Genomic DNA, 66,815 nt, shown 5'->3' with positions numbered 1-66,815 from the left:
CCAGTTCTCTTTCTCTCTCCCCTCATCTCTTTCTAAATAACTAAAAAAAAAAAAAAAAGGAAATTAAAAAATAAATCTTTAGGGTTGTGAAATAACTCCTTTGGATAGAATGCTGCTTTGTCTTGTGCATGGCCCAGGTTTAAACCATACCCCCCACCACCACCTTAAAGGAGGCTATGGTATCATGGTTTCATCTCTCTCTGCCTTTTTTTTTAAATTTCTTTATTGGGGAATTAATGTTTTACATTTGACAGTAAGTACAATAGTTTGTACATGCATAACATTTCCCAGTTTTCCATATAACAATACACCCCCCACTAGGTCCTCTCTCATCCTTTTTGGACCTGTATTCCACCCCACCCCCACCCACCCCCCCACCCCACCCCAGAGTCTTTTACTTTGGTGCAATACGCCAATTCCAATTCAGGTTCTACTTGTGTTTTCTCTTCTGATCTTGTTTTTCAACTTCTGCCTGAGAGTGAGATCATCCCATATTCCTCCTTCTGTTTCTGACTGATTTCACTTAACATGATTTTTTCAAACTTCATCCAAGATCTGCTGAAAACGGTGAAGTCACTATTTTTAATATCTCTCTGCCTTTCTGTCTCTACCTAAAAAACAAACAATGAACAGTAAAATTTTTCCCCTACTTTAAATTAATCAGAAGTCTGCTAGTCTCATGGATGTAGACAGAAAACATGAGGTTCTGGGGTCAGAGACTATGTCAGAGATCCTACTTCTAGATGCAAGAATTCATGAGGAAGACTCAGAATATAGTCATACTCACTCTGTGGTCTACTACATTGAAAGGACACAAAATAAAATCTGCAAAAGGAAGAGGTACATCCTCACCATTGCAGTCAGACAAGATGTCAAAGCTATACATACTGGAAAGGAAGAAATCAAACTACCACTATTTGTTGATGACATGATAATATATCTAGAGGACCCCCCCCCCGAAAAAAAAAGCTACTGGAAATAATAAATTCAGTAAGATAGCAGGGTACAAAATCAATACACATAAATTGTGGCATTTCTGTATACAAACAAAGAATCAGGGAGAAGGAAATAAAAGCCTTAATCCCATTACAATAGAACCCCCAAAGATAAAATACCTTAAGGTGAATCTCACAAAGGAAGTTAAAGACCTTTACAAGGAAAACTATGAGACATTATTAAAAGAAATAAAGAAGGAAACACAGAAGTAGAAGAACATTCCTTGTTGCTGGGTTAAAAGCATAAACATTATTTAAAAGGGTATTGTACCAAAAGCAATCTACAATTCCAATGCAATTTCTATCAAGATTCCCATGGCATTTTTCAAGGAAATTGAATGACTTGTGTAAAAATTTGTGTAGAACCACCACACACACACACACACACACACACACACACACACGCACGCACGCACGCACGCACACACACATGAATAGCTAAAGCACTTCTGATAAAAGAGGGAAAATATAAAGGCATCATGCTCCACAACTTCAGTTTATGTTACAAAGCAATAGTAATTAAAACAACATGGTACAGAAATAAAAATGGACACTTGTATTAGTGGAGCAGAACCAAGAGCCCAGAAATGATCCCACGTGTATACAACCACTTAATATATGACAAAGAAGCCAAAATCATCCAATGGGGTAAAGAAGGTCTCTTCAATAAATGGTGTTGGGAAAGATGGACAGCCACATGTAGAAAGGTGAAAGTAAACTACTACCTAACACCATACACTAAGGTCAAATCAGTGGATCGAAGATTGGGTATTAGACCCAAAACTCTAAAATTTAAAGAAGAAAATATAGATAAAGCTTTGCAGGATCTTCACATCAAATATGTATTTGTAGACTCAACTCCATGGGCATGAGAAATGAAAAGAAGATAAATAAATGGGATTGCATGAAACTGAAAAGCATGTTCATATTGAAAGCAAACTATACAGGGATAACCAAGAAACCCAATAAATGGGAGAATATATTTGCACATCACACATCTGACAAGCAACTGATATCAAACATCTATACAAAATTGGTATAGATCTACAAAAGAAGTAAAAATAACCCAATAAAAATGTATGCCAAGGAGTTGGGCAGTAGTGCAGTGGGTTAAGCGCACATGGCACAAAGTGCAAGGACCAGTGTAAGGATCCCGGTTCCAGCTCCCGCCTTTCCACCTGCAGGGCAGTCACTTCACAGGCGGTGAGGGAAGTCTGCAGGTGTTTATCTTTCTCTCTCTCTCTTTGTCTTCCCATCCTCTCTCCATTTCTCTCTGTCCTAACAACGATGACATCAATAAAAACAACAATAACTACAACAACAATAAAAAAAAACCAACAAGGGCAACAAAAGGGAAAATAAATATTTAAAAAATGTAGGCCAAAGAGCAGACAATTTTCTAAAGAAGATATACACATGGTCTATATATTTCATACAATAAAATGCTCATCTTCACTTGTTTTTAATATTTTTATTTATTTATTAATGAGAGGGACAGGAGAGAGAGAAACAGGTATCACTATGGTACATGTGCTGCCGACAATTAAACTCAAGACCTCATGCTTGAGAGTCCATCCCTTTATCCATTGTACCACCTCCCGAACCACTCCACTTCACTTGTCATTAGAGAAATGTAAATTAAAACTAGACTGAGACAATCAATGTGATCCACCACATCAACAAAAGCAAGACCAAAAACCACATGGTCATATCAATAGATGCAGAGAAAGCCTTTGACAAAATACAACATCCCTTTATGATCAAAACACTACAAAAAATAGGAATAGATGGAAAATTCCTGAAGATAGTGGAGTCTATATATAGTAAACCTACAGCCAACATCATACTCAATGGTGAAAAACTGGAAGCATTTCCCCTCAGATCAGGTACTAGACAGGGCTGCCCACTATCACCATTACTATTCAACATAGTGTTGGAAGTTCTTGCCATAGCAATCAGGCAGGAGCAAGGAATTAAAGGAATACAGATTGGAAGAGAAGAAGTCAAACTCTCCTTATTTGCAGATGACATGATAGTATACATGGAAAAACCTAAGGAATCTAGCAAGAAGCTTTTGGAAATCATCAGGCAATACAGTAATGTGTCAGGCTATAAAATTAACATTCAAAAGTCAGTGGCATTCCTCTATGCAAACACTAAGTTAGAAGAAATTGAAATCCAGAAATCAGTTCCTTTTTCTATAGCAACAAAAACAATAAAATATCTAGGAATAAACCTAACCAAAGAAGTGAAAGACTTGTATACTGAAAATTATGAGTCACTACTCAAAGAAATTGAAAAAGACACAAAGAAGTGGAAAGATATTCCATGTTCATGGGTTGGAAGAATTAACATCATCAAAATGAATATATTACCCAGAGCCATCTACAAATTTAATGCTATCCCCATCAAGATCCCAAGCACATTTTTTAGGAGAATAGAAAAAATGCTACAAATGTTTATCTGGAACCAGAAAAGACCTAGAATTGCCAAAACAATCTTGAGAAAAAAGAACAGAACCGGAGGCATCACACTGCCAGATCTCAAACGATATTATAGGGCCATTGTCATCAAAACTGCTTGGTACTGGAACATGAATAGACACACTGACCAGTGGAATAGAATTGAGAGCCCAGAAATGAGGCCCCACACCTATGGACATCTAATCTTTGACAAAGGGGCCCAGACTATTCAATGGGGAAAGCAGAGTCTCTTCAACAAATGGTGTTGGAAACAATGGGTTGAAACATGCAGAAGAATGAATCTGAATCACTGTATTTCACCAAATACAAAAGTAAATTCCAAGTGGATCAAGGACTTGGATGTTAGACCACAAACTATCAGATACTTAGAGGAAAATATTGGAAGAACTTTTTTCCGCATAAATTTTAAAGACATTTTCAATGAAACGAATCCAATTACAAGGAAGACTAAGGCAAGTATAAACCTATGGGACTACATCAAATTAAAAAGCTTCTTCACAGCAAAAGAAACCACTACCCAAATCAAGAGACCCCTCACAGAATGGGAGAAGATCTTTACATGCCATACATCAGATAAGAGTTTAATAACCAACATATATAAAGAGCTTACCAGACTCAACAACAAGACAACAAATAACCCCATCCAAAAATGGGGGGAGGACATGGACAGAATATTCACCACAGAAGAGATCCAAAAGGCCGAGAAACACATGAAAAAATGCTCCAAGTCTCTGATTGTCAGAGAAATGCAAATCAAGACAACAATGAGATATCACTTCACTCCTGTGAGAATGTCACACATCAGAAAAGGTAACAGCAGCAAATGCTGGAGAGGGTGTGGGGTCAAAGGAACCCTCCTGCACTGCTGGTGGGAATGTCAATTGGTCCAACCTCTGTGGAGAACAGTCTGGAGAACTCTCAGAAGGCTAGAAATGGACCTACCCTATGACCCTGCAATTCCCCTCCTGGGGATATATCCTAAGGAACCCAACACATCCATCCAAAAAGATCTGTGTACACATATGTTCTTGGCAGCACAATTTGTAATAGCCAAAACCTGGAAACAACCCAGGTGTCCAACAACAGATGAGTGGCTGAGCAAGTTGTGGTATATATACACAATGGAATACTACTCGGCTGTAAAAAATGGTGACTTCACCGTTTTCAGCCGATCTTGGATGGACCTTGAAAAAATCATGTTGAGTGAAATAAGTCAGAAACAGAAGGATGAATATGGGATGATCTCACTCTCAGGCCGAAGTTGAAAAACAAGATTAGAAAAGAAAACACAAGTCGAACCTGAAATGGAATTGGAGTATTACACCAAAGTAAAAGACTCTGGGGAAAAGACTCTGGGGTGGGTGGGTGGGTGGGGAGAATACAGGTCCATGAAAAATGATGAATGAAATAGTGGGGGTTGTATTGCTAAATGGGAATCTGGGGAATGTTATGCATGTAAAAAAAAAAAAAAAAAAGAAGTAGAAACGCAAAGCAGAAATTGACTGAGTTTGGAGTATGGCACCAAAGTAAGAAAGCAGAAGTATACTAGAGTTTGCAGTGAGTACCTCCCTAATACTTCCTCTCCACTTTTCCAAGCTTTGGGTCCATGATTGCTCAACAATTTGTTTGGCTTTGTATGTTAACTCTCTTTTCAGTCACCAGGTTCCAGGTGTCATCAAGATGCCGGCCAGACTTCCCTGGATTGAAGACACCACCAATGTGTCCTGGAGCTCAGCTTCCCCAGAGACCCATCCTACTAGGGAAAGAGAGAGGCAGACTGGGAGTATGGACCGACCAGTCAACGCCCATGTTCAGCGAGGAAGCAATTACAGAAGCCAGACCTTCTACCTTCTGCAACCCTCAATGACCCTGGGTCCATGCTCCCAGAGAGATAGAGAATGGGAAAGCTATCGGGGGAGGGGGTGGGTTATGGAGATTGGGTGGCGGGAATTCTGTGGAGTTGTACCCCTCCTACCCTATGGTTTTGTTAATTATCCTTTCTTTAAAAAAAAAAAACTAGACTGAGATTCTTTTTTATTTATTTATCTTTATTATTTGTTGGGAAACTGTGTAGATGCGGGCACATCCACCATGTTGTCCCCTCAGGGTATTGTCAATTCCTCGAGAGAGTTGATACAATAATCCTGGAGTGCCTTGTTTACTCCTCCCCCTTGTCATTCCCAAGAGAGCTGTAATCCTATCCCAGAGTGCCTTGTTTCCTAGCCAATCACGTCCTGACTTGTCACTTCCGTAATTTCTCCCATAAAAGCCCTTCTTCTTGCCCCCTTGCTCTCTTAGCCCCTTCACTTTGGTGACTGGATGGCAGAGGAAGGTTGCTGTGAGCAGTGGGAGGCGGCCATTTTGCTAGCTCCACGTGGCCCTAACCACTGTGCTATCTTCCAACTCTGAGGTGCCCTCGTGAATAAAGATTTGTGTTCCTTCTTAGCTTCGCTTGCTTCTCTCTCCCCCGTGACACAGCCCGACAATTATTATTTATTTATTTGTAACATTATTATTTTTTAACCAGAGCACTGCTCAGTTCTGGCTTATGGTGGTGTGGGGGATTGAACCTGGGACTTTGGAGCCTCAGGCATGAAAGTCTCTTTGCATAACCATTATGCTATCTACCCTTCGCCATAGAATGAGATTCTATCTCACATCTGTGAGAATAACCTACATCAATAAAACAAGAAATAATAGGTGTTGGCCAGGATGTGGAGAAAAAGGTACTCTCCTACATTGCTGGTGCGAATGCAAACTGGTGAAACTCCCTTGGAAAAATGTATAGAGTGTTCTTAAACAAATGGAAATGGAAGTACCACTCTTAGGCATGTATCCAAAGGACACTGAAACACTAATTCAAAGGGACATATATATCCCTATGCTCATAGCTGCATTATTCACAATTCCCAAACATTGGAAGTAGCCTATAAGGCCATCAACAGATGACTAGCTAACAAAATTATGGGATATATATTCCATGGACTACTACTCTACAATCAAAAAAGTTGATATTTGTCCTCTGGGACAAATTGGATGGACCTGGAGACTATGTTTAGTGAAATAAGGGATGAAAGACAACTATAAGATTGTTTCACTCTTATATAGAATCTACAGAACTGATACACATGAACTTGCAAAAAAACAAGCCAGCAAACAAAAGACAAAACCAGATTCAAGCAAACTATAAGACTTGTGAGAACTATGGTGATTATCTTTGGAAGGCTGGAGAGTGGGGACACAGAACTTAGGTGTGGTGGAACTTGTGTGGATCAATACAATGTAATCTTACAATCTTGTAGTCCATGTTGATCACAAATATAAAACAGGAAAAAAATTACTTAAAAAGCTATTAGGGAGTGCTGGAGATGGAAACCAGGGGCTCAGGTGTGTGCATTACCACAGAGCCACCATTCCTTTCCAATATTTCCCCTTGTTTTTTGAGGGGGGGGAGGGGAGGGGGCAGGGGGAGGGGGAGTTGTGGAGGGTGGGTAGCTGTCTATGGTGCTCTACACATCTGTGCATCTCTCTTGCCTTTCTGCTCTACAAATAAAACTTATCTTGCCTGGCTCACTGATTCTTAAAGACTATCATGATGAACCCAGTGACAGGAAGCCTACTGGGGCTCTCATTAAGAGAGTTGTAACACTCCTAAGAACCTACTTTCCCCAAAGCATTTCTGCTTGTGAGGAAGACATGTGTATCGGCTACAAATTCTTGAAAATATAGTCCAGAACAAAATACCATTAATGCCTCTGCTTAGCACAACTATTGGAGAGTTATGACACTACAGGAATCCCTGAAAAGTTCAGGAATGTTGGAAGAAGGCAAAAAACAAACAAACAAACAAACAAAAACCACAACAACTCCAGTGGGCAGTTACTTTTTATACAATAATGTAAATATAACATTTATAAATGGGGCACCACATTTCAGATTCTTAAGACTTTAGATGTTTTAACTTGTTTGGTACTTCATAAGAGAAAGCCTTTAATTAGTAAACAGGTCCTTATTGGACTTTTGTTGACCAAGTACAAAATCAGTGGATTTTAAAATGATCAGACATCAAACCGCTGCTCTTAGCTGTATTTCCTTCCCTTTTTTTGCAAAGAGAGTTGTTCTGTATGAGTGCCTTCCTGTCCAGCAATTAATTCAATAAGACAACTACTTCTAAAAAAATAATAGTAAAATAAAAAAATTATCATCATTATTGCATTCCCAGAATTCTACTGACTAATTCAACAGGATAAGTATTTCTGAAAAATTAGTTTGGGGCAAAGAATGCAACTCAGTGGCAGGGTATATGCTATGCATGTATGGGATCCTGGGTTCAACCCCTCCATAAAAAAAAAATAGTAATAAAAAATTTAAAAGTCAAGTAAAATCACATACAAACTCAAGAAAGTTTTTAGGAACTTTCTGTTTAATGCTCAGAATTAAAATTTCATAAGCATTTGTTTAAGAATTTTTTGCTCAGTGCCCAGAAATTCTGTACTGTTTCTTCTTAAGGAAGGAAGAGGAAACAGTGGGTAGTATGGTGGCAGTAGTGTTGGAGGCTAATTGACCTCAATTAAGTTCAGTTTCATCAGGAGGCTGGAGTGGTTAAAGATTTTGCTAAAAGATCTTCCAGTGAGACAAGCATGGGGGAGTTTATGTTTCTGGTTTGGTAGCAATTACACATATACATCATCTTTTAAATTATGTTTTCCTCAGATCTATCTTTCATGTCTTCTAAAACCTGCTTATTTGCAAAAGTTGTTTATTTGTGCAAGCTTTTTGCTTAAGTCCTTATCCTTTCATTAATTTGCTTAACAAATACCCTGTTGAGCACCACTTATTTTCCTGAGCCTCTGCAATCACTGAAGGTGCTGGGGGGGGGGGCAAAATAAGGACTATGTCATATTAAACTTTCATCTTAGCCAAGAAAGATAGGAAACCAGAAATAGAGCAGGATGGATAAGGGGCACCCACTCTCTGGATGCAAAATATAAGAGGGAACCCTAAAACTTAGCAATCAAGATCAGTCATATTTTGATATATTTAAAAAAATTAAAATCAGTGCAAAAAAATATGAACAAGATATCAAAATGTGAATTTATAGCATGATGCCAGTGGTTATAAGTGCAACAAAGCAATTGAATCTAAGTAGAGGGGAGTATAATGATGGCAGAGGGGTGCTCTTCTAAAAGGAGAGGTCAGCGAAGATTGCTCAGAGAAAGGGGCCCAGAACAGTACTTCATATTTAAGGGGTCAGATAGAAAAACACGGACAAATAGTGTTGCAGGGCAAGGGACAGCAAGGCAAGTGTCCATAAGCAAAAGTATATCTGGAGAAGTGGAAGGAGAGTAGTGATGGTGGATGCAGGTGAGGGAGGAAAGAGGTGTGAGAGGTAAATATGGCCTATAAAAAGAGATAAAGAATAGAAAAGCTTCCAGTGCAGGGATTGGGATATGGAACTCTGATGGTGGGAAATGCATGGAATTTTACCCCCTATTGTCCTATAGTTTTGTCAATATTTTGTTTTTTATTTTATAAATAAAAATTCTTAAAAAAAAGTAATGTCCTGTACAGTTCTGGTATTAAAGATTTTCATAAAATGTCCCTACATACAGGGGGAAAGCTTCATGAGTGGTGAAGCAGGTCTGCAGATGTCTTTCTCCCTCCCCCTTTTTTATTGGGGGATTAATGTTTTACAGTCAACAGTAAATAGAATAGTTTGTACATGCATACCATTTCTCAGGTTTTTTTTTTTTTTATATAACAATACAACCCCCACTAGGTCCTCTGCCATCATGTTCCAGGACCCAAACACTCCCCCAACCCACCCTAGAGTCTCTTACTTTGGTGCAATATAACTCCAGTCCAAGTTCTGCTTAATGTTTTTCCTTCTGTTCTTATTTTTCAACTTCTGCCTGAGAGTGAGATCATCCAGTATTCATCCTTCACAGTTTCATTTGGTAAGCCTTAGGGGATCCTCTCCTCCCTTCAGCAGTCTCTTTCTCTCTCTCTTTCTTTCTTTCTTTCTCTCTCTATTTCTTTCTTTCTCTCTCTATTTCTTTCTTTCTCTCTCTCTTTCTTTCTTTCTTTCTTTCTTTCTTTCTTTCTTTCTTTCTTTCTTTCTTTCTTTCCTGTTCAGCTCTGGCTTATGGTGGTGTGGGGGATTGAACCTGGGACTCTGGAGCCTCAGGCATGAGAGTCTGTTTGCATGACCATTATGCTACCTACCCTCCCTTCAGCAGTATTTTTGTTGATTAAACTCAAACTGGAGGTAGCACCTCATCTGTTAGACTGCCAGACTGTTACCAGTTGCTTCTTAGTAGATATGGTCTTTTAGCCCCAGGAATCTTTCCTTAGTCCACTCTCTGTCTACAAGCCACATGTGTTTGCACTCACCAGTGACTTGGTGGGTTCCTGAAATGGTCATAGTTTTGTCTTGTTGAACTCTCAAGTAATCTTCTTTGCTATATCCTTTCTCTCCCTTTCTACGTCCCCTCCCTCTCAATTTCTATCAGATAAAATAAATAAAATTTAAAGGATTTCCAAAAAATGCAAATGAATAGTAGCTTGTTTCCTGAATCATCTCAATAATTGCTTCAATTTTCCACGTTATTATTATTATTTTGTTATCTATAGGGCATCCTAAACGTAATCTTAAATAATAGTTGTGAAACTCTTAAATAAGAAAAGTCGTAACTCAGCTAGATGTTATTTTCTTTTTCTTTTTCCAGATAGAACTTGAAACTGCATGAAGAGAACAGAGTGGAGTTAACAGGAAACCCAGTCTGAAGACATTATTTTAAAACTATTGTAAGAGGCTGTAGAAGTTAATTTTTTCTCAGCCTGGGCCTCAGGAGATTGTGGATGAAATGTGTATATATGTCAACTATAACAAAAATTCTTAAGTATGACTGGATATTTTCCTGGCAAACAAGTGATGTTATCACCTAATTTTCCATTAGGCCCAGTGATACCATCTTTTGCTAGAGGATGATGGTTTTAGCTTTCATTAATTCATTCGATTCCTGTCCTTCAAATTTACAACTGGACAGAGAAAAGCTATCAGGGAAGATCCATTGTGAGGGAATATTCTTTATTGGTTCATTCAACAAAGGTAGTAGAAAAAAATGACAGGTTATGATACTGCTTATGCTTCACCCCTATACGTGGCTGGCAGAATTAGATACTCAAATGCTGAGGACAAGGGCCTGAAACATAGTTAGCTCTAGACACAGGCTAGCTGCTATTGATGGTAACAATAAACCACACCAAAGTTGAACTGTGTATAGCCTATGACACAAAGCAGCCTATAGGCTAGTTTAAAAGAGGAAATCAAAGAGGAAGAGAGAAAACAAATCAGGCTCCAAGAATTTTAACACCCATGCACTGGCAACACCCCCAGCTTTTGGGGAGATGTTAAGGGGTGCAGCAATTGTGGTTAAGGGACACAGCAATTGTAATTAATGGGCCTATTTAGTGAAAGCTCCTTTTGTTTTGCTGCCTCTACTTATCTACTGGGAACTCTTAAACCCAAACACCTACTGTAATTCTGGCTTTTCATCTGGAAAATTGGGCTTTATACCTCCTAAATTGAGAGAATACACCAAATCTTGCAGCACATAGTCACGGCTTAATAATAATAAACTATTCTCATTTATTTTTTTTTCTCCATAGAAGGACAATTAATTGTCAGAATAAAGCACTGATTGGAGAGGCTATTTAAAATCCTGGACTTCACTATTCTGCTTTGTTTTGTTTTGTTTCCTCCACAGTTGTAACTGGGGCTCAGTGTTGGCATCCTCCTTATCTTCCTTCCCTCCCCACCCCTTTTCATTTTATTCAATAGGATAAAGAGAAACTGAGAGGGGAAGGGAAGATAGAGAGGGAGTATGAAAGAGAGACACATGCAGACCTGCTTCCCCGCTGCAGGTGGGGAGCAGAAGCTCGAACCCGGATCCTTGAGCGGGTCCTTTCTCATAGTACTATGTGTGCTTAACCAGGTGAGCTACCGCCCAGCAACTCCCCCTTCCCCGACTTTGCTATTCTGTATCCAATTTTTGGTCCAGAATTATCAGAACTTTTAAGGTCTTAGAGGCTCTCACTCCTAGGCAGCTCGCTCCTAGAACATCACTTCACAGGATGTGCTGTGGTTGCATAGATGTGTTCCGCTTTTCAGTAGCTAACTGTCGATAAAAGATTACTCCATACGATTAGTTACATTAAAAAAAAAAAAAAAGCGCGGCTGTCACAGAGCCGGGCTGTGCCAGGTCCATGCTTACATAAGTAGGGGTGACTCACCCCGCCCCCGCAAAGTTAAGCGGCTTCAGCAAAAACCCTAGGACCCAGCGCTAGAGGAAGGGCAGGACAGAGCTGTCGTCCCGGGTAGTGTTTGTATGTGGGGGAGTTTTTTTTTTTTTTTTTTTTTTGGACAAGTACACAACAACACCTGCTTCCTATCTCATCTCCTCTTTCCTGACTTCTTTTTCTGGGAGATACATATACATATATTCCAACAGGACACCTGGTGAGTTTCCCCATGATTGTAAGAACAGGAGAGATGGACAGCAAGGAGCCTAAAGTATGCTAACCTGGAGTTCGTTCTGTTTCTTCCCCCCACAGATCTGGTAGATCACAGGCATCATGTCTCGAGCAGGAACATTGGTCTGATACCCTCAGGCCTTAGAAGAGTCTGTGCTTAGACAAGATGACAAGGCAGCTCCACGTTTCTTTTCTTTTTTTTATTTTATTTTATTTTTTATTTAAGAAAGGATTAATTAACAAAACCATAGGGTAGGAGGGGTACAACTCCACACAATTCCCACCACCCAATCTCCATATCCCACCCCCTCCCCCGATAGCTTTCCCATTCTCTATCCCTCTGGGAGCATGGACCCAGGGTCATTGAGGGTTGCAGAAGGTAGAAGGTCTGGCTTCTGTAATTGCTTCCTCGCTGAACATGGGCGTTGACTGGTCGGTCCATACTTGTGGGGGAGATTTTTAAACCCCACAAAGTAAACTAAGCCCAGCCAGCGTTTCAGCGGCCTACGCCCAGGACATAGCAACGCTCTCCATAGCAACCGGACTTGACAAAAGATCCTCCCTAAAGGGGCGAGACGGGCGTGTTACGTCATAATGGCGCGACGGAAGTGATTGCCACTATCGTCTGAGACCCCGGAAGTAGCTGTTGTAGACAATTCCCGCAGACTGACTGCAACTTGCGATGGGTTGCGACGGTGGAACTATTCCTAAGAGGCACGAACTGGTGAAGGGGCCAAAGAAGGTTGAGAAGGTCAGCAACTTGGACCTGGGGGTGGGGGAGGGAATCGGGGATTGCGAGTGGGCGGACGTTCGCTGGGAGAAGGGGACGGAGGAAAAGGGAGCCAGCACTGGGTGCATCTGCTTTCATTTATCACATTTGGAAAACTCAAAATTAACTATACTAATAATAGACTTTCACTGAGTGCCTATTACTTTCTGCCGATAGTCCGTTTAATATGGGGTCTCTTATGATTCTCACTAGAGCCCTTATAGGTACGTGCTATCACTATTCTCACTTGTCAGACGTGGAAATTGAAGCTCAAGAGGAGAAAGTAGCAAAGCCTGCGAGTGGCGGAGCCAGTATTTGACATCTATCTCTCGTTGGTAACAGTGATACAAAAGACTGCTGTTTATTGAACTTTGTATACACTTGGTATAAAACCATTCCCTTAATCAGGCCCCGGTGTCCTACCCCCCCCCCAGCCCCCCTCCCCCCCGACTGCTCATCTGTGGTTTCTAGTGCTGCCAAGGATTAAGTCTGGGACCTCGGAGCCTCAGGCATGAAAGTTTTTTGCATAACCCAAGTGCTCAAGTTTTTTTTAAAGCAACCTTACCACCCTGTACATATGGCATCTAGTTCTGTGCCTTCCACACATGATTGCTCCAAATATTCTGTTCATTACTAAAGAAATCTTTATAAAAGATGAATTCCTTATGCCACTCTTGTATTTATGCACTGTAAATATAATCCAGTGACTTCCAACCAGATTCATAATATAATCCCACAAGACAGTGTGCTTAGACTCCCGTGTCTTTTACCATCTTATCATCTGTTTTTCTCCGGTTCTTTCATTCTTATTCCTTAACTTGGAATGACCTTCATGGAGTGTTCATGTTATGTGCTTATTCACTCATTTACTCAGATGTCATTTCAATTTCTGCATTGAAATACATCTCATTTCCAGTCACACACTACTCTCTTCTGCTTTATCTTATGTTTATCATTATTTGTTTACTCTCTTTTCCACGTATGGACAAGAATCTTGTAGTTTTAAATTTTGTAAACCCAGCTGTGTATCTTCCACACAGTAGACAACAAGTAATTATAAAGTTAGCACTCATGAAGCCTTTTGTCAAAAATCAAACATACAGATGTGTTCAGTTCTATTGGGTTCATATGTTCTCAGGACTTAAGAGGAATAGTTTAATAAGAAACTTGTCCAGCCAGCAAAATAGCTCACATGAGGTTTCTGCTTACCTTGCACTTGAAGGGGCCTCCATCCCAGCCCCCACCACACTGGGAGAAACCTTAGTACTGTGGTTTCTTTTCCCTCTCTCCCTGTCTCTCTGTTCTCATTATCTCTTTTCTCTAGAGGAAAAAGTTGGCCTAGAGCCAACTTTTTTTTTTTTTTTTGAAATTCCAACCATGAAAGAAAGGAATAGAAAAAAGGAAAGAATGATTTGGATCATCTCCTGGCCTCCTGTCTGAATTTATTTCCTTCCTTCCTTCTTTCTTTCCTTCCTTCCTTCCTTCCCTTCCTCTCTCCCACCCTCCCTTCCTACCCCCTCCCTCCCACTCTTTCTTTCCTTCTTCCTTCCTTTATCTATCTATCTTTCTTTCTTTCTTTCTTTCTTTCTTTCTTTCTTTCTTTCTTATTTTTTGTTTGTTACCAGAGCACTATTCAGCTCTTTTTTTTTTTAATTATTTTTTTATTTAAGAAAGGATCAATTAACAAAACAATAGGGTAGAAGGGGCACAACTCCACACAATTCCCACCACCCAATCTCCATATCCCACCCCCTCCCCTGGTAGCCCCCCCCCCCACTCTCTATCCCTCTGGGAGCATGGACCCAGGGTCGTGGGTTGTAGAAAGTGGAAGGTCTGGCTTCTGTAATTGCTTCCCCGCTGAACATGGGCGTTGACTGGTCCATCCATACTCCCAGTCTGCCTCTCTCTTTCCCTAGTGGGGTGGGTCTCTGGGGAAGCGGAGCTCCAGGACACATTGGTGGGGTCTTCGGTCCAGGGAAGCCTGGCGGGCATCCTGCTGGCATCTGGAACCTGGTGGCTGAAAAGAGAGTTAACATACAAAGCCAAACAAATTGTTGCAGCTCTGTTTTATGGTGGTGTGGGGGATTAAACCTGGGACTTTGGAAACTCAGGCATGAGAGTCTATTTGCATAACCACTCCGCCCCTGTCTGAATTTGTATAAAAGTAACAATCTGTGAAAGTGTAGCTCTTGGATTTGGGGATTATAGTAACAGTTGCTGTACTGTGGTAGGTTTGTTGTATTTCCATTTTGTATTGTTTTAAATCAAGACTGGGAAACAGCTTTTCTGCCAAGGGCCATTTGAGTATTTATAACATCATTTGTGTGCCATACAAAATTAATAATTTAAACATTAACACATTAAATTTTGAGTCTCTCCTGCAATTTCCTTGCAGTGCCAGACCAGGTGGCCAGATTTCACTGGCTGGATATTCCCCACCACTGTTTTAAATAATAGAGACCAATGATTAAAATCATGCTAGCGCTAACCTTCCTGGGTCCTAACCTCTTGGTTCCTCATTTTATTCAACTACAGAGGTAAAAATACTAATTTTTAGGCTTTCTTTTTTCTTAAGATTTTTTTTTGTTTGTTTATTTTATGTGAGGTAGACAGAGCTTCACATGAGAGAAAGAGAAGAACCAAAGCACCATTCTAGCACTTGCAGTGTAGGGGATTAAACCAGGGGCCTCAGACATGCAAACCTTGTGCTCTTTCTCTCACTTTGAGTTGTTTCCCCAGTAATTAGCTTTTAGAATTTTTATGATACTTAAAGTATTAAGTCATTAGAAATTGTAATGCCTGGTACACAGTGACTACTAAAGCAGTTATTGCTGCAGAAATTAACTTTAAGAGAAATTTTCCTTGCTTTTCTCCCTTCTGTTTTCTCCCATATTTGCCCTGTTTTTCTTTAATTTGAATTTTAATGAACTTATTAAAATATCTATACAAAAAAGGCAATAGACTTCAGTTGTACAGCTCAATAACTTTTCACAAGGGAAAAACACTCATGTAATAATCACCCAGATCAAGAAATAAAAATATTTCCAGCTATATAAATAACCATTGTCTTGCCTTTCTATACCATTGATTAGTTTTTCTCTGTAGGAGAATTTTTTAAATTTCTATCATTTTAATAGGGAAATAATGATTTATAAGACAGTTGTCACATTGCTACAATCTTTCTGTGATAGGTATGTGCACACCACCAATTTTAAGTCCTCTTCCAGCATTGTGGGTTGTGTCTGTATTACTCCACTCAGGTTCTTCTCTACCCTTAAGTCCTTGCCCTTGCTGCAGTAGACCATGCCTAGTCCAGGTTTTACCCTGTGCTTTCCTTTCCTTTCTTTGCTCCTTAGTTTTCGCCTATAAGTAAGGTCATCTGGCATTTATCCTTTTCATCTTGGCCTATCTTTTTTAACATGATTCCTTCAAGTTCCATCCAAGATATGGAAAATGAGATTTCATCACCTTTTTTTTCCTTTTTCTTTTTATAGCTGAATACATTCCTTTGTGTAGATATACCACAGCTTGCTTAACCATTCATTTGATGTTAGGCATCTGGATTACTTCCCTGCTTGCACTATTACAAATGGTATTATTATAAACATAGGTGTGCAGAGATTTCTTTGGATTGGTGTTTTCATTTTCCCTAGGAGAAGAATTGGTGGACCACAGGGTAGGACAATTTTGAGTGTTCTGAAGAATTATAGGTATAATGTGGTAGCTCATTGTTGTCTTTACTTGCATTTTCTAATAATCAGTGACTTTAAAAGTATTTTCTTATGTCTGTTGGCCATCTGGATAGCCTCTTTGGTAAAGAGGGGGTTGTTTTTTGTTGAGTTTTATGAGCTCTCTATATATTTTGGTTACTAATACTTTAATTTATGGCATGGAAAGATCTCATTCAGTAGGGTGTTTTGGTGATGGTTTCTTTTTTTTTGTGCAGCTACTCAGTTTCATGTAGTCCCATTTTGTTTTCTTTACAGTTGGACTTGATTCATCAAAGTTGTTTCTGAAACAAACATCATGGAGTGTCTGCCAATATTTTCTTCTCTGTATTTGATGTTTTCTGGTCCAATGTCCAAATCTTTAAACCATTTTGAGTTGCCTTTTTTGCACTATAATATGTGGTGGTCCCTATTTCTTTCTTTTCATATTTCAACCCAATTTTCCCAACACCATTTCTTGAAAAGACTCACATTTCTCCAGTTCTCAATTATTAGTTCTCAATTTCTGCTGAAACTGGAGCTTTTCCTATTGCTAGGAGTTAGCCTGTACTGCTTGTTTTTTTTCTGTATGACCTTTCTAACTTCCTGTCACAGATATTAATATCTATGTATAGTTTGCATAAACAATTTGATGATTTGGTATAAACTATTTCTTTGTATGTATCATGTTTAGAGAGGCTTTTTTGTGACGCAGGATTGATTACCAGTGATCAATTTTATTTTCAGAGATGTATTTTATTATCAGATAATGCACATACACTAGCTGGTTCTGGCATATGGTGGTACTTGGGATTTATCCAGAGGCTTCTGGGGTCTCAGGCTTGCACTTGTGACTTTTAAAGTCCTAGCATAAATCATCATTATCTTTGATTAAAGGAACACAAAATATCATAGTTTGGTATTACGTGATAACCTTTATAACTAGAATTATGGGCCATATGTTTTTCAGAGGTGAAAATTAATCAAAAACTTTTTTTCCCCTTTTCTTAGGTTGACAAAAATGCTGAATTAGTCGCCCAGTGGAATTATTGTACTCTAAGTCAAGAAATATTAAGGCGACCAATAGTTGCCTGTGAATTGGGAAGGTATGATTCCATTATTTATTGAGATAAATCTTAATAAACTGAAAATTTTTTTTCTATTTTATTTGATAGAAGAGAAGTTGAAAAAGGGGGGTGGGGAGAGAAGGAGAGAGGAAGAGAGACACCTGCAGACATGCTTTACTGCACCCTGCAGGTGGGACCAGGGGCTTGAACCTGGGTCCTTGTGCATGGTGATGTATTTGCTTAAACTGTTGTACCACTACCCAGCCCCCCAAACTGAAATTTATTAACATTATTTTTATATTATAACAAACATAAAATACATGAGCCATAATTCTCAAAACAAAACTGAAGATGGGAAAACTTATAAAACTAAATATGGCTCCCAGCATTAACAACTGAGCAGAGTATGACTTTTAAATTTGTAGCAAAGAAAAAAAAGTTATTTAGAAACTGAACACTCACAAATTACTTAAAACCTGGAATGACTAACTAGAAATTGCACAGTTGGATCATGAGAAAACAAGAAGCTTTGTAAGTGAACCTAACTGTCCTGTCTGCACCCTATTTCTTGGAGACAAGATTTTTTAGAATTTATCCCCTTTTCTTGCCCTTTTTTTTTTAATTGTTGTAATTATTGTTGTCATCGTTTTTGAATAGGACAGAGAGAAATGGAGAGAGGAGGGGAAGACAGAGGGGGGAGAGAAAGATAGACACCTGCAGAACTGCTTCACTACTTGAAGCGACCCTCCTGCAGGTGGGAGATGGGGGGGGGGGGCCTCGAGCCGGGATCCTTCTGTTGGTCGTTGTGCTTCGCGCCATATGCGTTTAACCCACTACACTACCGCCCAACTCCCTAGAAGAATCTTTTGTGTAAATGCCTAATTTTGATTCTTTAAGTGTCACTTAGCTTAAATTTATGAAAGCTAGTTTATTTTCTTTCTGCAACTGTACTTCTGTACTTTTCTGTTCTTCTCTCCACCCCCCATGGTATGAAACTTCAGGGAGCTAAATGATAAACGTAAGTTCAAGGAAGAGCTGTGTGGAGCACTGTATGTAATAGTAAGGATTGGCAAAACTGGAGAGTTTGTGTTTTGCCTGAAGGGTTGCTGCTGTTCAGTTCTAGCCAACTGTTGTAGTTCAAGAATATCAGCCCAAGTGGTTTCGATTTTGTGTTTTTTTATAAAACAAATTGAAAGGGTACATTTTTAATTTATCTGTTAAAAAAAAAATTCCAGGTCATATTTAACCCTATGACTGCCAGTTTGCAACCCTTGGTTTAAATTCATGTCTTTGTGTTTTTGTATGCTTTACAAATACTTGAAACAGGATTGAATTTCTTTTCCTGTAATGTAGGGTATTTCTGTTATCAAATGTAAATGACTGGATTGCATTCAATTTAGTCTTCTCCCTTTGTTTGGAACTTGACTGTTGCCAGAGTACTTATATTGTGCTTCGCGCCATATGCGTTTAACCCACTACACTACCGCCCAACTCCCTAGAAGAATATCCCTGCTATATGTGAAAATGTTGGGAAATTTTTTGTTTCTTTTGTTTTGTTATGTTTTTAAAAAACAGATTTTACTGTTTTATTTATCTATTAAGTCATATCAGCTGGTCAATAATATGGAGCCCTAAAGAGGATTCATCAGAAAAGTGTTCCTTTCAGGACAAAACTAAAGAAAGCTTTCTTTTCTTTTTTATATTGTTTTTTATCATTGCAGACTTTATAACAAAGATGCTGTCATTGAATTTCTTCTGGATAAATCCTCTGAAAAGGCTCTTGGAAAAGCAGCATCTCACATTAAAAGCATTAAGGTAAAAGAGGTGATTTTGAAGTGCTCTAAGAGTCCCAGGGTATAATGTTTGTTTGATAGAGTTAATTTACATTATAAACTTAACTCAAAAGTTTGGATTTCCAGTCTCACTCATTCACCTAACAGAGGTGTAGTTTTGTGCAAATTAAAGGTCAAGCCAAATTTTTCTACATTTATACTTTATGCATTATAAATCTGTTATGGTTTGGGGCTGGGCAGTGCTACACCTATTAAAATGCACACGCTACCATGCACAAGGACCCAGGTTCAAGCCCCTGGTTCCTACCTGCAGGGAGCAGCTTCAGGAGTGATGAAACATAGCTATAGGTGCCTCTCTATCTCCCCCCTTCTCTCTCAATTTCTGCCTCTAGCAAAAGTAAAAATAAATAAATAAACATACATAATTACTGTTTAAAAATATGTTATGGTTTAATATGTGTAAAAGAGTGTTGAGAATCATCAGTGTGCCTGCTATATGTGAAAATGTTGGGAAATTTTTTGTTTCTTTTGTTATGTTTTTAAAAAACAGATTTTACTGTTTTATTTATCTGTTAAGTCATATCAGCTGGTCAATAATATGGAGCCCTAAAGAGGATTCATCAGAAAAGTGTTCCTTTCAGGACAAAACTAAAGAAAGCTTTCTTTTCTTTTTTTAATATATATATTTTAATTTTATTTCTTAATTTTTTAAATTTTCTCTTTTGTTGCCCTTGTTTTTTTATTGTTGTTGAAGTTATTGTTGTTGTTATTGATGTCATCATTGTTAGGAAAGAAATGGGGAGAGGAGGAGGAGAGAAAGATAGAAACTTGCAGACCTGCTTCACCACCTGTAGAGATTCCCCTGCAGGTGGGGAGCCAGGGGCTTGAACATGGATCATTACACTGGTCCTTGTGCTTTATGCCACGTGCAATTAACCCGCTGCACTACTGCCTGATTACCAAGAAAACTTTCTTTTAGTGGAGTAAATTCTCATATCATAGTTACTTTTCCTTAAATACCAGAATAATTACAGGATTGAAATTACTAGTCAGTGAACTTTTTAAAAATGTACTAATTTACTTGTCTTAGAGAGAGAGGAAGAGACCATAGCACTGAAGCTTCTTTCAATGAGTTCGGAGTCATGCTCAGACCTGGGCCTCACATATGGCAAAGCAGCACACTGTCCATATGAGCTATTTCACAATCCCCAACCTGTCACTGAACTTTTAAGTTGTATTTTTTACCATATTTTATGGATTAGTTTGTTATTCATTTATTTTTTTGTTATTTGTTTATTTATTTATTTTAAAAAGGAGACATTAACCAAACCGTAGGATAGGAGGGGTACAACTCCATACAATTCCCACCATCAGATCTCTATATCCCATACCCTCCCCTGATAGCTTTCCCATTCTTTATCCCTTTGTGAGTATGGACCCAAGGTCATTGTGGGATGCAGAAGGTGGAAGGTCTGGCTTCTGTAATTGCTTCCCCACTGAACATGGGCATTGAGTGGTTGGTCCATACTCCCAGTCTGCCTCTCTCTTTCCCTAGTAGGGTGGGTCTCTGGGAAAGCGGAGCTCCAGTACACATTGGTTGGGTTGTCTGTCAAAGGAAGTCTGGTTGGCATCCAGCTGGCGTCTGGAACCTGGTGGCTGAAAAGAGAGTTAACATACAAAGCCAAACAAATTGTTGAACAATTATGGACCTAAAGGCTGGAATAGTGCAGATGAAGTGTTGGGGGGTACTCACTGCAGACTATTGTGTACTTTTGCTTTCAGGTATATATTTTGCCCTAGTTTATGGATACGTGTGAACATATGCTCTATCTAGGGAACCTGGTCTATATCTAGGTTTTGGGACTTTGTTAGGAAGTGAACCACCTGGAATGGAATTAGAGAATACTATGAAAGGAAAGGTCTCACCCGAGTTATAAAGCTGAAGGGTTGTCATTCCACACCTGAAGTCTCTGGACATGGACACAGTCTGAGGTGAAGCATGCTGAGGTGGCACTTGTTGCGGTGATTAGGTTGTGATGGGTGGATGCAATATTATTTGATATGAATTGAGAGAAGCATGCAGGAAAGGGCGCCCCACCCTGAGGTTCCAGGACTGGGGGAAATATAGGCTGTATAGTGGAAATGTGAGGTTCCTGCTGTCTTAGGGTTCAAGAAGACAATGGATAATTACTGTTATCATCACATTATTTGGTAATTGGGTTAACTTTGAAAAGTCCCTTTGTTAGGATTTGCTGTATAATACCCAACATCTTGTATATAGCTGTGCCACCAGTTGCTTCTGTTCTCCCTGGTCTAGGCTTTTGAGAGAATCAACATATCAAAGACTCAGCCTATGTATGAAAAAGACTCAGTCTGTGCTTTAAAAAGTTTGAGACATTCAATTTTTCCTCTCGCATATTAATTAAATAGTGATTTATATGACTACAATTTAATAGGAGTGTACATAAACATCATTCCCACCGCCAAAAGACTGTGTTCCATCCCACCGACCCACCCAACCCAGCCCCCCCAATGCCCCGGGAAGCCGAATGTCCACCCTCCACCTCACCACAGGGTTTTTACTTTGGAGCCCTACTTGATTTAGTCAAGTCCTGCTTTTAGTTTTCCTTTCTGTTCTTTCTCAACTTGTTTATGAGTGGGATCATCCCATACTCATCTTTATCTTTCTGATTTAGCTCACTTAACATAATTCCTTCTAGCTCCATCCAAGATGGGTCAGAGAAGGTAAGTTCATTGTTCTTAATAGCTGTGTAGTATTCCATTGTTTATATATACCACAACTTTCTCAGCCACTCATCTGTTGTTGGGCACCTGGGTTTAGCTATTATGAATTGTGCTATGAACATAGGTGTACACATATCTTTTTGATTGGGCATTATGGAGTCCTTGGTGTATATCCCCAGGAGAGAAATTACTGGGTCATATGGAAGGCCCATGTCTAGTCTTGTGAGAGTTCTCCAGACTGCTCTCCACAGATGCTGGACCAATTTATGTTCCTTCCAGCAGTGCAGAAGGGTTCCTCTGTCCCCACAGCCTCTCCAGCACTTGTTGCTGCTGTCCTTTTTGATGTATGCCATTCTCACAGGAGTGAGGTGGTATCTCAAAGTTGTCTTTATTTGCATTTATCTGACAATCAGTGACCTGGAGCAATTTTTCATGTGTTTGTTAGCCTTTTGGATCTCCTCTGAAGTTGAATGTTTTGCTCATATCATCTACCTACTTTTGGATGGGGTTATTTGCTTTTTTGGTGCTAAGTTTGCTGAGCTCTTTGTATATTTTGGTTATTAGTCTCTTGTCTGATGTATGACATGTGAAGATCTCCCATTCTGTGAGGGGTCTCTTTGTGTGATAGTTTTTTTGGCTGTGCAGAAGCTTTTCTATTTGATGTAGTCCCATTGGTTTGTTTCTGCTTTAATCTTCCTTGCAATTGGGTTTGTTTCATCAAAAATGTCCTTGAGGTTTAAATGGGAAAGTGTTCCACCAATGTTTTTCTTTAAGTATTTGATAGTTTCTGATCTAACATCCAGGTCCTTGATCCATTTGGAGTTGATTTTTGTTTCTTGTGAGATAAGGTGGTTCAGTTTCATTCTTCTGCATGTTTCAACCCAGTTTTCCCAGTTTTCTCTCTTATTGAAGAGAGCCTCCTTCCTCCATTTAATACTTTGGGCCCCCTTATCAAAGATTAGATATACATATGTGTGGGCTTTCAATTCTGTTCCATTGGTCTGTGTGCCATTTTTTGTTCCAGTACCAGGCTGTTTTGATGATGATGGCCTTATAATATAGTTTGAGATGTGGGAGTGTGACGCCTCCATTTATGTTTCTTTTCCTCAAGATGGTTTTGGCAATTCTAGGTGTTTTCTGGTTCCAGATAAATGATTGTAGTTTTTGTTCTATTCTCTTAAAGAAGCTTGGTGGAATTTTGATGGGTATCACATTAAATTTGTATATGGCTCTGGGGAGAATATTCATTTTGATGGTATTTATTCTTCCAATCCATGAGCATGGGATGTCTTTCCATTTATTGGTATCATTTTCTATTACCGTGAATAGTGACTCATAGTTTTCAGTATACAGGTCTTTCACTTCTTTGGTCAGCTTTATTCCTAGGTATTTTATTGATTTTGCTGCAACAGTGAATGGGAGTGATTTCTAAATGTCTTCTTCTTCAGATTTAGTGTTTGCATAAAGAAATGCCAGCGACTTTCGTATGTTGATTTTTATAGCCTGAAACCTTGCTATATTGCCTAATAACTTCCAGTAGTTTTCTGCTGGATTCCTTAGGGTTTTTTTATGTATACTATCATATCATCTACAAATAGAGAGAGCTTGACTTCTTCCCTTTCTAATCTGTATTCCTTTGATTTCTTTCTCTTGCCTGATTGCTATGGCAAGAACTTCCAATACTATGTTGAAGAGTAATGGTGATAGTGGACAGCCCTGTCTAGTCCCAGATCTGAGGGGAAATGCTTTCAGCTCTGTCCATTGAGTATGACGTTGGCTGTAGTTTTGCTATATATGGATTCCACTATCTTGAGGAATTTCCCATCTATTCCCATTTTTTGTAGGGTTTTGAGCATGAATGGGTGTTGGAATTTGTCAAAGGATTTCTTTTCATCTATTGAGATAATCATGTGGTTTTTGGCTTTGCTTTTATTGATGTGGTGAATGACATTGATTGACTTACGTACGCTGAACCAGCCTTGCATTCCTGGGATAAATCCCACCTGGTCGTGATGAACAATCTTTTTGATATACTGCTGTTTCCAGTTGGACCAAGATCTTGTTTACTACTTTGGCATCTATATTCATCAGAGATATTGGTCTGTAGTTTTCTTTTTTTGCTGTGTCTCTATCTGCTTTTGGTATCAGGGTGATGTTGGCTTCATAGAAGGTGGAAGGGAGTGTTCCTGTTTCTTCGATCTTCTGGAAGAGCTTTGTAAGTATGGGTATTAACTGTTTCCTGAAGGTTTTGTAGAATTTGTTTGTGAAGCCATCTGGTCCAGGACTTTTCTTGTGGGGGAGATTCTTAATAACTGTTTTGATTTCTTTGTCTGTGATTGGTGTATTTAGGTTTTGTAGTTCTTCTTGTAATTCTTCTTGTAGTTCTTAGTTCTTGTAGTTCTTCTTGTAGTTCTTAGGTTTTGTAGTTCTTCTTGTAGTTCTTCTTTGTAGTTTCTAGTAATTCTTCCAGATTTTCTAGCTTGGTGGCATATAGTTCTTCATAGTAGTTTCACATGATTTTCTGGATTTCTGTGGTGTCAGTTGTGATATCTCCTCTGTCGTTTACGATTCTATTAATTTGAGTGTTCTCCCCTTTTTTTAGTGAGTCTGGCTAGGGGTTTGTCAATCTTGTTTAATTTTTCAAAGAACCAACATTTGGCTTCATTGATCTTTTGTATGGTTCTCTTGTTTTCTATGTTTATTTCTGCTCTAATTTTAGTGATTTCTGTCCTTCTGGATGCTTTAGGGTTCCTTTGTTCCTCTTCCTCTAAGTCCTTAAGGTGTATAGTACGGTAGTTTATTTGAGCTTTTTCTTGTTTTTTAATATGTGATTGTATGGCTATGAGTTGCCCTCTCAATGCTGCTTTAGCAGTGTCCTAAATATTTTGATAGCTTGAGTCTTCATTTTCATTTGTTTCCAGGAACTTTTTAATTTCTTGCTTGAGTGTCTCTCTAACCCAGTGGTTCTTAATCAGTATGTTGTTTAGTTTCCAAATTCTGTGTCTTTAAGTAATTTTCTGTTTGTTGTTGAATGTTAGCTTTACTCCACTGTGGTCTGAGAAGATAAGTTGGGATGATTTCAATGCTCTTGAATTTGGTGATGCTGTCTTTGTAGCCTAACATGTGTTCTATCCTTGAGTATGTGTTGTGTGGATTTGAAAAGAATGTGTATTCCAGTTTTTTTGGGTGAAGAACTCTGAAAATGTCCAAGAGGTCTAGTCTGTCCCTCTCTTCATTTAATTCTCTTGTTTCTTTGCTGATTCTCTGCTTTGCTGATCTAAGTGTGAGAGTGAGGTGTTAAAGTCTCCTACTATTATTGTATTACTATTGATGAATCTTTGTAGTTCTTTCAGTAGGTGTTTGATGTATTTAGATGGTCCCTCATTGGGTGCATAGATGTTAATAATTGCTAAGTCTTCTTGGCCGATTGATCCTCTAATCATTATGTAATGGCCTTGCTTATCTTTTATTACTTTAATTTAAAATCTATTGTTTCAGAGATGAGAATGGCTGTTCCTGCCCTTTTTTGTGTTCCATTAGCCTGTATGATAGTTTTCCATCCCTTCACTTTAAGGCTGTGTTTATCTTGTTGGGTCAGTGTTATTCATTTATTTACCAGAGCAATATTCAGTTCTGGCTTAAGGTGATGCTGGGGACTAAATCTGGGACCTTGTAGTCTCAGGTATGAAAGTCTTTTTTTGCTTTTCTGTAACCATCATGCTGTCTTCCCAGCCCTATCGTTTATTTTTTATTATTTTCCATTTTTAAGTATTTTTATTTATTTATTTAGGATAGTGACAGAAGTTTATAGTGGAAGGGGAGATAGAGAGACATCTGCAGCATTGTTTCACTGCTTGTGAAACTTCTTCCCACAGATGGGGATTGCAGGGCTTGAACATGGATTCTTGTGCACTGTAATGTGTGTTCTCAACCAGATCTGCCACTGTCTTTTCCCTCTATGGTTTAATTTTATATCTGTTTTAATTGATGGCCAATGTTAAGTAGCTAGGAAGATGTTTGGTTGAGAAGGAATTAGAATCATGATTTTTCTTGGTTTAAGTGGTTATCAAGCCTGTGTACTCCATTAATTAAATTAAAATGATTTTAATTTAATTAAGTAATTTATTTATTTGCAGAATGTGACAGAACTGAGGCTTTCTGATAATCCTGCCTGGGAAGGGGATAAAGGAAACACAAAAGGTGACAAGCATGATGACCTTCAGCGAGCACGTTTTATCTGCCCAGTTGTGGGCCTGGAGATGAATGGCCGACACAGGTCAGTAGTAGATGTGGGGCAGATAGCATAGAGTCTCCTTAAGTAATACTGATGATTTGTATTTGTAGGAGTAATCATAGAGACTTCTGCCCTCACTCATTAAGCACTCACACCCCTCTAGCCCAGACTCTACAAGCCACCGATCTACTTTCTAGTTCAGTAAATTACCTATTTTGGATAATTCTTGTAAATAGTACTACATATTATATGATATGCCTGACTTCTCATTTCACTTAGAAAACCAGGGAAAGATAGAAACAGCTGGGGGTATGGATTGACCTGCTAATGTCCATGTCCAATGGAAAAGCAATCACAGATGTTAGACTTTCTACTTTCTGTACCGCACAGAAAATTTTGGTCCTCACTTCCAGATAGGGATAAAAAAAAAAATAGATAATCTTCCAGTGAAGGAGATGGGACATGGATCTCTGGTGGTGGGAGCTGTCTGGAATTTTACTCCTGTTATCTTATAATCTTTTTAATCATTATTAAATCACTAATAAAATAAAAAAGGAAAACCAACAGTTTTCTGCAAAAAGAAGAACTTCATAATAACTGAACTCTGGCTTTTAAAACCTGGATTATCTTAGACTATTGCTCTGATTGTGGCTTCACTAGTGTGCATATGTGTTTTTTTTGTTTGTTTTGTTTTGTTTTCATTTGCTTATTATAAATCTCTTCTATTTTCTCTTCTCACTTAGTTGAACTTTGCCTGTTTTGACTTTTGTCTTCTGCTATTAATAGAGCTTACTATACACTAGGAAATTGATTATAGTTTACTACTTATACAAAGTTTATAATAAAAAGTTATATATACAGAAAAGTTAAAAAAAAACTTACTAGTCTAGTTAAAAAAAACAACATTTGGGTTTTTGTTTATTTACCAGAGTACTGCTCAGCTTTGGTGAATGGTGGTGTGGGGGATTGAAACAGGGACCTCAAAGCCTCAGACATGGGAGTCTTTTTGCATATCCATTATGCCCTCTCTCTCCCTCCTAAGCATTTGTTTAATAAAAATAATTTTTTTCTTTTTTTTACTTTAATTTATTTCTTTATTGGGGAATTAATGTTTTACATTCAACAGTAAATACAATAGTTTGTACATGCATAACATTCCCCAGTTTCCCATTTAACAATACAACCCCCACTATGTCATTTATCATCCTTCATGGACCTGTATTCTCCCCACCCACCCACCCCAGAGTCTTTTACTTTGGTGCAATATGCCAATTCCATTTCAGGTTCTACTTGTGCTTTCTTTTCTGATCTTGTTTTTCAACTTCTGCCTGAGAGTGAGATCATCCCATATTCATCCTTCTGTTTCTGACTTATTTCACTCAACATAATTTTTTCAAGGTCCATCCAAGATCGGCTGAAAACGGTGAAGTCACCATTTTTTACAGCTGAGTAGTATTCCATTGTGTATATATACCACAACTTGCTCAGCCACTCATCTGTTGTTGGACACCTGGGTTGCTTCCAGGTTTTGGCTATTACAAACTGTGCTGCCAAGAACATATGTGTACACAGATTTTTTTGGGTGGATGTGTTGAGTTCCTTAGGATATATCCCCAGGAGAGGAATTGCAGGGTCATAGGGTAGGTCCATTTCTAGCCTTCTGAGAGTTCTCCAGACTGTTCTCCACAGAGGTTGGACCAATTGACATTCCCACCAGCAGTGCAGGAGGGTTCCTTTGACCCCACACCCTCTCCAGCATTTGCTGCTGTTACCTTTTCTGATGTATGACATTCTCACAGGAGTGAAGTGATATCTCATTGTTGTCTTTATTTGCATTTCTCTGACAGTCAGAGACTTGGAGCATTTTTTCATGTGTTTCTTGGCCTTTTGGATCTCTTCTGTGGTGAATATTCTGTCCAGGTCCTCCCCCCATTTTTGGATGGGGTTATTTGTTGTCTTGTTGTTGAGTCTGGCAAACTCTTTATATATGTTGGTTATTAAACTCTTATCTGATGTATGGCATGTAAAGATCTCCTCCCATTCTGTGAGGGGTCTCTTGGTTTGGGTAGTGGTTTCTTTTGCTGTGCAGAAGCTTTTTAATTTGATGTAGTCCCATAGGTTTATACTTGCCTTAGTCTTCTTTGTCATTGGATTCGTTTCATTGAAAATGTCTTTAAAATTTATGTGGAAAAGAGTTCTGCCAATATTTTTCTCTAAGTATGAGATAGTTTGTGGTCTAACATCCAAGTCCTTGATCCACTTGGAATTTACTTTTGTATTTGGTGAAATACAGTGACTCAGTTTCATTCTTCTGCATGTTTCAACCCATTGCTTCCAACACCATTTGTTGAAGAGACTCTGCTTTCCCTATTGAATAGTCTGGGCCCGTTTGTCAAAGATTAGATGTCCATAGGTGTGGGGGCTCATTTCTGGGCTCTCAATTCTATTCCACTGGTCAGTGTGTATATTCATGTTCCAGTACCTAGCAGTTTTGATGACAATGGCCCTATAATATAGTTTAAGATCTGGGAATGTGATGCCTCCGGTTCTGTTCTTTTTTCTCAAGATTATTTTGACAATTCTAGGTCTTTTCTGGTTCCAGATAAACATTTGTAGCATTTGTTCTACTGTCCTAAAAAATATGGTTGGGATCTTGATGGGGATAGCATTAAATTTATAGATGGTTCTGGGTAATATATTCATTTTGATGATGTTAATTCTTCCAACCCATGAACATGGAATATCTTTCCACTTCTTTGTGTCTTTTTCAATTTCTTTGAGTAGTGACTCAAAATTTTCAGTATACAAGTCTTTCACTTCTTTGGTTAGGTTTACTCCTAGATACTTTATTGTTTTTGTTGCTATAGTAAAAGGAATTGATTTCTGTATTTCAGTTTCTTCTAGCTTAGTGTTTGCATAGAGAAATGCCACTGACTTTTGAATGTTAATTTTTATAGACCTCAAAGCCTCAGACATGGGAGTCTTTTTGCATATCCATTATGCCCTCTCTCTCCCTCCTAAGCATTTTTTTAATAAAAATAATTTTTAAAAAATTCTGAATGACTAGTAGTAATGTATCCCAAGAGGTGGCACAGTAGATAAAGTGTTGTCCTCTTAAGCATGAGGTCACAAATTCAATCACCAGCATCTCAAATGTCAGATTGATGTTCTGGTTTGCTTCCCAAACCCCACTAATAAAGTGCATGTGCATGTGTGTATAATTACTAATAGCAAACATAAATAATATGGGGTTGGGTGGGGATCCATAAACAATAACTCATGCGCGTAGTATGTTACTGTATTAAAAAAATTTATTATATTTATTTATTTTCCCTTTTGTTGCCCTTGTTTTTATTGTTGCTGTTGTTATTGTTGTTGTCATTGTTGGATAGGACAGAGAAATGGAGAGAGGAGGGGAAGCCAGAGGGAGGAGAGAAAGACACCTGCAGACCTGCTCCACTGCCTGTGAAGTGACTCCTGTGCAGGGGGGAGCTTGGGGCTCGAACCAGGATCCTTATGCCGGTCCTTGCGCTTTGCGCCATGTGTGCTTAACCGCTGTGCTACCACCTGGCTACCTGTTACTGTATTTTTATTAGCATATTCTACATCTGCTATTATTTCTAGGAAATTGGATTGCCTACTGTGCTTAATAAATGCCCACTGTGGTATTTTAGAAGAAACATATTAAGGAAAATTTTCCTTACCTGTAATCCTAGCCCCTAGTGGTGTCATTTAGTTATTAGGTGTTTAAAATGGTCTGTACCAAGTCTAGCTCTCTGACCTTAAAAACATGCTTCCTATACTCTGCAAATGTACTTTCCCCATCATTGTGGCATCATATGTATGACCTGTTTCCCTACATCTCTATGTTTTTATGCTGTTACATACAAATTTGTCTTTTTTTTTCCCCTTTTTTGCCCTTGTTTATCGTTGTCGTTATTGTTGTCATTGTTGTTGGACAGGACAAAGAGAAATGGAGAGAGGGGAAGAAAGATAGGGGAGAGAAAGATATACACACCTGCAGACCTGCTTACCTGCTTCACCACCTATGAAGCTAACCTCCTGCAGGTGGGGAGCCGGGGGCTTGAACTGGGATCCTTCTGTTCTTTGTCCTTTGCGCCATGTGTGCTTAACCCACTGTGCCACTTTCCGGCTCCCAGATTTGTCTTATTTCTTTTTAAACTTTTTTATATTTATTCTCTTTTGTTGCCCGTTTTTCTATTGTTATTAACATCATTGTTGTTGGATAGGATGGAGAGAGGAGGGAAGGACAGAGAGGGGAAGAAAGACACCTGCAGACCTGCTTCACCGTCTGTGAAGCGACTCATCTGCAGGTGGGGAGCCGGGGCCTCAAACCAGGATTCTTACGCCAGTCCTTGTGCTTTTGTAACTCACTGCGCTACTGCCTGACTCCCTGTCTTATTTCTAATAGCTGTATAAGTGCATAATTTGTCGAGTTCTTTTTTGGTGAACTTTCAGGTGGTTTGCTTATTTTCTTTTTTCTTTTTTTTTTTTTTTAAAATTTTTTATTTAAGAAAGGATTAGTGAACAAAAGCATAAGGTAGGAGGGGTACAACTCCACACAATTCCCACCACCCAATCCCCATAACCCACCCCCTCCCATGATAGCCTTCCCATTCTCTAGCCCTCTGGGAGCATGGACCCAGGGTCGTTGAGGGTTGCAGAAGGTAGAGGGTCTGGCTTCTGTAATTGCTTCCCCGCTGAACATGGGCGTTGACTGGTCGGTCCATACTCCCAGTCTGCCGCTCTCTTTCCCTAGTAAGGTGTGTCTCTGGGGAAGCTGAGCTCCAGGACACATTGGTGGGGTCTTCAATCCAGGGAAGCCTAGCCAGCATCCTGGTGGCATCTGGAACCTGGTGATTGAAAAGAGAGTTAACATATGAAGCCAAACAATTTGTTGAGCAATCATGGATCCCAAGCTTGGAATAGTGGAGAGGAAGTGTTAGGGGTATACTCACTGCAAACTCTAGTGTAATCCTGCTTTCAGGTATATATTTTGCAGTAGTTTATGGATACGTGTGCACATACGCTCTCTCTCACAGAAACTGGTGTATGTCTAGGTTATGGGACTTTGTTAGAAAGTGAACTACCTGAGATGAAATTAGAGTGTACTATAAAAGGAAAGGTCTCACCCGAGTAATGAAGCTGAAGGGTTGTCATTCCACACGTGAAGTCTCTGGATACACTCTGAGGTGAAGCATGTTGAGATGGCAATCGTTGCTTTGGTTAGGTTGTGATCGGCAGATGCAATATTATTTGGTTTGGATTGGGAGATGCATACGGGAAAGTGAGCCCTATCCAAGGGTGCCAGGACTGGGGGAAGTAGGGGCTCTATAGTGAAGATGTGAGGTTCCTGCTGTCTTAGGGTTCAAAAAGACAATCAATAGTTAATATTATCATCACATTATTTGTTAATTGGGTTAACTTTGAAAAGTCCCTTTGTTATGGTTTGCTGTACAGTAAATTTTCTTTTTTCTAAGTCATAATATGAAGCAGAACTTTATCAATATATATTTATGTCTTCACACATGTTGAGACTTGTTTTTTAATAGGAGAAATTCTAAAAAGTAATGCTTTGCTTGGTGCTGTCAGATTGTCCTACATTGTTAAGCTGTGTTATATCTACCCACCAATAACTCTGCCTGTTTTCAGTAGCTGCTTCCAACTAGATATTCTTTTATTACTGCCTGATTGTATGCAGTCATTGTTTGAAATACTTTTCTTCAATTAATAGTTGATGTTAATTACTTTTATATGTTTTGGACATTCTATTTATTTTATGACCTTCATACTAATAAAGCCTTTTACCTATTTTTTCTGTTATGTTATCTATTATTGCATCTTATTTTTATTCTGTTTTTTTTCTCTTTGGTTTGTTTGTTGCTTTTTGTTTTTTAATTTTTTAAAAAATTTTTTTATTAAGAGACAGAGACAAATCTAGAGAATGGGGGAGAGAGGAGGAGAGAGATAGTGAGACACCTGCAGACCTGCTTCACCACATGTGAAGCTTTCCCTCTGCAGGTGGGGCCGGGGGCTTGAACCCTGGTCCTTGTGCATTGTAGCATGTGCACTCAACTAGGTGCACCATCACTTGGCCCCTGTTTTTTTTTTTTTTTTTGTATGAGATTTTATTTCAAAGAATTATTACAAGGGGTGGGAATGGGACAGTGATCTATGCTTATTGTTACTCCCACCAGCAGAACTCTGTATCCCATCTCCTCCCCTGATAGCTTTCCTATCCTTTATCCCTCTGGGAGTATGGACCCTGCGTCATTATGGGGTGCAGAAGGTGGAAGGTCTGGCTTCTGTAATTGCTTCCCTGCTAAACATGGGCGTTGACAGGTTGATCCACACTCCTAGCCTGTCTCTCTCTTTCCCTAGTGGGGTGGGGCTCCAGGGAAGCAGGGCTCCATTGGTAGGGAACATATTGGTAGGGTCATCTGCCCAAGGAAGTCTGGTTGGCATCATGGTAGCATCCGGAACCTGGTGGCTGAAAGAAGAGTTAATATATAAAGCCAAACAAATTGTTGACTAATCATGAACCTAAAGGCTGCATTAGTGCAGATGAAGATTTGGGGGGTCTCTGTTTTGTAGATAGTTAGTAGTCCTATTTTAGTTATATTCCAAAGGGCCCATGACTATATTAGTTTTTGTTTTGTTTTGTTTTTTCTGGCCTGACATCTGATATGCAGATGGACTCAAGTTATTGTCTGGGGAGATGATGTAATGGCTAGAAAAAGGACCAGAAAGCTGGATCAGGGAAGAGAGTAGCTCCCAAATATGGGAAAGCTGCATCAGTATTGTTGACTGTAAACCCCATCGATTTGATGTGATCTTGGGCCCATATTCAGCTTAGGAGTCTATGTGACTTCTGCATCCCTGTAGATCTGAGCTCACATTCTGTGGTCATGAGTAGGAACATCCCAAGCTTCCCCAGTTTCAGAACCCATCTTCCTCAGGTATAGCATAGATTATGTATTCCATTCTCTCTTCGGAGGATGGAACAGTCTCTACTGTGGTTGATCCACATTGAGAGCAAGGTCCTATAGGGGCCCACAGAAGGGTCTATTGTGTTGTTCCTGATAGAGATGACCAGTAACAATGGAGAGAGGAATTTATTCGAGGCCTAGGCCCATCTTGTCTGTTTGGGAATCTCAGGACTCCCCGACTGCCGGGTGTTTCTTCCAGGCACGTGTTCTCTGGATTGGAGAGAACTCGACCAGAGCCAACCTGGGCTGCTGCTTACTCAGTGACCTGGGAGAGAGACCAGGAACTCATGGTGGAGCGAGAACACAATGCAATGCCTTTATTGATCAGAGACAATGCCTTTATATATATCTTTAACTGGAAGTGGCAAGTGGGAAAAGGAAATGGCTAGGAGAGGGGGGTGGAGAAAAGAGCGTGAAGGTAAAAAGCTTCCATAGCAGCTGTTGTGAAGGTTCTAACCAGCAGGCAGGGCGGGTCTCAGGCAAAACAATGATCATGTAAATAGACCACAGCATCAGCAATGGAGCAGAGCAGGGGGGCTGCCCGACACCTGACTAGGGCCCAGTGGAATCAAATTTAACCATTTTTTCTTTATCGTTCTTGACTTTTGTGTACATTAAACAAATATGAATTGATAATATGAGTAATAGAGTTAATAATTCTTTATTATGATTATTTTTTAACCATAGCACTGCTCAATGCTCTGGCTTACAGTGGTGCGGGGGATTGAGTTTGGGATGCTCAGTCATGAGAGTCTCTTTGCATAACTGTTATGCTATCTATCCTGCCCTAACCTATTATTTAAATCTTTCATCACATTGTATTATTTCTCCAGGTTTTGCTTCCTCCGGTGCTGTGGTTGCGTGTTTTCTGAACGAGCCTTGAAAGAGATAAAAGCGGAAGTTTGTCACACAGTGAGTTGTTGACATATGTCACTTGTTCCTTCTCAATAGTTGAGGAAATCATGTAGTTTGGGTCTCTGCCTCTATGTGTCATTTCAGCATCCTTGAGTTCTCTAAAATGCATATTTAATTAGTTGCTTCTTCGCTTAAAACTCTTCCATGGTTCATCATTTCTGGAAGTACATTATGGCTGCTTATGATCTGTTCTTTAGCTTAGGCTCAGCCCAGGCTATTCACTAAATGAATTCTACTCCCTCTGATACCTTTGTCCTCTTACCCTGACCTGTCAGCTTAGAAGGGTCTTACTCCTCAGTGAGCCTTAGTTCTAGAGACATTGCTTCCTTTGTGAACCCTTATTGTGAACCTCTTTCTCTGAAAGTTGGTCACTTTGTCATTACCACTTATCTCATCAAATTGTAATTGGTATTTGTATACATACTTCCCTACTGAACTGTGAGATTCCATGTGGAATGTGGGTTTAATGTAGATTCCAGATTGCATTCAATTGAAGAGAGATAACACTCAGGTAATTGAGCAAGGCAGTGTTGTTTGTGATTACTGATGGGAAGGAAGGCTAAAATACTAGAGGGAAATAGGCTATCTCTGGAAACTTACAGCCCAAGACTGAAGGATGTATAGAAACCAGGTATGCAGAGCTTGAGCCAAACTCAGAAATAATAGAGAACTTTGTTAATTCAAAGTACAGAAAGGGAGGCAGAAGTAGGATCTGCAGGTGACTCACCTGGCACCACAAGGGACCATCATGACAGCATTGATACAGTACCATGGATAGTAGAGTTTTGAACTCTCCTGTCTCCTCTTCTCTCTTTTGCTCTCCAAAAAAAATAAATAGGAAATTGGTTCAGGGAGGATTCTCAGTGGTGTCAGATAGGCATGAAGTCCTAGGTTCACTCCTCAGTGAATTTTTTTTTACTAATTCCCTAAATTAATGTGCTTTTTAAAATATATAAATGTTCTTAATTTTTGTAAAGAAAGTGTGGTAGAGAATGGGAACAGCAGATGAAAAGTTGATGAGATTAACAAGTCAGGCATGGTTATTTCATGTAGGGTCCAGGTGCCCACACTGGGATTTGTAGGTTTTATTCTCAGAATAGTGGACAACCAGAGAATAGCTTCAGGTCCAGCTAAATGTGCTTTAGTTTCACAATGATCCATCTGTAAAAGAAGCCTACTGAAACAGGAAATATGAGGCCTGAGGTGGACTTGAGCTGCACCTTGGAAATATTTTTATTGTAGACACAGGTTGAGGGGAGGGGGAAGCAGAGGAAACTACTAATACATTTTCAATAGCCAGGTGCTTTGGGAGTATAAACAAGTAGATGGACAGAAGGAAGAAAGACAGAACAGGAGCAAGAATTTGGCAGCAGGCTTGGGGAAGAGTTGTCACTAGTATGGGTTTCTGTGAGCACAGAGAAGTCTCTGCATGTATTGAAACAAACATATATATATATATATATATATATATTTTTTTTTTTTTAAGATTTTATTTATTTATTCATGAGAAAGATAGGAGGAGAGAAAGAACCAGCCATCACTCTGGTACATGTGCTGCCAGGGATCGAACTCAGGACCTCATGCTTGAGAGTCTAGTGCCTTAGCCACTGCGCCACCTCCTGGACCACATGTATATATGTTTTATTGACAAACATATATTTAGTAGATAGGTACATTTGCAGGCGCACTTAAGAGTCTACTGGAAAGAATGTAAATATGAGAAGATGAAAAGTTAAAAGTTAAGTTGAAGTTTATTATAGAAATCATGTAATCTAAGTCACTGGTTCCCAAACCAGGCTACATGTTAGAATTTCCAAGGTAATTTGATAAGATTCCATTCCCTAGCTCAGGCCCACTGAATCAAAAGCTTTAGGTATGGGGAAAAGTACCACAGATAACCACTTTAAAGAATTCTAGAATAATTACAGTGGGTACCTAGATTGGGAGACTTCACTGACAGAAACATTTTTCTTTTGCCTTAAATGATTATCATTTAAATTGGTGTCCATTTGTCCCTTGCATTGGCTAACGTGGGGCATCCATAAAACTTGTAGCAAAGCAGTAGTTTGCACAGAGTTTATTAGAGAAATTGGTGTCACTTCATGGAAGCATAACATTTCAAGGAAAGTGAAATCATTTTGTTTGTGCTTGGGAAATTTTGCTGAATGCTAGTGAGCTTTTGAAAGTTTGTACCCTGAGCACTTCAAGGGAAGGGAAGAAGGCAGGAGGAAAGGGGAACTGTCAACGTCAGGGTTGCACAAGAAGTAGGGAGAACAGGTGAGGGATGAAGTGCTGGCAACTCCTGTCTGTTGATGGGGCTACTGTGGTGTCAAAATTTCCTGTGAGACTTAATTCTGGGCAAACATTTTGTAAAAAATAAATCTGTTGCCAGAAGAACAATATAGTAAACACCTTTAACTTGGATTATCTTAAGTAAAAATTGCCTTTGCATAGCTTAGTTGAATACATATGTATTTCTAACGCAGGTCATATTCTGAGCCATCAAGTGTTAGGACTTGAACATATGAATTAGGGAAAGGGGACCTATAGTGTCACAGTGTGAAAGTCTAAAAACAACTACTTTTTTATTTTTAAGATAATGCCTGGAATTTAGAAAAATTGATGTCATTACAACAGCATCAGAAACCTCAGTGATATTCAGTGCATCATGAATTTTCTCTTATTTTTTATGGTACAGTTCCATTTGCCTTTTAATTTCATTTAAAAGATACTCAAATATTTGAAGTAGCTCTGGTTCTGTGTTTTGAAGCTCATGCTGTGCATACTTGATTCCAGTAAACAAGGTCTGAAGAGATATAGTTGCTACATTTTACTTATTATTTATTCTTAATTTATTAGTGATTGAATGATGTCAGAATTTAGAATAGGACTAGAAAACTGGATTAGAGCAGAGAGTAGCTCCTAAAAATGAGGAAAGTATATAAATACCATTAACTTTACCACACCGATCTTACCTAGAGCCCATATACATTCCTATTTAGCACAGGAAGTCTGTGTAACCTCTTCTTCTAGCGTTTGCCCTTCTTCCGTAGCCAGTCAACAGCGTCAGGTTGAGCCTGATGTAAGGTTTCGAGACCTCCTTTGAATCTGGAGAGGTGGCAGTCGTTGACTATGTGGGTCATAGTCTGTCTGGAGCCGCAGGGGCAGTTCGGGTCGTCTCTGGCTCCCCAGCGATGGAACATAGTGGCACACCGGCCATGGCCTGTTCGATAGCGATTGAAGAGGACCCATAACGTGCTAGGTCAAAGCCGGGTTGACGCTTACAGGGGTCTGTGATGAGGTGTTTGTTCTTTACCTCAGCTGACTGCCAACTCTGTTTCCAAGAGTCTGGAACAGAGAAGTTCATTGTAGGCGTAGGGGACCAGATTGGGTGACGAGACGTCAAGCGTTGGACAGGGTGTGTAACCTCTGAGTCCCTGTCAGTCTGAGCTCACAGTCCATGATCACAACTGGGAGCATTCTAGGCTGCACTCATTTCGGGACCAGTCTTCCTCAAGTGGCAGAATAGGATGACACAGCCTGCCTTCAGAGGGTAGGATAGTCCCAACCATTTTCCTTTTCATTTCACTTAGAAGAAACTCAAAGACTTGAAGTAGCTCTTGTTCTCTGCTATGAAGTACATGCTGTACATACTTGATTTCAGTAAACAGAGTCTGAGGAGATGTAGTTGCTAGGTTTCTTGTTTTGTTTTGCTTTCACTATAAACACATCACTCACAAAAAATTAATTGTATTCCCCATTGTGTCCTCTCCTTCTAATAAGAAGAAACACATTGGAGTAATTACAAGTTACATGATTAATGGTGTGTTTATTACCTGAGACATGATCTCTGGGCCAGTAATACTGACACTGTGTGGAGTTTCTTTTTCTTTACTGTTTTAGCCATCAAGGTTATCACTGGGGCTCAGTGCCTGCATTGTTCTAGCAGCCTTTTTTTTTTTTCTCCCCCGTTTCTTTTCTGATAGAAACGGAAATAGAGATGGGGAAGGAGTGCAAGACTTACAGCCTAAGTCCATGCTCACGGTAACCTGCGCACTCTGCTGGGTGTGCCAAACCCGGCCTCTCACCTAGAACTTCTTGGTTTTTGTGCTTTACCTGGGTTACTGCAAGGGATTGGTGACTATGTAACATCTCCACTGCTCCTGGTAGTCATCCCCACCCCTTTTTGTTTCTCTCTCTCTTTTCTTTAATTGAGGGATTAATGTTTTATATTCGAAAGTAAATGGGAGTGTTTTCCACATAACAATACAACCCCTACTGGGTCCTCTGTCATTATGTTCCAGGACCTGAATCCTTCCCCCCTACCCACCCCAGAGTCTTTTACTTTAGTGAAATACCCCCCCCCCCTTTTCTTCTGATAGAAGGGGAGAGTGAGGCAGAAGGAGAGACACATGTGGCACTGTTCCACACTTCATGAAACTCCCACCCACCACCCAACCCTCCACTGCAGGTAGAGACTGAAGTCTTGAAGGATTTTTTTTTTTCTTTTAAGAAATAGACTCTTGGATTCCTCTTCAGATGTGCATAATTAGACTCTACATTTTAACAAAATCCTCAGGATTTTTTAGTGTACAATATATCTGAGCAAGTGCTGATCTAGGTATTAGAGATGTGAATAGTAGCATTTGGCTTGCTAACTTTCAGGCTTTATTTAGGCTTTGTGATAGATGAGTAGAGTGTGTGCTGCTTTTAAAGTTAGAAGTAAAACGAAAATGCTGTCATACTGGATTTGGGGTTCTTTTCACTAAGGGGGGAGAGTAGGAAGAAGGTAAGTTAAGGAGAGGACTCTTCAAAAGTGGTTGGCTAATTCTGATTTTCAGGCTCTGACTTCCTTCAGGATGTTTTTAACTTTTCTGCCGTCTTTATGACTTCTGAGAATATTAACCCACAGGGAGTCTTTATCCATGAGCTCTGTGTTTGCATATGAAAATGTGTAGAAAAATTGTGTTGTCTTAGTGCTTACATGCATACCTTTTTCTTTTGACAGTGTGTGTGTGCTTTCCTTGAAATTAAACAATGTGGGGAAGAAAAACTTTTAAACAAAGGTATTACTGTTTTGTGATTAGCTTAAAAGTTCGATTTGTAGGATTTGCTTTCAAAGTCTCTTGTGTACCTCTATTGTTCAAAAATGATTTTACTGACTTTATATGGATTTGATTTCATCTCTGTGACTGGGAAGTCTCAGTTGAATTGCATATTTAGTGCCATCTTCTGTGGTTCCTACTTTTTCTTTATTTAAGTTGCTTTATGGTCTTGTTTTTTTTTTTCCTTCAGGGTCATTACTGAGGCTCAGTGCCATTACTATGAATCCACTGCTCCAAGAAACCATTTTTTAACCCTATATTTTTACTAAAGAGGATAGAGAGAAATTGAGAGAGGAGGGGAAGGTAGAGGGGGAAAGGTAAACACTTGCAGACCTGCTTTACTGCCTGTAAAGTGTCCCTGCTTCAAGTGGGGAGCAGGGCTTGAATCTGGGTCCTTGCACTTAATGTTGGGCTTGGATGCCAGGATGCCTCTGGCCCTCATGGTATCTAATTGTTTATGGTGAGGTTTTTCAGAGGAAAAAATTAAGTCTTCAATAGTAACAAAAAAATAACTTTGTTACTAAGTTGGACCTACATCTGAGTAGAGATTCAAAAGTGTTCATTCTTTTTTGTTTTAATTTTTTAATTTTGTTTTTTAACAGTGTTCATTCTTTTGACCTATGCATTCAGTATGGTAGCTGCCAGGTAAACATGGCTATTTACATTCCAGTTCATTAAAAAATTAAGATTCAGGGAGTTGGGCGATAGCGCAGCAGGTTAAGCATGGCATGAAGCACAAGGCTTAAGGATCCTAGATCCAGCCCTCAGCTCCCCACCTGCAGGGGAGTTGCTTCACAAGTGGTGAAGCAAGTCTGCAGGTATCTATCTTTCTCTCCCCGTCTTCCCCTCCTCTCTCCATTTCTGTCATATCTAACAACGATGACATCAACAACAAAAAACAAATGCAACAAAAGTGAAAATAAAATTAAGATTCACTAATGTACTGATACCCATTTTTGGGGGAATGTATCCTTATGACATCAACATTCCCTCAATAAAGCAGTACTGAGGTGGGGGTCAGGGGATCAGAAGTTGTGCTAGTCACATTTAAAATTCCATAAGAACCCCTGGGTTATATATAGTGAAACAGCTTAGATGTAGTAGAACATTTTCATTCTTATAAAACCTACACATTTTTGGTATCCCAAACTGTGCTTCAACTACAGATTAACTGGGTTGACAAAAACATAGAAAAAGTAAGTCAAGACTTTTTGACAACCCAATACATTGAATTTTGGCAACCCAAATACAAAGAATTTTGATTTTTTTTTCCTATGGTTGCTAGAAAAAATTTACTCTGTTCCCAGCCAAAGGAGACTGTTTTGGATAAGCATTTTTTTCATTTTTAGAGTAAGTTATTTACCAGAGTCTCAGACACAATAGTAATTCAAAACAAAGGGCATTTTTATTCTAACCCAAACCTGAGTTTTTTTTAATTTTTAATTTTACAAAATTACATGTCAACAGGGTTTAAATCCACACCTTTCCCAAACTTTGGTAGTAGCAACTAGTTACTGCTGAAGCAGTCGGCCTTCCAAATGGCTTATTCATATGTCAGTATTAGTAGCTTTAGCTTGCATGATTATTATTATTATTATTATTTGCTCATGAGTTATTTCTTAAAGCAATAAAAGTTTACTAAGTATTATCAGTTAGTTTACTGTTTATTTTAGAACTGTATTGTATCAAGGAATCACCTTTCCATTCTTCTTTGGTTGGTTGGTCTCTTATTTCCAGTTTGGGAAACAGTGTTATGGTACACTCTTTTAAAAATACTGGCTCAGCGATTCAGTTTCATATTGAAATGAGTCTGCTGTTGAAATTGCCACTGTGGTGCCACAGGAACCTCTGCTTGCTTCAGTGTCCTAAGCCGGTGTCTCCTCTCCAAGCATGTGACCACAAGGGAGTCTGTTGAGGCTTCAAATTTGTTGGCAAATAAAGAAGGTGATTGAATGATCCATGGCAGGTCCCCTGGGCCATATACACAGCTGCCCTGGACATAGTGACCTGCAAAAAGAAACACAAAACCTCAGTACTTTCAGTTCCTTGCCAGTTGACATTCATACAAAGTGTGTGCACTCTGATGCTTTCTCTAGTGCTTCTTCTAATGTTGGGAGACCACTCCTTCACAGGACTTCCTATTAAACCCGATGCCCATGATTGCTTTTGACAAATGTTTTCATCTTGAATTTGTGGTAAAAAAAATTTCAACTCATTTTATTAGTGAGCTCTCAAAATGTTGAATGACTACTTGAGGTGAATAGCGTGGAACCCTAGGCATTGTAAAGTATTGGGGGTGGGGGGAGTCGGGCTGTAGTGCAGCGGGTTAAGCGCAGGTGGCGCAAAGCACAAGGACCGGCATAAGGATCCCGGTTCGAACCCCAGCTCCCCACCTGCAGGGGAGTCGCTTCATAGGCGGTGAAGCAGGTCTGCAGGTGTCTATCTTTCTCTCCTCCTCTCTGTCTTCCCCTCCTCTCTCCATTTCTCTCTGTCCTATCCAACAACGACGACAACAATAATAATAACTACAACAATAAAACAACAAGGGCAACAAAAGGGAATAAATAAATAAATAAAATATTAAAAAAAAGTATTGGGGGTGGGGTGCAGAAGCAACATTAATAAAAAAGTGTTCCCAAGGGAGTCGAGTTGTAGCGCAGCAGGTTAAGTGCACATGGCACAAAGCACAAGGACTGATTTAAGGATCCCGTTTCAAGCCCCCGGCTCCCCACCTGCAAGTTTGGGAAAGCTTCACGAGTGGTGAAGCAGGTCTGCAGGTGTCTTTCTTTCTCTCCCCCTCTCTGTCTTCCCCTCCTCTCTCTATTTCTCTCTGTCCTATCCAACAACGACATTAATAACAATAAAACAACAAGGGTAACAAAAGGGAAAATAAATATTAATTTTTTTTTTTTTAAAAAAAAGGTACTTGGGCTCATATGCCTCAGGTTTCTGGTTCAGTTCCTAGCACACATTGCTAGAGTAGTTTCTGCATTCTTCCTCTCTCCCCTCTGTCTCATGTCAAACATTCTCTCATATGTAATCAATAAAATATTTTTTAAAAAGACAGAATTTCACATGACTAAAAGAAAGCATTATTCCTGTTCTTTTAAAAATATTTTTGTTAACATTTATGAGAGAGAGAGAGAGAGAGAGACTGCTCAGCTCTGGTGTTTGGTGGTGTAGGGGACTGAACCTGGGACATGGAGCCTCTGTCATGAAAGTAGTTTTTGCATAACCATTATACTATCTCCCCTGCCTGCTTCTATTCTTTTTTGCAAGTGTTCTATACAAATGACATAATTAAAATGTGAGTCATAGTTAGGGTCCAGTGCTAATTGGATCATAATTACCAGCATCATGAACTCAGTAGCATGTTCCACTTGCCTAGCTTTTTGTATGGCTTTCTTACTTTCTCTTTTAATTATCCCACCAACTGCTGAGGCTTTGTTTTTATCATCACCTTTAGTTTGCAGAGAAATGAATTCTGCTGCGGTGTAAAGAAGTGTTTTATCCCTTATTGAAAAAAACCTGGCTTTTTTCTCTGCCATGTTTTCTCTTCATGCCAATCCAATAAGCCTACTTGTTTATTATTGTATAGAGGTAGAAATTGGGGGGGGGGAGAGACCTGTAGCTCTACTTCACTTGTGAAGCTTCCCCCTGCAGGTGCAGACCAGGAGCTTGAAGCTAGGTCCTTGTGCACTGTAATGTGAGTGCTTAACCAGGTGTGCCACTGCCTACCCCCCCCCCAATAATCCTACTTCTAAACACTTGTCTTATGGAAATTTTTTTAACAAGAAGTTGGAACTGCATGTACCAAAGAAGAAAAAAAAAAAAAATCCCAGTGTTCTTAAGACTGAATGATGTCAGAAGGAGCTTTTCCCATATAGCATGCCTTCATCTAGAGATGAGTCCAGAAATGGGATGTGTGCAGCATGGTGTAAGAGACAGCTACTGTCAGTATTGGGGAAAAATGATAAACATCCTTAGTACAATGTGATAGAATTTCAATAAAATTATACATAACCATCTTATGCTGCTAATAGTCAAGTAGCTATCTCTCAAAGCAAGGCTGGTGAGCTCACCCTGTAGAATGGCAGCAGGCTGCTGCACCTGACTGAAGACCCAACTCTGTGACTTCAGGAGTGACTTCATTTCCCTGTAATTGTGAAATGTTTCCTCAGCCTTGAAATATTTGGGTTTCCACTGTAAAAATATCTCTGAATCATTACTTTATTGTCAATAGCAGAAATGCTCCTGTAACTTTCTATACTACTTGGGCATCCAAAGAAATTGAGTTTTCAGGGAGGCCCTCTGTTTCTAAGCCTTTATTGTTGCTGTCAAACCCAGTGTGTATTGACATTTAGTACCTGCTTTCTAAAGATAGACCCAGATCATGTATTAGCCTGCTTTTTAAGTGTCACATTCTTATTATGCAACAATAGCCTTAATTAAAATCAGTTACCTTTTATTTTTTAAAGATTTTATTTTCATGGTAATAAGGGAGGGAGAGGGAAAGAGGGAGAGAGAGAGAAGAGAGAGATATACCAGGGCATCATTCTGGTATATGCATTGACAGGGACTGAACTTAGGATCTCGTGCTTGAGAGTCCAGTGCTTTGTCCACTGTACCGCTCTAACCTTTTTAAAAAAATACTGTAAAACACTTCTGTCCTGCTTGCTATCAGGAGGATGGATGTGCACATGACAGCAGGTACTACTCCATTTCTTTTAGACTTAGTATTTAAATAGCTTGGAAGCTGGTGAGTCTAGTATATTTTGCATATTCTACCTTCGGTAGTCAAATATGAGGGCCACACCCAAATACACTATGAAAATAGATCTTCATATTTCGGGGTGGTCATTCCTGTTAATGGTTAGGAAGCTGCTGGTTGTTGGAGGAGGGTTGCTGCCAGAGCCTTCTTGTCTGAATTAGGTGTATGCTAACTTCATAAACATTTATCAGCTTGAATTCTTATGATCTGTACACTTTTACTTTATGAACTTCATGTCTTTTTTCAGGGGACTGGGGGGTAGTTCACCCACTTTACCGTGCATGAGGATCTAGGTTTGAGACTCTAGCCACCATATGGGAACAACATGCATTGGATAATCTTTGGGAGTAGTGGAGAGACACTGTGGTGACTCTCCTCTCCCTGCTTTCTGTCTGATTCTCTCTTTCTTTGAAATAAATAAATAAATAAATACCCACCAGAAATAGTTTAATTACTCAGGTATCTAGCCTCAGTGAAACTCTTGTGTGAAAAATAACTAAATTAAAATTGCAAGTTGACACCTATGCTATTGAGCCATCACTCATTCCAGGTAACTGTCAACAGGCCTCCCTTTTGTCTTACTACTATTGGGGAAAAGAATGTCTTTTTTAGGGGAGTTGGGCTGTAGCACAGTGGGTTAAGCGCAGGTGGCGCAAAGCACAAGGACCAGCATAAGGATCCCGGTTTGAGCCCCGGCTCCCCACCTGCAGGGGAGTCGCTTCACAGGCGGTGAAGCAGGTCTGCAGGTGTCTATCTTTCTCTCCTCCTCTCTGTCTTCCCCTCCTCTCTCCATTTCTCTCTGTCCTATCCAACAATGACAACAGTAATAACTACAACAATAAAAACAATAAGGGCAACAAAGGGAATAAATAAATAAAATAAATATTAAAAAAATTTAAAAAAAAAAGAATGTCTTTTTTGGAAAATTTGAAGACTCTGGGGATTTTACCTTTACATCCATCATGAGCAATTCCTTCCTTGTTTCTCCATTTAATGGCTCGAACATTTCCTTCCCAGCCAGCATTTGGTGTTGCACCTGGAGCATCTGAAGGGGGAAAAAAAAGGGCAGAAGTGGATAGCAGAATAGTTATGCCAAGAGACTGTCATGCTTAAGGTTCTAAAGACTCAGGTTCAGTTCTCCCAAACCACATAAGCCACAGCAGATCAGTGTTCTGATTAAAAAAAGAAAGAAAGAAAGTGGTGGGGGGGGGGTGAGAAAAACACAAGTATCCCAGGTGGGACCCAGTTTCCCAATTCTTTAGTACAGGCTTTGTACTGTTAGTTTTTTGCTTTTGCTTTTTTTCTGTGATAACCTATGAACATATGAGAATGTCCTACCTTGTTTCAGGTGTTTGACTTATCATCTGATTAGAGACTGACTTGGGGTCATGTGCTCCGCTGACAGTAGTATTGGAATTGACCAAGATCTTGCATCCTCATTTTCGCACCTGAATTTCATTTTTTCATTCATTTCTCTGTCACTGCTAACTCAATAATGTTTGCAAACTCTTTCTCATGACCATGTTAGGTTTCTTTGGATTGTGTTATCTGTAAATACAGCATTTTTCTGGATATGAAAGATTATTAAAAGCTCATAGCTTTTTCTACTGGATTTCTACTGAATTGTTTACATTGATGTTTGACCTGAGTAGCTTACTTGCTCATGTGTGAACTCACACTCCTTTAAGAGCCATTATCTCACACAAAGAGATTGTAGAACATCAGATTTTCTTCTACCTCTCAGAGAACCCATGTGATACATCATATTATCCACAATTATTTTTCACTAGTTTTTAGTACTTTTCATTCTTTGTGGGCCCCTTGCACAATGCCTGGCACTGGTAAATAGTATCTATTAAGTAGCACCTAAAATATTTCTTTTTTAGATCTTTCAAAGAACTCTTATCTGAAGTGATGTACAGTACTGGTACTATTTTCTAGAGAGGCACAAAAGCAGCCAGATTGGTTTGGAGACATGGTGCTCTCTCAACCAACTTCATGCCTCTCAAGTCAAAGACCTTCCTTAACTTTCCAGGTGGCAGGTCTTGCATGAGGTAGCCTTCCTTGCCAAGCCATAGTAGAATAAAATAAAAAGAGACTCTTCAGTTATGAATAAACTCTGGTTGTTGCCTCTGTTCTAACCAGATACCTGAACTGTTCTTACCTTTCAGTCTATTTAGAGTTACCCAGTAATGTCGCTCTGGGCTGTGTATGTCTTTGGACCATTGAAGCATGTCTTTTGCCCGGGTGTCAGTCAGTACAAACTCTACAAACTTCCTCGTTAGTACATAATAAGCACTTCCAAAGTAAATTGTTATGTTATGTGGTGGTTCTTCTTTGAATCTTTCATTTGGAGATACATAGATATTTCCTTCAGTGGACAATTCAGGATGACTTTGATTTATCTTGGATTTAATGTTTGATGATTGTATTACTCCAGGAGTGATATTTTTATCATTCCATTTGCTCTTGATATAGTGTATGATTTCTTTGTTGGTTTTTATCGGGAAATCTTGTTCACACAGATTAATGACATAGTTCCATTGAAATCTGGAATGGACTAGATCGTTCATACAATTAATATCTGCCTGTAGTCTTGTAAAGCTAGTATAAGTGACTTGCTCACTTTCTGATGAAAGAAAAACATTTTCAAAACAGTTAACCAAGGTTTTCACAGCAGTTTTATACTTTTCTGGGGCTTTTTCATCAACATGAATACAGTACACATTTTGAGGTACATAAATAGCCCTGAGAAGCTGCACAAACATGGCCAATTCCTTATGAATAGTAATAATGTATGCCAAGGAGAAATTGCCCTCTTCTGCAGACAGGGGTCTCGTTATGAAATGCAACTCCTGAGAAATTTTGGAACAGTTTCCTGGTGTGTGCAAATAAGCAAGTATTTTAGATCCATAAGGACTTCTACAGAATTTTGCTACCTGCGGGGCTGCCCCTTTCCCTTCAAATAAAGCCAAACACAGTTCATCTGGAAAAAAGCCACATTCCACTACTGCTGGGTAAGTGGGCTCCTCCTCTGTTTCCTCAGGGCTTGGATTCCTTAAATAAAGGAAAACAAAGACTCCAATGGCTGTGCACACCAGCAGTCCAGGCTTTGTGACTCGCATCTCACTTGTGTTTTGAACTCCAGGTGCTTTATTATCATGCTTTGAGATTTTCTTCCATTTAGTGCCTGAAAGAGCAGATAGAATTTAGGGTGTTTTACCTCCCACTGCCCTGCATTTTATTGAAGTACATATATCTAAGGTATATAAAGCATTTTCCTCACTCTTGATGGGTTTTATTATGCACCTTATACTCTACCCTACTCCCACTCTCATCTCTGAGCAGTGGCTAATAGCTGTTACTGTGGGTTAGTTGTCATAGTCTTGAATTTTTTATATAAGCAGAGTCATTCACTATGTACTTTCTTTCTTGCCTGAATCTCAAATAATGAATTTGTGATTCAGCCATGTTGCATTTATATCACCACTTTGTGCCTTTTTTATTATTGAGCACATCATATGAGCATGCCAACATTTATCTGTTTATAGACATTCAAGCTGTTTACTTTTTGCTGGTGCTTTTTCATACATTTTTCATTAATCCCATTGAGCTGATAAAAGTTATAAATGCCCTTTGTTGGTTTAAAAATGTTGCATTTAGGGCAGACAAGATAGTATATGTACACATGGATAATGCATTGCATCCCCCATTACCCTGGAGAAAGGGCTGGTGCTGTGATCTCTTTCCCTATCTGAAAAAAGTCCACCCAGAGTGGTGAACCCTAGCAACAATGATTTAAAAGTTGTGTTTATTTTCATGTGCAGTTTCTTTCCATCATGCTTCAAAGATATAAAGCAGTCACTATCCAAAAATGCCAGGTTATAGTGTTTTATACTGATTCACTGAGTATTTTTTGACTGCCGTAAACATTAATCTTTTAAAATATATTACATATTATATTTATAAACACAAAACCACCATTATATGAATATACTTTGTAGCTTGTGTTTGATATAAATAAGACTTGTATCATAAAGATAGAAATTCAATAGGAAGAAAACATCTTTTAAGAAGACGATGAAGACAGAGCCTTTTTTAACTACTGTTGGGAATTTTAGTTGACGGCAAAACGATTGTCACTTTCTCATGTACTATAATTTTAGTATGAAATGGAGATTTGAAGGGTTGTTGCTTTTTCTCTGATTATTAAGCTTATAATCAAAATAAAATACTGATCTCATCACAGAAATGGCAGCCTCAAGTCACTGACAATTCACTCCCCATGTAAACTTCCCCCTATGGCAAAGCCTAGGGGATTGGATATTTTCAGTAATTTTAATAATTAAATGAAGACAAGTCCCACGTGTAATCCATTGTCCTTCAGGGTAATACACTGTGTGTTTTCTTCTTTCTATTATCTGGACAGACATGCAGGCTAGGTAAGTGTGACTGTGCCTCATTTCTACCCCTTGTTCGGGCAGTTACCTTCTCAGTTGCCTAGTTAAATCCTGCTACCCAAACAGGCTTCCTCTGAAATTGAGAAATAAGCACACCTAGAATACTAGGTTGAGTGGGAAACTAGGTCACAGACAATTTAGCTTTCTTGTCTATGTTTTCTCAAGGTAGTCAGGCCTGTCTTCTAAAGGAACATTTTAGAGACTTCACTGCTGTTTATTATAAATAGTTCTTGGTGTTGCTTCAGCATAACATCTAGTAGATAATGAGAGAATTCCCACAGGAGTAAGTGCCTCTAGGCCTGGTAGTTTTCCTTTTTAAATAATAACCATTTACAATTTTGCAAACATTTCCTAGCTACAGCTCTTAGTGAGTTTTGTTTGCATATATTGGGTAAAGTCATTCTCTTTAGCTGTAAATATAACTTCTAAGTCTGTAAATTTTGTTTCTAAAGTCCAAGAAATTTTGTTTCTAAAGTCCAAGGGGAGCAAGGGATAGGCAGGTCATAAAAAATGTAGTCTGATCTAAGAACCTTTTTCTCTCTAAAATAAGTTACATTTAACATTTATTTCTATGGTTTCAGAAATGAGTATCGGGTATCTTTGCATGCTGTGGAGCAGATATGAAAGTTCTTTGTCCAGACCAGACTCATTTTTTACCTTTCCTATCCCATTTACCCAGGTATCCCTGAAATCACAAATGCTTTCTAAAATTATTACATACGTATGCTGAGAGAGAGAGAAGCTTCTTAAATGTACTTTTAATTCCTTAAAATATTTTCCTGGCTTTATATAATTTAGCAGATGTTTAGCACTCCATATATACAGCTTTTGAGAGGTACTGTCATTGAAATCTAGTATAGAATTAAATAGTTTCCAAAAAGCAAGTAATTTTTTTAGAGTGTACATTTGATTGACATGACATCCTGCAGATGCTACAGATTATCTTTCGATAGAAATAATTAGCAAAGTTATAGCTAGCCGTAGTGTTAACATGTTTTCCTTCTTTATAATGCTAGACTCTAGACAAGAATATTTCCCTCTAATAATGAAACTGTCTCACGTTTTTGTTCAGTCATACAATTCTCAAGTTATTTTCAAACATATGACTTGTAATTATTCAGTTAGTGTGTTTTTCTTCTTTATCTTCTGTATTCCCCACCCCCTCCATATTCCCTCAAGCCTTAACAGCAAAAAACGAAAGTCAGGGAATATGAACTTCATATTGTGTATTACAACTAAAACACCTCTTCTAAGGGTTGTCATTTTGAATTTGTTACCATGGAGTTTAAAAATTTTGTATAAAGACTCTTTGGAAGGGATTGACAATGTCTCAGATAAAAAGAACTATTTTAATATAGTTTATGAAGCACTTACCACACTGTTCTTTATATTCCTGGGTTGAGCTTCCAGAGCAAACCTGGATCCAGCCTGGTTTTCTTTTCCATCAACTGCTTCTCCAGCTTAAATCACACAAAGTTGCTCCGCAGGTTTGGTTGCCCTTTCATCCCTGGAGACTTTCATTCTTGTTGATTCTGATCTGTAGATAGAAAAATAGCTTCTCTGAGAATTTCTTCAGAAATGAATCACTGCCATGCAAAGCAAAACAAAGCAACAGTAGAAAACATGCCAGTACAGAGTAATTCTCATTCTGAAAACTGAATGGAATCTTGGAAATTGTAGTCAAATTCTTTAACGGCTTTAAAAAAGCAGGCTGTATTTAGTTACCCGGCCTGTTTTCATTAAAGGGATAAATGTTACTGAAAAATCTTGTTCACTTCCTCGGTAAAATTTGGAACAATCTCAGTGTTTCAGCATGATTCCAAAAGACCTAACTTGAGGGACGTTAGGGAAGCCTGTGCTCAGCCTCGTTTTTTTTATGGATCCACCCAGTGCAAGTCGATGTGGTCCTAACACCTGGAAGAGGTGGAGTCTGTCCTCGCCTTCATGTTCTCTGCTTTAGTAGACTTAGTTGCTTAGTACTTTGTTTTCTGCTTTGAAAGGTTTTCTTACTTGTTGGTACTGTAAGTTGACCACAGACAGGCCTATGGAGAATAGCAAACCAAAGTACATAAATCACTGCCCCAGAGACTGCTCCACTGGTCTGTAGCCAAAACCTGAACTTGGTGTTTAATTAGATGAGCATAGGTTTCTTCCACCTGCCTGAGGGTAACTCCAGACACATCATGCAGTTTTCCAGAACAGATGTTGCCACAGAAAGCTAGCTTAATTGGCCTGATGAATCCAATCTTTTTAAAAATGCGTGGATTTTAGTGTTATGCTTTTATTTGTTGAACACTTTTATTTGGAAAAAAAAAACACCCTATTTGCTTTTTGAAAACTCAGATTGAATTAACCAAATTGGCAAACTATGATTTCTTTTTATTTTTTTATATTTATTTTATTCCCTCTTGTTGCCCTTGTTTTATTATTATAGTTATTATTGTTGATGTCATCATTGTTGGATAGGACAGAGAAATGGAGAGGAGGAGAAGACAGAGATGGGGAGAGAAAGACACCTGCAGACTTGCTTCACCACTTGTGAAGCAACTCCCCTGCAGGTGGGGAGCTGGGGCTTGAACCGGGATCCTTACGCCGGTCCTTGCGCTTTGTGCCATGTGTGCTTAACCCACTGCGCTACTGCCTGACTACCCAAACTATTTCTGTACTTAAAAAAAAATAATAATAGGGTTTGGTATGTTAAAAGAACATAGCTTTTACTTAGGCATGATGTAATTTTGTCCAATTCAATAATCTCTAATCTTTTAGAGTATAAGGGTGATTTATGCTTTTTTTTTTTAAAGAATATATTTATTCATGAGGAAGATAGGAAAGAAATAACCAGCCATCACTCTGGTACATGTGCTGCCGGGGATCGAACTCAGGACCTCATGCTTGAGAGTCTAGTGCCTTAGCCACTGCGGCACCTCCCAGACTACTTTTCTTTCTTTTATATATATGCTTTTAGTGTATGCTTTTTTTTCTTAGTTTTTTTAATATAATCTTTATTTATAAAAAGGAAACACTGACAGAAAACATAGGATAAGAGGGGTACAACTCCATACAATTCCCACCACCAGAACTCTGTATCCCATCCCCTCCTGATAGCTTTCCTATTCTTTATCTCTCTAGGAGCATAGACCAAGGAACATTATGGGGTGCAGAAGATGGAAAGTCTGGCTTCTGTAATTGCTTCCCTGCTGAACATGGGCGTTGATAGGTCGATTCATACTCCCAGCCTGTCTCTCTCTTTCCCTAGTGGGGCGGGGCTCTGGAGAAGCAGGGTTCCAGGACACATTGGTGAGGTCATCTGCCCAGGGAAGTCCAGTTGGCATCATGGTAGCATCTGGAACCTGGTGGCTGGAAAAAAGAGTTAACATATAAAGCCAAACAAATTGACTAATCCTGAACCTAAAGGCTGGAATAGTGCAGATAAAAATTTGGGGGTCTCTATTTTGTAGATAGTTAGTAGGCCTATTTTAGTTATATTCCAAAGGGCCCAGGACTGTATTAGTGTTTTTTTTTCTTTTTTCTGTTTATGACATCTGATATGCAGGTGGACCCAAATTATTGTCTGAGGAGATGATGTCATGCTGGAAAAAGGGTTAGAAAGCTGGATCAGGGAAGATAGCAGCTCCCAAATATGGGAAAGGTGTATAGATGTTGACTATAAACTCCATCAATTTGATCTGATCTGGGGCCCATATATTTTACATCTATATGAAGATGTTCAGATTCAATAATTTAGGAATAATTTTTCTCTCAAGCTAGAGCAACAAGTCCATTAGTAATGGCATGAGCCTCAGGAATAAGAGTTGATGGATTTCACATTTCACTTTATAGCCTTAAACTTAGAAAGATGAGTCTCTAAAAATAAATAAAACAGTGGAAGAAACAACTGAAGGGTTGGAGAAATAGTTCATTAGGTAAGGCATGTGCCTTGCCATGCATGCAGCCCAGGTTTATTTATTGGATAGAGACGGTCAGAAATTAAGAGGTAAGGGGGAGACAGAGATGGAGAGAGACAGAGAGACCTGCAGCCCTGCTTCACCACTTGCAAAGCTTTCCCCCTGCAGGTGGGGACCAGGGGCTTGAACCAGGTCCTTGTGCGTTGTGACGTGCGCTCAACCAGGTGCACCACCACCTGGTGGCTCATGTGGCCTTTTAAGGGAACTACTAGGCTTTCAGATTTCATTTTTTTTTTTTTTATTTGACATATTTTTGGGCAGTGTTCTTTTTTCATCCAGCAATCATTTGAGTCACTATATGCAGCCCTCCCCTGCGCCCCCCTCCGTCCCAACACACACACACACACACACACACACTCTCTCTCTCTCTTGCTGGGTGACAACCATAGATAAAGATAGAATTGTTCCCACAGTGTGACTAGGTCTAAGTGGTTTTATTATACAGATGTATAGGATAGTAGTGCTTCTAATCCTACCACTCTTCTCTCTACAATTTTTCAATTAAAAAGTTTTTAACATCCAGAAGTCATAAAAATATATACTTAGGCCAGTGAAATAGATCACTTGGATATTGTGTGCTGCTTTGCCATGAGAGCAACCCAGGCTCAAACCTGGCCTCCACACACTGAAGGATGCTTTAGTGCTGTGGTCTCCTCTCAAAAAAAAAAAAGCAAGCAAACAAAAAAAACAGTGGCCCTCTCTGTTCTTTTAACATATAACATTTTCTACATTGTCAAAATATGAACTTTATATTGTGTTTCCTGGAGACTGCACACACCATCTCTGTGCTACAGACCCTGTCACTCATTTTCAGTACATGTCTGTTCCAGGAACTTAGGGATGAGTAGATGGAAACAGGGCAAGAAGCAGGTTTCTGCCCACAGCCAGCAACCAGCCTAGCACTCTTCTCAGTATATAGGAGCAAATACTACGCCATATGCTCTTCCTTCTGCATCATCCTCCCCCCCTTTTTGGACAAAAGTCGCTTATTAAGTAAACTTAAAAAGAGATTTAAAAGACATGATTTCAAACACATAGCAACAGTATGCATGGAAAAACACATTCATAGGGAAAATATGAGTGTTATATACATTATGCTTGTATAGTTCAGGAGGAATTGAATTGGGCCAGCTGTGCCTGCACAGTAACCCAAGCTTCCCTTTGTAAAGTGACCTTCTGCCCTCTATGCAATTGAGACCTTAAGAGTGGATTTGGTATTAGTTGATCTCAATTTCAAGAGAAAAAACAAGGCATCTGGATTTTAATGTAATAGGTTCCTGACTTTTTATTGTTAGTGACTCACTCCACATTAAAAGTACAACTCTGTTCCCTGGGCAGACAACCTCACCAATATGTCCTAAAGTCTCACCTTTCCAGAGCTCTACCCCACACTAGGGAAAGATAGAAACAGGCTGGGGATATGGACTGACCTGCCAACGTCCATATTCAGTGAAGAAGCAATTACAGAAGCCAGACCACCTTCTACCTTCTGCACCCCATAAAGATTTTTTGTCCATAGTCCCAGAGGGATAAAGAATAGGGAAGCTTCCAATGGTGGGGATGGGACACAGAACTCTGGTTATGGGAATTGTATGTAATTGTACCCATTAGCGTATAATCTTGTTAATCACTATTAAATCACTAATAATTTTTTTTAAAAGTACAACTCTGGGGCTGGACATCTGAACATTCCTGTCCAGTGAAAAGACTCTTGATGCTGAAAAGAAGGGTGACAGGGACTGGTGGAAAGAAGCCATCTAGAAGAAAGAGGGAGGGAGTATGTGGGACCAACAGAACAAATGGGAACAGATGCACAACTACTTTCTGCATCCCTGTGCCCTCAGGAGAATTATTTACACCATAGTCCCAGCCCCTGGTCCCAGAAGACCTTACCTATCACTTGATTCTGTTCCTGCAGGCTCTTTTTCTTTCCATCTGAAAGCAGTTTCTTTTCACCTAACAAGGCAGCCCTCTCTTACTGGGGAACTTCTGGGGGCCTTCTCCTGCTGAGAGACCAACTTCTTCCTTAGGCCTCCCTTAAGAGTAACTGGGAGAACAAAGCTCTTTTTTCATCTAGGCATCCTGGTGTCTTGAGCATCCTTTCATTATGTCACTTCTCTGTGGCGCATTCACCTTGACACTTGTGGGTCAAATGAAAATGTCTTCAGTCAGGAGTATTATCCAGCTCCACCCTTGCAAAAGAGCTGATTTTGACAGAAACAGTGGATTTTGGAGTCTAGGGCTTAGCACCTAGTAGTCAGTTAAGGTGGTGACTGGAGAGTTGCAGACACTGACTAAGCTCTTCTGTGTGTTGGGGGGGGGGGACACTGGGACATCTAACTTTTAAGAAAGAATTTCCAGACTTTTGTGTTTTAACAGCATTACTGTATAGTACGCTAAAAAGACTTCTTCAGTTGCTTAGAGTTGTTCTTGACACATGAGTGCTCTTCTTAGTGCTCTTCATAGACAATGCCTGATGGATACTTTAACTCTTAAAGGTCATATTATTATTTTTTAATTTCTTTATTGGAAAATTAATTTTTTACATTCTACAGTAAATATAATAGCTTGTACATGCATAACATTTCTCAGTTTTCCATAAGGGTCATGTTATTTTTAATACTCTCCCCTGAATGAATGAAAAGTGGCCTGGAGTGGTGTAATCATGCGTGTGTGAGGTCCTGGTCATGCAAAAAGAAAAAAAAAATTAAAGTTATATCGTTGACCCAGTAATTCCAGTCCAAAGTTTCAACTCGGGAAATGAAAACATGTCTGCACAAAGGCTTTCATGCAAATGTTCACAGCAGCATCATTTGTAATAAAAAGCATCACAGTAGAAATAACTGTCAGCTCATGAGTGAGTGAATAAAATATGTTGCATCACAGTAAAGTATTTGCCAGTAAAATGTGCGGTAAATAAATGATTGCCTAAGACTGAGGGAGCAGGTGAGGGGAGGAATGATAACAGGCACAGGCTTTCTTTTCAAAGGATGAAAATATACTAAAATTAGGTTATGGTGATACTGCACAACACAAATATACAGAGAACTATTGAACTGTATGTACATTTTAAGTAGTGAGTTTTATGTTTGGCAAATCAGATTTCAATAAATTTTTAAAGATATATTAGTAAATATAAATGCTGGTCAACATTAACCCAAAGAAGAGGTGAAGTGCAGGTGTGTCTCCAAAAATGTTCTTTCCTGCTGGGAAGTCAGCCATTTACTCTTACTGACCATCTCCTTAAACTGTAGGACAGAACTTCTCAAAGCAAGGTCCCCCACAGGTGGTCTCTGTCTCCTCCAAGAAAACATTACAAAGTGGCCCGGGAGCTGGCGTGATAATAATGCTTTGGACTCTCAAGCATGAGGTCCCAAGTTTGATCCCCACCAGTACACATGCCAGAGTGATGTCTGGTTCTTTCTCTGTCCTCTTATCTTTTTCATAAATAAATAAGTAAGAAAGAAAGCATTACAAAGTGTGAAATGTGGAGTCCCACCTTAGAACATAGATTCTAATCAAGCCCACAAGCCTCAGTTCTGTGTGGTGTGTTAGATGTATGTATACAGGCAACTTCCTTTTTAGCTTGTGCTTGGCTGTGCAGGGCATACATCACAGACTTGTATTAAATAAGTCATCAGAAGAAGAACCAGCAAAAGGTAGCTCAGAAAAAATTACTAGTAATTCCTTAAACGACCATGTCTCAGATATGCCTATCACAGGCTAGAAACTTTGCATGGAGCCTCTTCTACACCAAGAGGTTATTACAGTGAGGAAGACCTATTAAAAAAAAAAAAAAAAAAAAGACCTGCAGCTGGGGAGATATTAGCTCAACTGTTAAAGCATCAGACTTCCATGCCTGAGATTCCTGGTTCAATCCCTGGTACCTTTACATGTACCAGAGTAGTACTCTGAATAATCTGTCTTTCTGTTTCATTTGCAACTTTCATATGTAAAGTAAATAAAAGAAAAGAGGTCCAACATGGTTAGGAAATGGAAGTTCCCAGGAACCAGCTTGGGACTAATTCTGTATAGGAAACTTTGCAAAGCAGAGCTTTGATTCAGAAGCTTCCCAAGCCCATATGCAAGTAGGAAGGTAGCAGGCATTTCCCCAGAGTGTAAGGAACAGTGGTGAAGTTAAGTGAGATAAAGTAGGTGTCCTGGCTGGGAATATGGATCAACCTGTCAAAGCCCATGTTCAGCGGGGAAGCTATTACAGAAGCCAGACCTTCAGCCTTCTACATCCCACAATGACCTTGGGTCCATACTCCCAGAGGGATAAAGAATGGGAAAACTATCAGGGGAGGGGGTGGGATACAGAGTTCTGGTTGTGGGGATTGTGTGAAGTTGTAGCCCTCTTATCCTATGGTTTAGTCAATGTTTCTTTTTTATAAAGAAAAAAATTAAAATTAAAAGAGAAAGAAAGTAGCTGTCCTGTCTCTGGTCACAAATTCTGTCTTCTTTCTTTTCTCCTCCAGTGTGGGACTGCCTTCCAGGAGGATGATGTCATTGTACTCAATGGTACCAAGGAGGATGTGGAAATACTGAAGAAAAGAATGGAGGAGAGGAGGCTGAGAGTGAAGCTGGGAAAGGTAATGGGAATTACAGGGAGAAAGGGAAATCCCCCCTCCACCCACACACACACACACACACCCCTCTCTGGGCTCTTTACAGGCTAGTCAGATGATCAAATTAACCTCATAGAGAAAAAGGCAAAACTTAGTAATTTTAACATGACATGTCAACTTGAAAGATGAGGCAACAGAATATTTATCCTGAACTAAAGAATGAGATAGGAAACTGGAGCACTAAGAAATGAGACAGCAGCCTAGAACTTTAAGGAAAGAGGAGGGAAGACTCGTAGGAGAAAGAGCAGATGCTCTGTAATTAGATGTTTGCCCTGCCATATGGTTACTACACTAGAAAAGGGTGTTTTTGTTAGAGCCCTAATTCTTTTTATTTAAAAAAAAATAGATTTTATTTTTTATTATTGGAAGAGACAGAAATTGAGAGGAGAGGAGGAGGTAGAGAGACAGAGAAACACCTACAGCCCTGCTTCACCACTTGTGAAGCTTTCCTTCTGCAGGTGGGGACCAGGGGCTTGAACCTGCATCCTTGTGCACTGTAATGTGTGCGCTTAACCAGGTGTGCCACTGCCTGGTCCCCTAGAGTCCTAATTCTGGATTTTACAGTTTTCATTCTTTGGGTAGTTAAGGAAGTGATAACAGTTTCATGTGAGCCTGCAGGGCCTGACTTGATTTCAGTTTCAAATAATATGCATCTCAAAGTGACATATTTTAGGGAAGCTTATTCTTCAGACTCTTACCTTTCTAAAGTCAGGATGTAAGTCACCTCTTCCAGGCTACCACCTCTACTTTTCAGAGCTGATTTCAAACTACTGAATCAGCTGGCATTGGTTTGGAATTTCCTGTAGCAGGTCCCTCTCCCCTCCCCCTCCCCCCTTTTTTCTTTTCTCACTTTTTTTTTGGGGGGGGCCACCAAGGTTATTTCCAGAGCTCAGTGCCTGCTTGACAAATCCACTGCTCTTGGCAGCCTAATTTTCCTTTTCTTCATTTGATAGGACAGAGAAATTAAGAGGGAGAGAGGAGATAGAGAAGAGAAACAGAAAGACACCTGCAGTACTTGCTTCCCTGCTTGTGAGACTTCCCCCTGCTTAAGGTTGGGACGTAGGGCTCAAACCCTGGTCCTTATGCATGGTAATCATATGCTTCAACAGGTGTGCCACCAGCTGCCCCCACCTTTTTTATTCTCTCAGTCTATAAGGGCCTGAGCTCAGGAAAGATTCCACATGGCTCAGCCACACCCTTTCTGTATTACATATTAGGCTCTGCTCTTCCTCACTAAACTTTATCATCTGTGAGTGGATATACTTCATTTCCTTTAACACTGCATGCATGAAGTGTGTCAAGAGAGTCAAGATCAGGCCTTTAAAGCATTGCACAGCCTGTGGGAAAAAGGCAGCCATCATAACTTATTTTATTTTACTGACAGGACAGAAATTGACAAAGGAAGGAAGATAGAAAGGAGGTGAGAGAAAGACACCTACAGACCTGCTTCACCGCTTGTGATGCCATACCTGCTGCAGGTGTCGAGCCAGGGCTGGAACCAGGATCTTTAAGCCAGTCCTTCTACTTCATACTGTGTGTGCTTAACCCAGTGCACCACTGCCTGCCCCCCGCCCCCATCATGATTTTAAGAGCACATACTTGGTATTCCTAACTTGTAAAGCAAATGAAAAGTAGAAAGCACATCTGAAGAGCCTATGCTGCGTATACTGTGCCAGGGGTTACTAGGAGATCTGGGCAGCCCAGGAGGCTGTGTTTCCCACCCTTTCCAAGAACACAGATACAGGCCTTCCAGAAGTATTTGGAGTAATGACTGACTAAACATCCTTTCCTCATGAGAGCTGCCTCCTTGACATCCCATAAAGGAGTCTATCACAAATGTGCCTTGGCTCTGCAGAAAGGAGGCCAGTGAGTCAGACTTGGTTCTGATAAATGAGCACTGGCTAGATGTATGTACAGTAAGATTTGATGTTGCTTCCCTTAGGAGATGGGGTCATTGTTCAGTAACCTAAGGGGCCCCAGGATGGGGAGTGGCATGCTTGGTAGAGAGCACACAACACTACCTGCAAGGCCCAGGTTCAAGCCCCTAGTTTCCCTCTACAGGAGGGAAGCTTCAGAAGAGGTGAAGCAATACTGTGGCTCTCTCTTTCTCTCTGTGCCCCTGCCCTTCCTGCTCAACTTCTGTTTTATCAAATAAAAGAGAAACAAAAATAATTGGATTAATCAGGCAGGCACTGAACCCCAATGACAACCCTGGTGGCAATTAAAGGGGCAGGGGAATCAGCTTTAAACAGTGTATCAGCCAAGAGATCCTTCAGTGTACCATCAATTCTGTATTCAGCAAACAGTTATTAAAATATTTCTAGAAGATAGCTCTGTATTTTTTTTATGAATAGCTTCTGTTTAATTTAAAAATGTTCATAATTCAGGATAAATGTAGAAGCTTTTTATGGTCAGAACTAGATCAGAAGAGTCTTTGAAATTTTAGGAAATTAACATAAGTGGCCCTGGTAGTTGGTGCTGTGGTAGAACGTGAACCTTGCAAAAAACTTGAGGCCCCTAGGTTCAGTCAGATTCCAGTGCTTCTCTGCTCCTTCCATGAAATAAAATTAATCTTAAATTTGTAAAGAAAAAGAGAAAAAAATTTTCTAAAAAGAAATTTAATCCTGAGGACATAAAATTATATATAAGAAAGTAGCCTCCCTTGGAGCTCCAGTGGCGCAATCGGTTAGTGTGCAGTACTTATACAGAAAGTAGCTTCCCTTGATACAGCATGCATTACCAGTAATGAGGATTTTCAGAGCTTTCCTTTAATGACACTGTGAAGGGCAGGGCCATTCTCATCCTGGAATAATACATAATTCATTGTTAGGAGGTTATAAAGTTGATGTTTACAAATGTGTGTTGATTCAGAATTCTCAGAAAGAGCTAAACCCATTTGCATTTTTTTTTCCTCGTGTCATTTTGCTTAGAAAATGTTAGTGGTAAATGGTTCTCTAGTGCATGGAATTTTATACATTTATATCTTTATTAATTTATATATTTTGTATTTATATTTGATGATTTTAAATACTGATATCATTGTTTACACTAATATATCCTTTTTATTCATTGTCAAGACCACTTTTAAAACCCTAGACTTTTTTTTTAAACCCTAGTCTTTTAAAAACTCTACAGTGATCTAATCCACATCTCATACATTGAGCCATTTAGGAAACCAATAAAAGCACTCTGTAAAGCAGTTTAGTGAAATGTGAACACAACATTTTTGAGTAGAAACTTCCTTAGCAACTGTTGTGAGGGTTTTAACTGGTGGGATTAATGTTACCCTGCAGGCAGAGAGGGTCTCAAGGTAGAAAGAAGATAGATCAAAGGAATGGAATGGGTGGGGATCTTTCAGGCAAAACAATGATTATGTAAATAGGCCATAGTATCAGGAATGCAGGGGGAGAAGGCTTAATGCCCAACATCTCCCCTTTTTTATCTAATGACCATAATATCAGGAATGCGGGGTGCTTTGTGAGGCAGGGAGTCTGACAGGACGAGGCACACCTTTGGGGTTACTCCTGTCCCCCGTTGCTCAACCTCTCAGTAGAGAGAGAAACTAACAGGATAGACGCACTCCTCAGGTCAAGCCCTGCCAAGCTCAACCACATCCTCACAATTTCCCGACATTTTACTTTGGTGATTTTTTTTCTCCTATGTCTCAGGCTTCCTGCCAGGTTGTTTAAAACCCAGTGGAACTAACATGCCCCTTTGCAAAATCCTTCCTAGAGCTTCTGGGAATGCCTCTTAGCTACAGCTACCAGGGTACCAAAATATTTCACAAATATGCTCACAGCTGGAGACAGGACACAGCATTTCCTCACTTCTGGCTGCTTTTCAGAAAGTTCACCTGTATACAGAAGACTTGAATTCACCAGTGGTTGGTCTCGCCCCCCCCCCCAGTTGTATATCACCTTCACAGATTTGAATATAGGCCTTATATGAGTGAAAAGAAAGTTTGTGAGCCAGCATAAAAGCTCACATGAGGGGGTGTCTGCCTTGCAGTTCACATGACCCAGCTTGGAGTCCAGCCCCACTGCACTGGGGGGAAGCTTTGCCACTGTGGTGTTTTTCCCATTCTCCTCTGTCTGTCTCTATCTGAAATAGTCAAGCCAGAGTAGAGAAGTCCCGGCAATGGCATATGAAGACATTTTCATGCCTTCTGCAAGCATTATAAATTACATCCTGTGTATATACTCCAAACTCAGAACCACAGAAAAAGGCCTTTTCCCCGTGTTTTTTAGTGATAGGTTTGTTCTGAAATAGACTGTAGTGCCACCTTTTGAATACTTAGAAAATGGCACTTTAAAAATACATTTCTCTAACTGATTTTGTCCTTTCTTGACTCAATTTTAACGTAACTGTTTGGTTCTGCAGTGGTTACTTTCATATCTCAGGTGTTTGCTGATCAAACTCTCTACTAATTAAACCATGGCTTTACATATTACAATGTCATTATGAGTGTAGTTTCACACCTTTGTGTATAAATGTATACACAGTTCACCACACCATTTTTATTTCCTATGCTGTTGCATCATGGTGCCTGGGCTTTGTGTACCTGTATATACTGCGTACCATTTAGTCAGCTGCACTTTTGGCTATAGTCATGAACATTAATGACTGTTACTATAGAAATCTATCACCTTTGCTGGAAATTTTTGAGAATGTGATTTTCAGAACATAAATATAAAATTAAGCTGATTGCCACTGTTATATTCTTGTGTGAGGCAAAAGTACTTAACTAGAAACACTTGTAAAGACTAAGGATAAGAATTCATGGAGTTGTAGGTTCTCTCAGAGTAAGTGTCTTACTTACTGCATTGTCCTACCATTGGGCCTTGGGATGGTGGCAGCCTCACTGAAACTGAAATAGACTGAGTCAAAGCATTACTACCAACTTTCTTTCTGTTTATAGAAAGCAAAGAAACCCAAGGCAGCAGAGTCTGTCTCTAAACCTGACATCAGTGAAGGTAAGATGCTAACAGCTCCTGGGGGTGGGGGTGTGCTGACTTTGCTTTGCCTTGGTTGACTTTGTTTCCTGCACAGAGTTCCCAGGGCCATCAAAACTTGGAGTAGGAAAACCTGAAGAAACTAGCCTTGAATCTAGAGAGAAGAAAATCAGCTCGACTTCCAAAAATGCAGGTGGGTCCTAGTAAGAAAAAATGAGCTCTGTAGGGGGCTGGGCGGTAGCTCAGCGGTTTAAATGCACGTGGCGCAAAGCGCAAGAACCAGCGTAAGGATCCTGGTTTGAGCCCCCAGCTCCCCACCTGCAGGGGAGTCACTTCACAAGTAGTGAAGCAGGTCTTCAGGTGTCTTTCTCTCTCTGTTTTTCCATCCTCTCTCCATTTCTCTCTGTCCTATCCAACAATGAACAACATCAACAATAACAATAGTAACCTCAACAAGGCTACAACAACAAGGGCAACAAAGGGGGAAAAATGGCTTCCAGGAGCAGTGGATTCATGGTGCAGGCACTGAGCCCCAGCAGTAACCCTGGGGGCAAAAAGAAAAAAAAGAATGAGCTCTCTAGAAAGTTGGAAACATAGGTGGTTGTGTCCATCCCAGCCAGTTTTGACACAATCTTAGGATGCTAAGTCCTGTCTACTTTAATTTAGTCTCTTTGGGTTTAAGAGACAGATAATACACACACTCCAGAGCAGGAGCCCCATCAAAATCAATGGGTTCCAGACACAAATGGTAATTGTAATTGTTCAGTTCTCTTGAGTATGTAGTAGGTGCCAACCTAATGTGGCTGCTTGAAGAACTAGACTGACACACTGAAGAGACCAGACTCAGGCTTAAAATACTGGGCAAGAGGGTTGCTGATTCCTTGTATCTGGGGTTGAATGTACCCCAACCATGGCATCAGAATGAGGCTTTCCTCCATCTCCATCTGCCTCTTGGCATACAGTCCAGATTTTTGTTCTCTTGAAACTCTTTCATAGAAGATTGTGGACTTGCTGTGTTCCAAACAGCACAGCAGACAGTGAATTCCATTTGCCCTTTATACGTAGTAGTTAACTTGGGGGCTTGGGGTGGATTCCCATCTCCACCTGTAAGACTGAAGCCCTCTCCATGGCCCGAGTCATAACATTCCAGAATTGGATCCCATGCCTGGTACCCTGCCAACTCTCAGTGTGGTTTTAAGTGAGGGATTTAAATGTAATAGTCATCATTTGTGTTTTAGGAATTGGTGGGTGATGTGTATTTCAATATGCATTGCAAGGAAAGGGAGGAAAAATACTTGAGCTAACAAACTTTCTTCCTCTGCCCTTTGATCCATGATCTTTAGTCCATTTAATCCATATGGTTTTCAACTTTTCTTTCTTTTCTTTTTTTCAGCAACAAATGGGAGCTCCTCTGGGAAAGCTGGGAAGCCTCCATGTGGAGCTGCCAAGAGGTCCATTGCTGACAGTGAAGAATCTGAAGCCTACAAGTCCCTTTTCACAACCCACAGCTCTGCCAAGCGCTCCAAGGAGGAGTCAGCCCACTGGGTCACACATACCTCCTACTGCTTCTGAAGCCCACACTGCACCCCTTCTGCAGCTGATGGAGTGTGTGCCTCTTGCCATCCCTTGCAGCCTGTGTAGAGCTCCCTCTGCTCTGTCTTTTCAAGTTATCCTCCCAGACCTCAGAGCCAGTGTGGTCACTCTTGCTCTGAGGTGCATGGACTGTGGAGGGAGTGTGATAAGTGAGTGACTAAGTGCTAGGCCCCTTCCTCCCCCACAGGCTTGCTCATTTCCTGCTGCGGGTGCACTTGGATGGGAAATGCTTTTTATGCTTCAAATTATTAAAGATTCCAGATTCCTGATGTGTGGTCATTCCTTATGTGGGTGTGTATGTGCTCAGCTCATTAGGACTAAGTCGCTAGTGGTTTTGCTGCCAACAGAAAATTACACTCTGGGCCATGTGTGAAACTGGACTTTAGAAAGGGCTCAAATTAGTTGCTCCACCTGCTACTACTCCGCTGCAGGACTGCTTGAAGGCGGCATGTCCAAGGGAAGCCAGAGACCCATGATCTGGTAGTTAGGGGAGGTTCCCTAATCTTTATATCATTTTGAAGATGAAAGATAGTTGTATTCCTAGAAATTGGTACAAAATTAAATAAAGCAAGTCTGCTCTTACTGTATGCTTTCCTTCTCTATTCTATAGAAACTATGAACTAATAGTTTTTTTTTTTCAACTTATTTTATCTCATCATTTGTTTATTTTGCAGAGCTGGGATCAAGCATCTGTGCAGCTTCACTTCTCCAGGGCCATTCTTTCATTCAGATAGTAATGATCTATCTGGCCCTCCACTAATGTTTCCATAAGAAACTTCAAGATAATCATTCTTGCCTTGATAGTGAAATACGACATGAATCCCACCCTATCTCTCAGCAGAAAAGGGTACTTGTACAGAAATTCCATGTAGTATCCACCCATAAAGTACTATGTCAGTAATAAGTGACTCAAGTTTTAGGTTCAATCCCCTGTACCACTGTTAAGTCAGGTCTGAGCAGTGTTCTGATAGGATGGGAAGGGGGAGGAAGGGGAAGTGGGGGAAGGAAATTTTCCTATGAGATAACTTACTAAAAATCACTTCTCGTGTGACAGTTCCATGATCTGACCAGCCTTTGACAATTTGGACAATAAACTAGACCGGGCAGCCAGAAGATACCTGAGGCACATTAGGAAGCAAGCAATTTGTCCTTCAAAATAAGAATGAAGACTAAGCTTTTACAGCAGTGCACACAGTCTGATTAAACTGTGTAATCTTTTCTCAAGTCCCCTGGTAAACAAGAGGCCACTAGCAAGACAGCAGTGATAGGACAGGAGTAGATAGCATAATGGTTTTGCAAAGAGACTCATGCCTGGGAGCCAGATGGTGGCACACCTGGTTGAGCACACATGTAACAATGCCCAAGGACCCCAGGTTCAAGCCCCTGGTCCCCACCTGCAGGGAGAAAGCTTTGCAAGTGGTGAAGCAATACTGTAGGTGTGTCTCCCTCTCAATTTCTGGCTGTCTCTATCTACTAAATAAAATCTTGTAAAAGAGGCTCTGAAGTCCCAGGTTCAATTCCCTGTACCACTATAAACATAGCAGAGCAGTACTCTGGTAAAAAAAAAAAAAAAAAAAAAAAGGAAGGAAGGAAGAAATGCAGTGGTGTGTGTGTTGGTGCTAGAATAAACAGCTTTTCCTACGTGTTTCTAGAATGGGTTCAACTTACAAAAACTATGAAAATCTCTGGAGCAAACATGAAAATCTAACTTAGAGGCCCCATCTCATTTGAAAAAAAATGTAAGCAGAGACTCTCCAAAATCACCCAGTACTTAATTTCAACTCAAAAACTTAAGCAACATATTAAAAAAAAAGACACTAGTGGTTGCTGAGTGATACTGAGGAGTTGCTGGAGAGATAGAAACGAGGTTGTCTGCAGACAGGGAGAGTTTCCCCCTCCTGCCTTGGATAATGCCAAAGGCAGCAGGAGACAGAATTACTTCCAATGCTGGGAGGCGGGTGGGGATGTAGAAAAAGAATTTGTGGAAGAAGAAGGCAAATGACCATGGGTATGTACATGCTGGAGATGAGGATAATGAGTCCTGAAAAGGTTCTTCATGCCAAACAAGGAAGAAAAAAACAAGTCCTAGAAAGGGCCTTTCTAAACAGAAAGGAATACAGAAGGATGAGCAAGCAAACGAACACTGATTCCAGGTACCGTCAGATTCTGATCAAATACATTATATACTTAGAGAAACAGAAGAGCCAACCCCAGCTCAGCTGCAGCTGTGCCATGGACCACAATCTGGGCTTCTGGTATGTAGGTCCTGTGTCATAGCCAACATTTTTTGCCTTTAAATTTTTTTAAGTAATTTTTTGAGAAAAACCAAGTTCAGAAAATTGCTTCTTTAAGCCTACAAGAAATGAGTCCCATATGAATGTGGCGGGGGGTGGGGGGGAGTCAATCCTGAGACCGAGAGAACTACAGTGGTTATCTAAGGGGGTGAGGATGGCGACAGATCTGTGGTGATGGAAGTGGTAAGAAACTGTATTCCTAATGACATTTTTTAAAAAGAAAAAAAAGCTGGGAGATGTTATACTAACAACTATATTTATTGCAAACCATCAGTGCCCCTATTAAAAAATAAAGGGGGGGAGTCGGGCTGTAGTGCAGCGGGCTAAGCGCAGGTGGCGCGAAGCACAAGGACCGGCATAAGGATCCCGGTTCGAACCCCGGCTCCCCACCTGCAGGGGAGTCGCTTCACAGGCGGTGAAGCAGGTCTGCAGGTGTCTATCTTTCTCTCCTCCTCTCTGTCTTCCCCTCCTCTCCATTTCTCTCTGTCCTATCCAACAACGACAACAACAATAATAACTACAACAATAAAACAACAAGGGCAACAAAAGGGAATAAATAAAATAAATATTAAAAATATATATAAAAATAAATAAAAATAAAGGGGGGGGCTAGGTGGTGGCACAGTGGGTTAAGTGTGAAGCACAAGGACCGGTGTAAGGATCCCGGTTCGAGTCCCTGGCTCCCCACCTGCAGAGGGGTTTGCTTCACAGGTGGTGAAGCAGCTCTGAGGCTGTCTATCTTTCTCTTCCCCGTCTTCCCCTCCTCTCGACTTCTCTCTGTCCTATCCAACAAC

General features: G+C 39.8%; 2 protein-coding genes across 2 annotated transcripts; one reads left to right on the top strand and one right to left on the bottom strand.

Moving 5' to 3' along the window:
- Window positions 1–12,608: 12,608 nt before the first annotated feature.
- Window positions 12,609–63,996, top strand: RTF2 (replication termination factor 2). Its single transcript, XM_007532876.3, has 9 exons — window positions 12,609–12,764; window positions 17,501–17,595; window positions 19,278–19,371; window positions 26,231–26,370; window positions 34,172–34,250; window positions 57,033–57,146; window positions 62,101–62,155; window positions 62,232–62,327; window positions 63,528–63,996. Exons 1-9 carry the CDS (start codon window positions 12,696–12,698, stop codon window positions 63,704–63,706), a joined length of 921 nt encoding a protein of 306 aa, XP_007532938.1. The 5' UTR covers window positions 12,609–12,695; the 3' UTR covers window positions 63,707–63,996.
- On the bottom strand, window positions 40,741–50,439 carry LOC103122272 (beta-1,3-galactosyl-O-glycosyl-glycoprotein beta-1,6-N-acetylglucosaminyltransferase 7). The gene is made up of 4 exons (XM_060184945.1): window positions 49,964–50,439; window positions 46,294–47,319; window positions 45,079–45,174; window positions 40,741–41,365 (listed from the first exon to the last, which is right to left on the bottom strand). Exons 2-4 carry the CDS (start codon window positions 47,252–47,254, stop codon window positions 41,139–41,141), a joined length of 1,284 nt encoding a protein of 427 aa, XP_060040928.1. The 5' UTR covers window positions 47,255–47,319; window positions 49,964–50,439; the 3' UTR covers window positions 40,741–41,138.
- Window positions 63,997–66,815: the final 2,819 nt, after the last annotated feature.

The sequence above is a fragment of the Erinaceus europaeus genome, chromosome 1 (assembly GCF_950295315.1).
Source record: "Erinaceus europaeus chromosome 1, mEriEur2.1, whole genome shotgun sequence".
Classification (NCBI taxonomy): domain Eukaryota; kingdom Metazoa; phylum Chordata; class Mammalia; order Eulipotyphla; family Erinaceidae; genus Erinaceus; species Erinaceus europaeus.
Note: the sequence above shows the minus strand (reverse complement) of the source record. Positions and strands in the feature narration are given on the sequence as shown.

Bases quoted from the DNA above. Each gene is read 5' to 3' on its own strand.
- LOC103122272 (XM_060184945.1), bottom strand. From the start codon at position 47,254: ATGCGAGTCACAAAGCCTGGACTGCTGGTGTGCACAGCCATTGGAGTC. The intron at 45,175-46,293 runs GTAAGAACAGTT...TTCCCCCTTCAG, and splicing joins AACTCTAAATAGACTGAAAG to ATGCTCCAGGTGCAACACCA. The intron at 41,366-45,078 runs GTAAAATCCCCA...TTCTTTTTGCAG, and splicing joins TGCTCATGATGGATGTAAAG to GTCACTATGTCCAGGGCAGC.
- RTF2 (XM_007532876.3), top strand. From the start codon at position 12,696: ATGGGTTGCGACGGTGGAACTATTCCTAAGAGGCACGAACTGGTGAAG. The intron at 17,596-19,277 runs GTATGATTCCAT...TTATCATTGCAG, and splicing joins GTTGCCTGTGAATTGGGAAG to ACTTTATAACAAAGATGCTG. The intron at 62,156-62,231 runs GTAAGATGCTAA...TTTCCTGCACAG, and splicing joins TAAACCTGACATCAGTGAAG to AGTTCCCAGGGCCATCAAAA.